This window comes from Crinia signifera, chromosome 4, assembly GCF_055691185.1.
Source record: "Crinia signifera chromosome 4, ASM5569118v1, whole genome shotgun sequence".
Taxonomy (NCBI): Eukaryota; Metazoa; Chordata; class Amphibia; order Anura; family Myobatrachidae; genus Crinia; species Crinia signifera.
Window position 1 is genome coordinate 330,461,318 of NC_139220.1, and position 72,089 is coordinate 330,533,406.

A 72,089-nucleotide genomic window follows, 5' to 3' on the forward strand; every position below is an offset into this window, starting at 1 on the left:
CTGCTTGTACCAATCAATCAGCTTCTGCATGTCCATAAATAATTGTTGTTATTATTATATTTTAAAAGAGGTTTTTTTTTTGGTAGCCCTTGAAACTAAGGATGAAAAGACAACACAGTTTGACAGATTTTTTCAATAAGAAAACAAAATCAGATACTGTTTTATCAGAATTGGTCTTGGAAGGTTCAACACAGTCACAAGCACAACCAATCCAGCCTGAAGAAAGCAGCATGCATAGGTGCCGATACTGTGGGTGCTCAAGGGCCTGAGCACCCACGGAAATTGATGAGCACCCACGGTCCCGAGTCCCGCTGCTGGGCCACCATATTAACTTGCAAATTTGCGGCTGCAGCATCCACATTGCCGGACCCGCCACCTGGGAAACAGTATGCCGGGAAGAGTGTATTCTGTCCTCGGAGTACCTGCACTGTGGGGGCATTTATGTACCTGCACTGTGGGGGCATTTATGTACCTGCACTGTGGGGGCATTTATGTACCTGCACTGTGGGGGCATTTATGTACCATCACTGTGGGGGCATTTATATACCTGCACTGTGGGGGCATTTATGTACCTGCACTGTGGGGGCATTTATGGATGTGGAACTCTGTTGCCGTAATTTGAATATTGGAGACAACTGTGCTCCGTAATATAAATTGGTATTATTTTGTGGCCACACCCCTTCCCCATGAAGCCACTTCTCTATATTTTTGGCTTGAGCACCCACCAGCAAAAACATAAATCAGCACCTATGGCAGCACGTCAATTGAAATAGAAAATCACAACAATTCCAATATTGAAAATAGTCTTCCTGAATGCTGCTCAGGGCAACAATATAAAAAAATTTTAAGCAAAATATGAAGGACTGGGAATTTCTAACAAAAAGTTAGGTTGTGAGTATTGTGCAAAATATGATTTCATAAAAGAGAAAAGTGTTCATGCTTCAAGAGTGGAAAGGTTTTCAGATTGAGGCATCAGGGAAAAGTGGTACAACAAGCTTCTCTAAGGAAAAAAATGAAAGAACATTTTTCATCAAAGGCTCATAACATTTGTAAAGACAACTTCAAAATATGTGAGCAGGATTCTATAACAAACGTAGTAGATACAATGAATAAAAAATATTTAAGTACTACTTGTAGAGTATTTAATACAGTGTACAGCCTGTCAAAAAGATGTAAGCCATTTTCAGACATAGAAGATGAGATTGAACTGCAAATTAAAAATGGCTTAGATATGGGAATAGGATTGCATTCACATAAAACTGCTGTGAAAATAGTTGATTGTATTGCAAAGGAAAAAATATTTACTAAAATTACTGAAAATAATCAGAAAATATGTTTGATTATTGTCGAAGCTTCAACGATATCTTGCAAACCAGTTATTATACTTTTCTTAAAAGTTGAGGACTCCGTTTCATCTCCAACTATGTTTGTTGAGCTGGTTGAATTGGAAAAACAAGATGCACAGACAATATGTTCTTTAGTTATGGAAAGTTTAAATAAAGTTGGCATTACTAAGAACTAAATTAAATTTTCTATAACCAAGCGCAGGGCACTAATTATAGTCCCAGCTGCTGTTTATAAGGGATACTCAACCCTTAGAATGAACAAACACTTAGACAGAAAAGTAAACGGCGCTCATGGACTATAACACAAGTATCAAAAAATATATATATTATTTAACCAGAATTAATTCAATTCACAATACTACCGGCCGGTAGGACAATATCAAAAACTGTGTACACAGAAATTCTTAAATCTCATAAAAAAATAGGTATACAAATCTAAATATTTAGGCTGTAGCATGCATGGTTAGACATATTGGCTAATGAGCCTATTGTAAACACCCAGTTGGGCTTTTTGGTATTAACCAGAGGCTTGTTATTCCTTGGTGAAGCTTTTCATCTCTCACCAATTTTTCAAACGTCTCCACCAGATGTCCCTTTTTATTGGCAGGATAAAACGTTGACTTTTTCCTAAAGATGGACACTGTTTATGTGGGAATTTCCACAGTAGTGTCCTCTGTTTCTCCTCCTTGCTTTTTTTCGTCAAAGAATCGTTTCAGTGATATCTTCCTCACAAATTTTTGGAGGTCGACATATACCTCAAATTTGTCGATTTTATTCGAATGGGCAAATTTTAAACCCTTTTCTAACAGGGAACTTTCATCTTGTGTAAGCTGATAGCTACTAAGATTAATAATTTTTGTTTTATGGTCCTCTGTTGAAATGGTATTATTTCCCCCATTATCACCTTCTATATTGGTCTCAATCGGACTTTTCCTTTTCAGTTTCGTCCTGTGGGATCCCTTCCCTCTTTTTCCCCTCTTCCTGTGCGTTTTACAACTTTCTATCTGTATCTGGGGGTTGTAGGTCTCTGGTCTAAAAAATGATCATTATTTCTAATTTCATCGAACCTATTAGTGGTTTCCCAAGATGGTTTATTTTCCCTCCAATTGTTGTTCTGTCTATAGTTATTTCTCCTCCAACGCTTCTCTTTGGGTTTTTCCCACCTATTCTCCTCCCATCTATCCTGATTTCTCCCATCCCTACCCCTGGGGGGGCAGGTACTCAGTTTGGCTGGGTCTGGGGGTATTATCATAAACATTCAAAGGTTTTTTCCTTAATCCATAATTATATATTTTTTTCGGGATATTTTTGGGGGGTGATTTATTCTCCTCCTCACCTTTCGCTGTATCATTTTTGGGTAGACATTTTTCCTTATTGGTTATACAGTGTTGGTTCCCCTTTTTATAGTCGTCCTTATCCCTCCAAATTTTTTTCTTTTTTTTTGGCCATTAGATCCCTCTCATTCCTTTCTACTTTCATTGTTACTGCTTCTTCTAAATCTTTATAATCTTTAGATTTCGCATAGGGTTCTACCAATGATTTATATATGGCTATTTCTCCCTCTAGTTTGTGTAGCTCCTCCTTTTTTTGGGCTACTATTAATTGCATTAATTTTATTGAGCAGTCATCGAGAATTTTGAACCAAGAATCCATAAATTCTTTAGACTCATTCCCAAACGAGGGAATTTTCTCCAGTCTTAAACCACGAGTGACAATTTTTTCTGCACAGTAGGTTTCCAACGTAGTGAGTTACATAGAAACATAGAATTTGACGGCAGATAAGAACCACTTGGCCCATCTAGTCTGCCCCTTTTTTTAAACATGTTACCTCAAACCATATTTGATCCTTATTTTTTTGTAAGGATATCAATATGCTTATCCCAAGCATGTTTAAATTGTACTACTGTATTTGCGTCTACCACCTCTGTTGGGAGGCTATTCCACTTATCTACTACTCTTTCTGTGAAAAAATTCTTCCTCGCATTTCCCCTGAATCTTCCTCCCTCTAGTTTCAGTGCATGTCCTCGTGTTCTGTTGCTCCTCTTCCTGTGAAGAATGTCTCCCACCTGTACCTTGTTAAAGCCCTTGATATATTTGAAAGTTTCTATCATGTCCCCCCTTTCCCTTCTCTGCTCTAAAGTATACATATTAAGATCTTTTAGTCTTTCCTGGTACGTTTTGTGATGTAGGCCATGCACCATTTTAGTTGCTCTTCTTTGTACAGTCTCTAATGTATTTATATCCTTCTGGAGATATGGCCTCCAGAACTGAACACAATACTCTAGGTGAGGTCGTACCAATGACCTATACAGTGGCATGATTACTTCTTTCTTTCTACTGCTGATACCTCTCCCTATGCAACCAAGCATCTGACTTGCCTTCTTCATTGCTTTGTTACATTGCCTACCTGCTTTTAAGTCCCCTGAAATAGTGACACCTAGATCCCTCTCTTCCTCAGTAGTTTCCATTATAGTGCCATTTATACTATATTGAGTCTTTGGATTTCTGAGACCCAAGTGCATGATTTTGCATTTTTTGGCATTAAACTGTAGTTGCCATTCTCTTGACCATTTCTCTAATCTGCCTAGATCCTCAATCATTTGTTTTACCCCTCCTGGTGTGTCTACCCTGTTGCATACCTTTGTGTCATCTGCAAAGAGGCACATTTTACCCGCAATTCCATTTGCAATATCACCAATAAAGATATTAAAAAGCACTGGTCCAAGTACAGATCCCTGGGGTACTCCACTTGTAACCTTTCCCTCCTTTGACTGTACTCCATTTACTACAACTCTCTGTTTTCTGTCCTGCAACCACGCTCTTATCCATTCAACTATCTTAGAATCCAATCCCAAGCTTTCACGTTTATTTAACAGTCTGCGATGTGGGACAGTGTCAAAAGCTTTACTAAAGTCTAGATAAGCTACATCTACAGCCCCACCTTGATCTATTACTTTAGTCACCCAGTCAAAAAAGTCAATAAGATTTGTTTGACATGATCTTCCCCCAGTAAACCCATGCTGTTTTGGATCCTGTAAATTGCTGGTTTTGAGATATTCTACAACTCTTTGTTTTAAGAGTGTTTCCATCAATTTCCCTACTACTGATGTAAGGCTCACTGGTCGATAGTTGCTTACCTCTTCCTTGCTTCCACTTTTGTGCAGTGGGACTACATTCGCTGTTTTCCAGTCCTCTGGGATTACTCCAGTAGCTAGTGACTAGTTGAATAATTCTGTTATTGGTTTTACCAGCTCCCCTTTAAGCTCTTTTAGTATCCTTGGATGTATCCCATCTGGCCCCATTGATTTATCCACTTTCAGTTTTGAGAGTTCTGTGAGGACTTTCTCCTCTGTAAATGTACTTGTCTCTCCCTCAGTTTTCAGCAGTGAATACTGAGTAGAAATAATTATTAATATTATCTGCTATTACATTGTCCCCCTCAAGAAAACTTCCACTCTCTGTCTTCAGTCTAACTTTTTGTTTTTCTCCTTTCACTTATATACCTAAAAAAAGTTTTCCCCCCTTTACCCACTGACTGGGCCATTTTCTCTTCAGCCTGTGCTTTTGCACATCTGATTACCTTCTTAGCCTCCTTCTGTCTAACAAGATACACCTCTTTGTCCTCATTCTTCTGCGTCTGCTTAAATTTCTTAAAGGCCAACTTTTTTGCTTTCACAATACTTGCTACTTCTTTTGCAAACCACAATGGCTTTCTTTTTCTTGTGTTTTTCCTAACTCTTTTAACACAAAGTTCTGTTGCTTTTAGAATTGCACTTTTTAATTTTCCCACTTATCCTGCACTCCTTCCAAGTTCTTCCACTCTGCCAAAGAATCCCTTACAGAGTTTCCCATCTCTACAAAATCAGCCTTCCTAAAATCTAACACCTTTGTTTTTGTGTGCGATGAGTCAGTCTCTGTCTTTATTTTGAACCATACTGCTTGATGGTCACTGGATCCCAGATTTTCACCCACATTTATGTCAGATATTCGGTCACCATTTGTAAGTATTAAGTCTAATATTGCGTCCTTACGAGTGGGCTCCCTCACCAATTGCTGGAGGGATGCTCCTTGCAAGGAATTCAGCATGTCCCTACTTCTGGTGGAACTTGCAACAGGCAGCTCCCAGTTTACATCAGGTTCCCACCATACTTTTCCCTCACGTATTAATGCTTTCTCTAATTTAAGCATAGCCGTTTCTAAATCCTCATCAGTAGTGCAAACTACTTCATCATTGCTTTCCCTCCCTTTGGTATGGGGATGATGTTTCTTTTAGTAATTTTTGTGATGAACTGAATTGTAATGATATAAACATAAAATTGACCTTTGATAAAAGTCATACAAATTAATTTCCTTGATCTCTATATTTATGTGGAGAATGGCAGGGTCAAGACCCGTAATTATGAAAAAACTACAGATTGCAACTCATTTATTAATTACAATAGCAACCACCATATAAATTGGTTGCGAAGTATACCTAATGGACAGTTCCAAAGGATAGGTAGGAACTGCACGGAACTGGAAATATACGAAGTTCATGCAGATAAAATGGAGAAGCAATTTAAGAATAAGGGGTATCAAGAAAGTGTCATCACAAAAGCTAGAGAAAAAGGCCGAGAATCAGTGCAGAGTGTGGTGAGAGTGACACCAGCGGCCCCCCAACCTGAGAAGAATAATAAGCATAAAGGGGTGAATTTCATCACCCAATACACCAGTCAATCTAGACAGGTTGAGAAAATCATCAGGAAACATTGGGGTATTTTAAAAAGTGACCCCATTTTAAAACAGTTTGTTGATGAGAATCCCCACTTTATTTATAGGAAGGCCAACAACTTAAAGAACCTTATTGTAACTAGTGCCATCAACACACCGTCCCCCCTAAACCCGATAAAATCAAAAGGTTTTTATCGGTGTGGCACCTGTTCAATGTGCAGAGTGTGTAAAAGCGACAGCAGGGTGATAAACCAGTATAAATCGGTACAGACGAATGAATGGTATACCATCGATGACTTCATTACCTGCAATACTAAATATACTAAATTCTGCATATATGTAATTGAATGTATATGCCATAAGCAATATATTGGTAAAACCACTAGAATGCTTAAGACCCATATGGCAGAACACGTAAGACATATTAAAAAGGGCACAGAGACTCATAATGTCTCTTTGCATTTTAAAAACACACACAATTGTGATACCAAACATCTATTGTCATTTTGTGGTATAAATGTTATTAAAGAGCACTGGAGGGTAAACGATAGGGAGAAAAGATTGGCTTGCGCCGAAATGAAAAAAATCTGCTCCCATAAAACAATAGAACCTAATGGACTCAATGTAGCATTTGACGTAAAGTGTTTTTTGTGATATTATGCATACTAATGTGTCTTTTTATATGTTGTTTTGTCTGGATACACAACTGGAGAAAATTACGTTTGTGGCTACAACATGGTGCATTAAAAGAGGGACATACAGTGTATAACATTAATCCCTATGAGAATGGAACATCCAAAATGGCATCCGGAATACATGGAGATGAAGGAGGGAGTCATCTTCATGTTATACAGAGGAAGCGCATAGAGGAAGCGTTTAACCTACACACATAGGTATAAAAACCACCCTAGAACACTGACCCCTCACACCTTGAAAAAGGGCTGAAGCTTGAGCCCGAAACGCGTTGGTGAAGGAGGGGACACATCTGATGGTGAGACCTCTTTTTGCTATTTACCATCTGGCAACTTCACCTCAACCTGTTCCGGATGCAGGGAGAGAGTGAATTTTTGGTCTCACATTATTTGTGTTTGTTTTTTTTAACACATTTTTTATCGTCTGTTTTTATCTGTATACCATATGGCAGTGGTTCCCAAACTGTGTGCCGTGGCACCCTAGGGTGCCTTGGGGGACTTGCAGGGGTGCCCTGGGTTGGTGGTCCAGGACCAATTCAAGTTTTTTATGTCCATTAGAATAGTCATTGGGACAAACAGAAAGGAATCCTGTCCATTACCACATAACTGATCCCAATGATGAGATATAAACACAATTTATTTAACTTAATATTCGTTTCTGACTTTATCAATGAGAAACCTTTAGCCTAAGGGTGCCGCGAAAAATATTTCTGATGCTTTGGGGTGCCGTGATTCAAAAACTTTGGGAACCCCTGCCATATGGAATAAAAATTTTTTATGGAGTTCACTGGTTGTGGAGAATATCTTTATCTGGAAAAGACCAAAGAAACCGCTCTGTGCACATAGGGCCTCATATAGAGGTGAGTGTCTGTCTATCAGACGTGTTGATGTGTTATTGGTGATTGAATCCAAAGTGCCGAGTGATATACCTGAGGATTATGACCCTGCTCTAAAGATACCCTTATATGAAAATAGGGCCTTTTTATCAGGTCAGTAACATCTATATTGGGCTTACGAAAAAAAGCGTGAGGTCAGAGGAGGAGTGGAAGGGAGACTGTCCTTGGAACCACATAAAGATACCTTTATGTGTATATAGGGACCCCCACGGAGGTCAGTAGAAGGCCCCATCCTGTCCAAACAGTGTCTAAGACATCAGTCAAACCGGTAAATCTTCTAGCAAGTTCCATTTAATATAACCTTTAGGGACAGCGCTGAAGTGTTTTTTCATTTTTTTGGTATTGTACTTTGTTGGAACCCACAGAATTTACACACAGCAGCAGCCCCGGGCGCAACCATCCATCTGTCGAACCCATTTCTTTTTGAGTTTTTATACACATACTGAATGCAAGCGCACAACGTCACCCTCAGTGGGCGGATGTGACGCGCAGTGCACTTCCGGCTGCACGCTCCGTCCATCCCCGACCTCCACGAGGCTGCAAACAAAAACAAAAGATGTTAGCTGGCGCATAGCCTAAGGGTCCTCTAATCCGGTGACCAGAATGGTCGTTTTCAAAGCTCTATATACATTTATATGAGTTGCGGAAGGCGGATGTGACTAAAATCACACTTCCGGTAATACCGGCTTGTTAGTTCCGGCTTTGAGACGCCGATGGCAGTTTGTTTCATACAACACACATGGCGGGTGCTTCTCCCAGCACCGTCAATCCATTGAAAATTTAAAAACTTCATCTATTGGTAAGGATTTATATTTACATACATATGTTTTATATGCCACCATATGTTGGATATTTTGGATGTCACATTTTTTATTCATTCATATTGTAGACACGGCATTTGAAAAAGGCACCGCAGCGTGCCGAAACGCGTCATCAAGTGTCGTGCTTTTTAACGAAAAATACAGGTTGTGGATCCTATTCCGATTTAATATCTGGTTGCCACTGTCTATACCCGGAATACATTTACTAAGTATATTGGAAATTGGTTCCCACTTCGCTGTCATTCTATTTTAATAAAGTCGTTTTATTGGAATTGAAGTTTTGTGACATCCTAGTGAAAGATACCTTTATGGGAGTCTACACAGCACCTTACATGTAAGCACCCTTCTTATATCTGCACGTTTGAGGTGATCCAGTAGTACCTCGGGAACGTTTGGAACCAGTGGGAGCACACTCTCTCCATCCAACCTGCACATAATAGGAGGAGATCATATGTTGTTATCCCATGGGATTCTAATGCGTCATATTTTCTTCCTCTCTCCATACATAACATCCGAGCGTGGGAGAAGAATGTGACTCAGAGAGGAGATTTATCAACACTGGAACCATCTTTATAGCGCAAGTGGGACTATTCTCTTTTTTCCAGGAACTACAAAACACCATGTTTACATTTTCCATGTCTACCTTTTCCATGTCGACCTTTTGCTTGTGTCGACCTAAACCCATGGCGACCTAATGGCCTGTCTACCTAAACCCATGTCGACCCAATGCTTGTAGATCATCTTGTTGTAGACAAAACGATCCCAACCCGTCCCCACAGTGCCAGAAAGCTGGTATGTCCCTACAGTGCCAGAAAGCTGCTATGTCCCCACAGTGCCAGAAAGCTGGTATGTCCCCACAGTGCCAGAAAGCTGGTATGTCCCCACAGTGCCAGAAAGCTGGTATATCCCCACAGTGCCAGAAAGCTGGTATGTCCCCACAGTGCCAGAAAGCTGCTATGTCCCCACAGTGCCAGAAAGCTGGTATGCCCCCACAGTGCCAGAAAGCTGGTATGTCCACACAGTGCCAGAAAGCTGGTATGTCCCCACAGTGCCAGAAAGCTGGTATGTCCCCGCAGTGCCAGAAAGCTGCTATGTCCCCACAGTGCCAGAAAGCTGGTATGTCCCCACAGTGCCAGAAAGCTGCTATGCCCCCACAGTGCCAGAAAGCTGGTATGTCCCCACAGTGCCAGAAAGCTGGTATGTCCCCACAGTGCCAGAAAGCTGGTATGTCCCCGCAGTGCCAGAAAGCTGCTATGTCCCCACAGTGCCAGAAAGCTGGTATGTCCCCACAGTGCCAGAAAGCTGCTATGTCCCCACAGTGCCAGAAAGCTGGTATGTCCCCACAGTGCCAGAAAGCTGGTATGTCCCCACAGTGCCAGAATGCTGCTATGCCCCCACAGTGCCAGAAAGCTGGTATGTCCCCACAGTGCCAGAAAGCTGGTATGTCCCCACAGTGCCAGAAAGCTGGTATGTCCCCACAGTGCCAGAAAGCTGGTATGTCCCCACAGTGCCAGAAAGCTGGTATGCCCCCACAGTGCCAGAAAGCTGGTATGTCCCCACAGTGCCAGAAAGCTGGTATGTCCCCACAGTGCCAGAAAGCTGCTATGCCCCCACAGTGCCAGAAAGCTGGTATGCCCCCACAGTGCCAGAAAGCTGGTATGTCTCCACAGTGCCAGAAAGCTGGTATGTCCCCACAGTGCCAGAAAGTTGGTATGTCTCCACAGTGCCAGAAAGCTGGTATGTCCCCACAGTGAAAGAGAGCTGGTATGCCCCCACAGTGCCAGAGAGCTGGTCTACCCACACAGTGCCAGAAACTGCTATGCCCCCACAGTGCCAGAAAGCTGGTATGTCCACATTGCCAGAAAGCTGGTATGTCCACACAGTGCCAGAAAGCTGGTATGTCCCCACAGTGCCAGAAAGCTGGTATGTCCCCACAGTGCCAGAAAGCTGGTATGTCCACACAGTGCCAGAAAGCTGGTATGTCCCCACAGTGCCAGAAAGCTGGTATGTCCCCACAGTGCCAGAAAGCTGGTATGTCCCCACAGTGCCAGAAAGCTGCTATGTCCCCACAGTGCCAGAAAGCTGGTATGCCCCCACAGTGCCAGAAAGCTGGTATGCCCCCACAGTGCCAGAAAGCTGGTATGTCCCCACAGTGCCAGAAAGCTGGTATGTCCCCACAGTGCCAGAAAGCTGGTATGTCCCCACAGTGCCAGAAAGCTGGTATGTCCCCACAGTGCCAGAAAGCTGGTATGCCCCCACAGTGCCAGAAAGCTGGTATGTCCCCACAGTGCCAGAAAGCTGGTATGTCCCCACAGTGCCAGAAAGCTGCTATGCCCCCACAGTGCCAGAAAGCTGGTATGCCCCCACAGTGCCAGAAAGCTGGTATGCCTCCACAGTGCCAGAAAGCTGGTATGTCCCCACAGTGCCAGAAAGTTGGTATGTCTCCACAGTGCCAGAAAGCTGGTATGTCCCCACAGTGAAAGAGAGCTGGTATGCCCCCACAGTGCCAGAGAGCTGGTCTACCCACACAGTGCCAGAAACTGCTATGCCCCCACAGTGCCAGAAAGCTGGTATGTCCACATTGCCAGAAAGCTGGTATGTCCACACAGTGCCAGAAAGCTGGTATGTCCCCACAGTGCCAGAAAGCTGGTATGTCCACACAGTGCCAGAAAGCTGGTATGTCCCCACAGTGCCAGAAAGCTGGTATGTCCCCACAGTGCCAGAAAGCTGGTATGTCCCCACAGTGCCAGAAAGCTGGTATGTCCCCACAGTGCCAGAAAGCTGGTATGTCCCCACAGTGCCAGAAAGCTGGTATGTCCCCACAGTGCCAGAAAGCTGGTATGTCCCCACAGTGCCAGAAAGCTGGTATGTCCCCACAGTGCCAGAAAGCTGGTATGTCCCCACAGTGCCAGAAAGCTGCTATGCCCCCACAGTACCAGAAAGCTGCTATGTCCCCACAGTGCCAGAAAGCTGCTATGTCCCCACAGTGCCAGAAAGCTGCTATGTCCCCACAGTGCCAGAAAGCTGCTATGTCCCCACAGTGCCAGAAAGCTGCTATGTCCCCACAGTGCCAGAAAGCTGGTATGTCCCCACAGTGCCAGAAAGCTGCTATGCCCCCACAGTGCCAGAAAGCTGCTATGCCCCCACAGTGCCAGAAAGCTGCTATGCCCCCACAGTGCCAGAAAGCTGGTATGTCCCCACAGTGCCAGAAAGCTGGTATGTCCCCACAGTGCCAGAAAGCTAGTATGTCCACACAGTGCCAGAAAGCTGGTATGTCCCCACAGTGCCAGAAAGCTGGTCTACCCACACAGTGCCAGAAAGCTGGTCTACCCACACAGTGCCAGAATGCTGATATGTCCCCACAGTGCCAGAAAGCTGGTATGTCCCCACAGTGCCAGAAAGCTGGTATGTCCCCACAGTGCCAGAAAGCTGGTATGTCCCCACAGTGCCAGAAAGCTGGTATGTCCCCACAGTGCCAGAAAGCTGGTATGCCCCCACAGTGCCAGAAAGCTGGTATGTCCCCACAGTGCCAGAAAGCTGCTATGCCCCCACAGTGCCAGAAAGCTGGTATGTCCCCACAGTGCCAGAAAGCTGGTATGTCCCCACAGTGCCAGAAAGCTGGTATGTCCCCACAGTGCCAGAAAGCTGGTATGTCCCCACAGTGCCAGAATGCTGGTACGCCCCCACAGTGCCAGAAAGCTGGTATGTCCACACACAGTGCCAGAATGCTGGTATGCCCCCACAATGCCAGAAAGCTGGTATGCCCCCACAGTGCCAGAATGCTGGTATGCCCCCACAATGCCAGAAACCTGGTATGTCCACACACAGTGCCAGAATGCTGGTATGCCCCCACAATGCCAGAAAGCTGGTATGCCCCCACAGTGCCAGAATGCTGGTATGCCCCCACAATGCCAGAAAGCTGGTATGTCCCCACAGTGCCCGAAAGCTGGTATTCCCCCACAGTGCCCGAAAGCTGGTATTCCCCCACAGTGCCAGAAAGCTGGTATGTCCCCACAGTGCCAGAAAGCTGGTCTACCCCCACAGTGCCAGAAAGCTGGTATGTCCCCACAGTGCCCGAAAGCTGGTATGTCCCCACAGTGCCCGAAAGCTGGTATGTCCCCACAGTGCCAGAAAGCTGGTATGTCCCCACAGTGCCAGAAAGCTGGTCTACCCCCACAGTGCCAGAAAGCTGGTATGTCCCCACAGTGCCCGAAAGCTGGTATGTCCCCACAGTGCCCGAAAGCTGGTATGTCCCCACAGTGCCAGAAAGCTGGTATGTCCCCACAGTGCCAGAAAGCTGGTATGCCCCCACAGTGCCAGAATGCTGGTATGCCCCCCACAGTGCCAGAAAGCTGGTATGTCCCCACAGTGCCCGAAAGCTGGTATGTCCCCACAGTGCCCGAAAGCTGGTATGTCCCCACAGTGCCAGAAAGCTGGTATGTCCCCACAGTGCCAGAAAGCTGGTCTACCCCCACAGTGCCAGAAAGCTGGTATGTCCCCACAGTGCCCGAAAGCTGGTTTGTCCCCACAGTGCCCGAAAGCTGGTATGTCCCCACAGTGCCAGAAAGCTGGTATGTCCCCACAGTGCCAGAAAGCTGGTATGCCCCCACAGTGCCAGAATGCTGGTATGCCCCCCACAGTGCCAGAAAGCTGGTATGTCCCCACAGTGCCCGAAAGCTGGTATGCCCCCACAGTGCCAGAAAGCTGGTATGTCCCCACAGTGCCAGAAACTGCTATGCCCCCACAGTGCCAGAAAGCTGGTATGTCCCCACAGTGCCAGAAACTGCTATGCCCCCACAGTGCCAGGAATCTGGTATGCCCGCACAGTGCCAGAAAGCTGGTATGTCCCCACAGTGCCAGAAACTGCTATGTCACACAGTGCCAGAAAGCTGCTATGCCCCCACAGTGCCAGAAAGCTGCTATGTCCCCACAGTGCCAGAAAGCTGGTATGTCCCCACAGTGCCAGAAAGCTGCTATGTCCCCACAGTGCCAGAAAGCTGGTATGCCCCCACAGTGCCAGAAACTGCTATGTCCCCACAGTGCCAGAAAGCTGGTATGTCCCCACAGTGCCAGAAAGCTGGTATGTCCCCACAGTGCCAGAAACTGCTATGCCCCCACAGTGCCAGAAAGCTGGTATGTCTCCACAGTGCCAGAAAGCTGGTATGCCCCCACAGTGCCAGAAACTGCTATGCCCCCACAGTGCCAGAAAGCTGGTATGTCCCCACAGTGCCAGAAAGCTGGTATGTCCCCACAGTGCCAGAAAGCTGGTATGCCCCCACAGTGCCAGAAAGCTGGTATGCCACCACAGTGCCAAAAACTGCTATGCCAGCACAGTGCCAGAAAGCTGGTATGCCCCCACAGTGCCAGAAAGCTGCTATGTCCCCACAGTGCTAGTTTCCCAGCAGCACTTACTGTTGCTGCTGCTGCCAGATGGGGAGAGGACAGTCCTTCGTCCCCCTGCAGTGCTATTGTGTCACCGAGGGGCGGAGAGCACAGCACGCCACGCGTCTCTCCTTCCCCCCTCACTTCCCTGTGACTGGGCCGTCTGCCAATCAAAGCTCGTGGGCCAGTTCTTGATGGACTGCCGGCCTGCGAGCTCTGATTGGTAAACGGCCCAGTCACAGGGATGCACAGTGAGGGTTAGGAGAGACACGCGATGCACTCTCCTCCCCTCAGAGGGAGAAGGCAAGCAGCGGCAGGTAATGGAGGGAGTGCAGAGTTATTGCGCCACCCGGTTCGCTTCCTTAAGCTGCCAAGTAGCCTGCAAGCGACGGGTTGGCGACCATTGCCATAAACTCAACTGAATAGGGAGCGGCGGTTCCTAGAGCGAGAAGGTTCTTCACTGTCACTGACAGGACTGTCGCTCCAGGTGCCGCCGCTCACTCTTCAGTTCTTCAGAGCATGCCCGCATAGCGGCGAAAACAGGGCGTGGCCTCACAGCAGCACTGTAAATACAGGCCGCGCCCCTTTTCAGCTAGGCCACAGTCCCAAATTTGTGCACACTGTCAATCTCATACCTCCCAACTGTCCCACTTATTGCAGGAACGTCCCGATATTTTGGGACATTCCCCCACCACAGGCAGTGTCCCAGTGTTTATGTGACATGAGCTGCAGCAATTGCTGGACCGGGGGCAGGGTGCCTGGGGATGTGATCACGCCCACTTTACACAAGGCCACACCCACTTTACCCATGGCCACGAGGGTATGAGGTATTCCTTTATTATTAAGTGTATAGTGGGAGAAAATAAATATATTAACCTGCGGACAATGGATTAATCTGTAAAACGAATGAAATAAATGCCTATAACTAAGACCTAGCGATATATTATGTAATGTGCGTATATTAAAGTGTATTTGTAGTACATAAGGAGTTAACTATTAAGCCGCAAACTGTCATTACCGTCCGTAGTATGAGACTGAACTGTGGGCAAAAAGTATATAGCCAGGTTGGATTTGCCCTTAGTTAAAATGGCCACCGGAGCATCGCCGTATACACACCTCTCTAGGAATAGGAAGGGGGTGGGGACTGACACAAACAGGGACGCACCCGGCCTGACCCGGAAGTGGAGGACCAGCAAATAGTGCACACAGTGACCCGGAAGTAGGGGGTGTAAGTCGGAGACAGAGGCAGCACTGACTCCTCCTGTACTTACACATTGGTACCAGCAGCTGGGAGACCCGGATTACTGTGGTCCTGAGGGGTCTGTAATACCCAGCAAGGTATGTGATCAGTCTGACCATGCCGAGTATTGTGTTATATATGTCTGTTCTACTAACAGCGGGCAGTGCTGGGGATAACAGCACTAACCACACTGACTGCTCTCTGTATGGGAACCAGTATGTATGTATATATATATATATATCACTGCACTAACCACACTGACTGCCCTCTATATAGGAACCTGTGTGTGTCTATATATATATATATATATATATATATATATATATATATATATATATATATATATATATATATAGTTGTGGGGGAGGGCGGCACTCACAAAATGAAGACACAGGAGACCACTTTCTCACAACGTTTCGGGGCTGTGTTGCCCCTTTTATCAAGTGCAAAAAACCAACCAAACAATCGTGCTAAACAAGCATAAATACCTGCAGCCTTCCTGTCAGTCCTCCCTGCTCAGCTTCCCCTGGGCGTCTAATGATGACGTCACTGGAATCTGCTAGGCCGGGATACCGAGAGGTCCCGCCCCCCTTGTGTGTAAACAATATCTGTAATGAAAAGAAATACATCACAAGCATTATAACATACACTTGTGCATTAAGAGACGTCCTTGACATCAATTTAGTCTGCTTTTGAATGAATCTACAGCAATGTGGCATTGTGCCGTGGAGGTGCAATACTCTGCAGGAACCGGCAGGCAGCCAATAAAGCCGCCCCCTCCAGCTCCTGCAGGACATCGCCTCCACTCCTAAGGTGCTAAGTGCATACTAAGACCCATCGATCCAGTTAAAAAACATTGAAAAAAAACAGTCATGTGCAAAACATAATCATGTGACTGATGTGCTGACATAAACACATACATTTATAAACCTGCTGACAGTTACAAGCACTTCTCTGGGGGGGCTTGTTACTATAATGGGTGGCCTGTTGGCCATTCCCCTACTTACTGTTTTATTTGGGAACCACTGACATCGTATTTGTGAAAGTGTCGACATCAAATGTCGACACTACTCGAATCAAATGTGTTGACATTATCTAAAAAAAAAATTAAATTAAAAAAAAAAAAAAAAAAAGGGCTTTTTTGATTGTTCTAAGGGCTCCAAATTGTGGATAGTAAAACAGAAATGGAGCTGTATGGGCCAGACACACTGAGATGTTAAGTCTATAGGAAATAGGAGAGGCCTGCATGCTCATTAAGGCCCCTTGGGACCAACGTGTCCAGTTGGAATATCCAACGACTCTCAAGTTGTAAGAGTCGTAGCGACCTGTCTCCCCCCTCTTGAGAGGTGGCACCTGGTCGATGATGCGGTACCTCAAGGATGCTAAATTGTGTCTGGCTTCGTGGAAGTGTCTCGCGACAGGTTGCTCGCTGTGACCAGTGCTGATGGCAGATTTAATGGCTGAGCGATGGACAGCCGCCCTCTCTTTAAATGCTCTGTCCGTCTTGCCGACATAATGTCGGCCGCACGGACAGCTTATCAGATACACAACGTATCTGGTAGAGCAACCGACCCTGTGATGAATTTTGAACTTTTTACCCGAGTAGGGGTGGTGGAACGTGTCTCCTGGGGTCATGAAGCTGCAGGTGGTGCAGCCGCAGCACCTGTAGCAACCCCCCTTTAGGTCTACCTAAGAATGTAGGGTTATTAGGGAGGGGAAAGGTGACATCATTTTTCACAAGATAATTTTTCAAGTTTTTGCCTCTAGTATAAGAGTGCAATATCTTTTTATTTTGGAGGACTGGCAGGGTGGGATCAGAATTGACAATGGGCCAATGCGACTGTACTATCTTTTTAACTGTGGAACTCTGAGGGTGGAATGAATTAACCCAGATGATTTTATCCGCCACATCTTTTTTCTGTGTACGGGACTCGAATGCCTCCTCGCGAGTCATGGATTGGACTCTATTTTTTGTGGCAACTATCTCTTCAGTGGTATACCCTCTGGCTATGAACTTTTTACCCATTTTATCAAGGGCATCTTCCAACCCTTGGGGCTCACTGCAGATGCGCCGGGTCCGCAACATCTGCGAAAAAGGTAAGCCTTTTTTAAAAGGCGTTGGGTGGAAACTGGAGGCTAATAGAGTATTGTTCCTGTCAGTCGTTTTGGTGAATAGTGTGGTGGACAGCCGTCAATCCATCACTTTGATGTCAACATCCAAATACTGTACAGCTGTATCGCTCATGTTGTATGTCAATTTGATGGGGGATTCTGAAGCATTATGTGTGTTAATCAGCCTCTCAAGGTCACATCGATCATCCCCCCAAATAATGAGGTCGTCAATGTACCTTGTGTACAGAATCAACTTTGATTGAACCGACACGTTCTGTGTGAACAGTGCCCATTCTACTGCAAACATGAAGGAGTTCGCGAACGATGGGGCCACTGAGGACCCCATTGCACACCCCCTCTGTTGCAGGTAGAACTTGTTGTTAAATGCGAAATAATTTCGCTTCAGGGTGAGTTCCAGCAATCGGATGAAAAAATGTACTGCTGGCCCCTTGTACAAAGCATTGTCACTGATCAAATTTGTCACAGCCTCCAGTCCGGCTGCGTGTGGAATGCACGTATATAAGCTCGATACATCGATAGGTAATTCGATGATGGTTGACAATTTCCCTAGCAAAGCGTTAGTGTCCTTCAAAAAAGAGATGTCGTTTTGGACACATGGCTGCAAGAAAAAGTCCAAATATATGGATATCCCTTGATACAGAGAACCCCGGGCAGAAATGTTTCTTGTAGTCTCTCTCCAAAAATCGGGCACTCATCTCATGTATTTGTGACTCTGGCCGTTCATGACTGGAATTGTTGCGGAAAACCTGCATATACTGGGATATCGGCAGGCTGTCCTTCAACCGGGGCGGATGATTACTGGTAGCAAATAACGACGAGTTCCTATCGGTACTCTTTCGGAACAATGTGCTGCCCAGTTGGTTATTTGTTTTAAAAATTGTAACATCCAAAACATGAATTGATTGTGGCTCAATTTGGCCTGTAAATCTAACAGTGGTGGGTAGGTTGTTCAACTCATCAACCATCTCATCAAACTCCTGTGAAGTTCCGCTCCATAACAAAAAAATATCGTCTATGAAACGTTTAAAGTAAATAATGTGTTTGCCATACAAAGGCAAAATGTATGTCTGTTCGTACCCATTCATAAACTTATTTGCTACGTTGGAGCCCATCGCGGTCCCCATCCGCTGTATATAATACTGTCCGTCAAACAAAAAGTGATTATGTGACTAAATGAGTTCCAGCAGTTCAATAATGAACTCAAAGGGGGATCGCGATGGGCTCCAACTGTTAGAAGCTCACGTACTGCCCTGTAACCTCCCTCATGGGGAATGATCGTGTAGAAGGCACACACATCAAGGGTGGCCAAGTACACATCAGGTCCTATCTCAGGGATCTGGCCAAGTTTTTGTAAAAAGTCTCCCGTATCTTTGAGATATGTGGGTATCAAAGGCATACGTTTTTGTAAGAACCCATCAATGAACACTGCCAAAAGCTGCAACAAGGACCCTCTCCCCGAGAGGACGCCCGGGGGGATTCACAAGGGCCTTGTGCACCTTTGGCAGTGTATATATGGTGGGACAGATGGGGAAATCAACAGTGAGGTACTTAGCTAGCCCCTCTGTAATCCATTGATTTTGCAGAGCTCTTAAGATGGTGACATCAATCCGCCTTTTGATGCGGGGTATGGGATTAGTCAGACAGTGTTCATAAGTATTATGATCCGCTAACTGTCTGTGAATCTCCTGTTCGTATACTGTCTTGTTTTGTAACACAATTGAGCCCCCTTTATCTGCTGAGCAGATAATCAGCTCAGGGTTGGCTCTCAGTGTGGTGATGGCTTGTCGCTGGGCCGGTGACAAATTTCTAAAATGCTTGTCATGTTTGGAGGTGCAAACATCATTGTGCACTAGCCGTTAAGTGCATATGCTGGCATTAGTCGAGGGGGGATCGAACAGGCTAGGTGTAAGCAGGGATTTGGTGACTACAGGATCACTGTTGTTGGTTTTGTCGGAAAAGACAAATTTATAGTGGTCCATTTCAAAATTGAAACTATTGTGGCGTGCAGAAGGCACAAATGACAATCCCAATGATAGAAGGGAGGTTTCGCCTGGGGTGAGGGTATGATCTGACAAATTAAATATTAGGTTGGACCCTTCCTGCCTTTTTGTCTTGTATCCACCCCTCCTCGGATGGGGCCTGAACCTCTTCCTCGGTCGCGTCCAGACGGTGGCACTGCAGCCTGTCCTAAAAAACCACCTCCTGTGTTTTGGGAATCTGAATGTGAATGTGACGAGCCAGGATCAAAATTACGAAAGAACCTAGGGTTACGTGGTCCTTAGCCACTGATACACCTGATGGTTGGTGTAATCGTTGGTAACGGTCTGTAGTTTGTTACGTTTAAAGGCAATTAATTTGTCACGAAAGGTATCAATCTGTGTACCCAGTTTTTCGCACCAATTTTCACTTTTGTCAGTGCGCAAGACAGGGATACTGTTTTTATCAAATAGTGTGATCTCTTCTCTGATTTTGACAAGCTCAATGCCCACTTCTTCGATTACGAGGAGGAGGAGGTCCAGCGAACATTTATTAAGGACCCCACACCATTTGCTACAAAATGTGGCGTTTGTTCTACCAATGGTGGGTACGTTGGAAACCCGAAACCCACGTGGGATCTTTTTGGTCCTATGGTATTCGGTTAAAAACTGTCCGTGTGCTGTCAATTCGACCTCCCTCCTATGTAAGCGAATCATTTTGTGGAATAAATCAATGGGTTTTTCAGTGGGCAATTTCCCAAAGTCTAAATGGTCAAAGTACACCTTATCGGCGTCATCATCCATAAGGGAAATTAGCTGTCCCTGGGACATAACAAAATGTCGTACAACACAAACACGCTAGAATTGTGAGTCGGAACCAGTGTATAGGCTATGATGAGATGGCACAAATAATCAAAAAGTATTTAAAAAAAACTTGCAAACAACTTTAGAGAAGATCTGACTATTCTCTTTGATGTAGGCAACAGAAAAAATGGGAAAACTAGTAGGACTGGAAACAATGTGGACCAATCCTGTCCAGAAATATTAGTCCAACAATGGATTCCAAGGTAAAAAACCAAGCTGTGTGCGGTCAGGTCAAAAAGTCACGTATTATTCAAATAGTAATAGTGATGGGTGTCCAATCAGATAATCTGACCTGTGGTAGATGAGAGAACCATAAACCTGTAGAGATAAGATCGCACTCCATCCAGCAAAAACATCTCCTAGGGTGTCGTCCAGAACCACAGTCCAAGTATATAGAAAAAAAGGACGCACTCTCCAGTGTTTTAAATGCAATTTAAAATTAGCTGTGTATTAAAAAATGTACAAAAAGGATAAATATCAAGGTACTCAACGTTTCCGTCCACTTGGGACCTTCATCAGGAGGTAAGCAACTGATACAGCAATCCAACAGAGCCCCCTTTGTCTATGTATCAGATACAAAGACAAAGGGGGGTTATTCATTCCCAGATTCCGACTGTTGGGACGTCCCGACAGTGAGATTCCCGTCCGTTTCCGACTGCTTCTGATAGAACATCCAAAGTCGGTGTTCAATGTACGGAGTGTTGGAAAGTCCGTAAATTGTATGACACGGCTGCGGATTGGCAGAGAATGGCCGTGTATTCCACAATGTACCGAGTGTTGGAAAGTCTGTAAATTGTGTGACACGGCTGCGGATTGGCAGAGGATGGCCGTGTATTCCGCAATGTACCGAGTGTTGGAAAGTCTGTATATTGTGTGACACGGCTGCGGATTGGCAGAGAATGGCCGTGTATTCCGCAATGTACCGAGTGTTGGAAAGTCTGTACATTGTGTGACACGGCTGCGGATTGGTAGAGAATGGCCGTGTATTCCGCAATGTACCGAGTGTTGGAAAGTCTGTATATTGTGTGACACGGCTGCGGATTGGCAGAGAATGGCCGTGTATTCCGCAATGTACCGAGTGTTGGAAAGTCTGTATATTGTGTGACACGGCTGCGGATTGGCAGAGAATGGCCGTGTATTCCGCAATGTACCGAGTGTTGGAAAGTCTGTATATTGTGTGACACGGCTGCGGATTGGCAGAGAATGGCCGTGTATTCCACAATGTACCGAGTGCTGGAAAGTCTGTATATTGTGTGACACGGCTGCGGATTGGCAGAGAATGGCCGTGTATTCCACAATGTACGGAGTGTTGGAAAGTCTGTACATTGTGTGACACTGCTGCGGATTGGCAGAGAATGGCCGTGTATTCCACAATGTACCGAGTGTTGGAAAGTCTGTAAATTGTGTGACACGGCTGCGGATTGGCAGAGAATGGCCGTGTATTCCACAATGTACGAGTGTTGGAAAGTCTGTAAATTGTGTGACACGGCTGCGGATTGGCAGAGAATGGCCGTGTATTCCACAATGTACTGAGTGTTGGAAAGTCTGCAAATTGTGTAAAACGGCTGCGGATTGGCAGAGAATGGCCGTGTATTCCACAATGTACCGAGTGTTGGAAAGTCCGTAAATTGTGTGAAACGGCTGCGGATTGGCAGAGAATGGCCGTGTATTCCACAATGTACTGAGTGTTGGAAAGTCTGTATATTGTGTGACACGGCTGCGGATTGGTAGAGAATGGCTGTGTATTCCACAATGTACCGAGTGTTGGAAAGTCTGCAAATTGTGTAAAACGGCTGCGGATTGGCAGAGAATGGCCATGTATTCCACAATGTACCGAGTGTTGGAAAGTCTGTAAATTGTGTGACACTGCTGCGGATTGGCAGAGAATGGCTGTGCATTCCACAATGTACCGAGTGTTGGAAAGTCTGTAAATTGTGTAAAACGGCTGCGGATTGGCAGAGAATGGCCGTGTATTCCGCAATGTACCGAGTGTTGGAAAGTCTGCAAATTGTGTAAAACGGCTGCGGATTGGCAGAGAATGGCCGTGTATTCCACAATGTACTGAGTGTTGGAAAGTCTGCAAATTGTGTAAAACGGCTGCGGATTGGCAGAGAATGGCCGTGTATTCCACAATGTACCGAGTGTTGGAAAGTCCGTAAATTGTGTGAAACGGCTGCGGATTGGCAGAGAATGGCCGTGTATTCCGCAATGTACTGAGTGTTGGAAAGTCTGTAAATTGTGTGACACGGCTGCGGATTGGCAGAGGATGGCCGTGCATTCCACAATGTACCAAGTGTTGGAAAGTCTGTAAATTGTGTGAAACGGCTGCGGATTGGCAGAGAATGGTCGTGTATTCCACAATGTACCGAGTGTTGGGAAGTCTGTAAATTGTGTGACACGGCTGCGGATTGGCAGAGAATGGCCGTGTATTCCGCAATGTACTGAGTGTTGGAAAGTCTGTAAATTGTGTGACACGGCTGCGGATTGGCAGAGGATGGCCGTGCATTCCACAATGTACCGAGTGTTGGAAAGTCTGTATATTGTGTGAAACGGCTGCGGATTGGCAGAGAATGGTCGTGTATTCCACAATGTACCGAGTGTTGGGAAGTCTGTAAATTGTGTGACACGGCTGCGGATTGGCAGAGAATGGCCGTGTATTCCGCAATGTACTGAGTGTTGGAAAGTCTGTAAATTGTGTGACACGGCTGCGGATTGGCAGAGGATGGCCGTGCATTCCACAATGTACCAAGTGTTGGAAAGTCTGTATATTGTGTGAAACGGCTGCGGATTGGCAGAGAATGGCCGTGTATTCCACAATGTACCGAGTGTTGGAAAGTCTGTAAATTGTGTGACACGGCTGCGGATTGGCAGAGAATGGCCGTGTATTCCACAATGTACGAGTGTTGGAAAGTCTGTAAATTGTGTGACACGGCTGCGGATTGGCAGAGGATGGCCGTGCATTCCACAATGTACCGAGTGTTGGAAAGTCTGTATATTGTGTGAAACGGCTGCGGATTGGCAGAGAATGGTCGTGTATTCCACAATGTACCGAGTGTTGGAAAGTCTGCAAATTGTGTAAAACGGCTGCGGATTGGCAGAGAATGGCCATGTATTCCACAATGTACCGAGTGTTGGAAAGTCTGTAAATTGTGTGACACTGCTGCGGATTGGCAGAGAATGGCTGTGCATTCCACAATGTACCGAGTGTTGGAAAGTCTGTAAATTGTGTAAAACGGCTGCGGATTGGCAGAGAATGGCCGTGTATTCCGCAATGTACCGAGTGTTGGAAAGTCTGCAAATTGTGTAAAACGGCTGCGGATTGGCAGAGAATGGCCGTGTATTCCACAATGTACTGAGTGTTGGAAAGTCTGCAAATTGTGTAAAACGGCTGCGGATTGGCAGAGAATGGCCGTGTATTCCACAATGTACCGAGTGTTGGAAAGTCCGTAAATTGTGTGAAACGGCTGCGGATTGGCAGAGAATGGCCGTGTATTCCGCAATGTACTGAGTGTTGGAAAGTCTGTAAATTGTGTGACACGGCTGCGGATTGGCAGAGGATGGCCGTGCATTCCACAATGTACCAAGTGTTGGAAAGTCTGTAAATTGTGTGAAACGGCTGCGGATTGGCAGAGAATGGTCGTGTATTCCACAATGTACCGAGTGTTGGGAAGTCTGTAAATTGTGTGACACGGCTGCGGATTGGCAGAGAATGGCCGTGTATTCCGCAATGTACTGAGTGTTGGAAAGTCTGTAAATTGTGTGACACGGCTGCGGATTGGCAGAGGATGGCCGTGCATTCCACAATGTACCGAGTGTTGGAAAGTCTGTATATTGTGTGAAACGGCTGCGGATTGGCAGAGAATGGTCGTGTATTCCACAATGTACAGAGTGTTGGAAAGTCTGTATATTGTGTGAAACGGCTGCGGATTGGCAGAGAATGGTCGTGTATTCCGCAATGTACCGAGTGTTGGGAAGTCTGTAAATTGTGTGACACGGCTGCGGATTGGCAGAGAATGGCCGTGTATTCCACAATGTACGAGTGTTGGAAAGTCTGTAAATTGTGTGACACGGCTGCGGATTGGCAGAGAATGGCCGTGTATTCCACAATGTACTGAGTGTTGGAAAGTCTGCAAATTGTGTAAAACGGCTGCGGATTGGCAGAGAATGGCCGTGTATTCCACAATGTACCGAGTGTTGGAAAGTCCGTAAATTGTGTGAAACGGCTGCGGATTGGCAGAGAATGGCCGTGTATTCCACAATGTACTGAGTGTTGGAAAGTCTATATATTGTGTGACACGGCTGCGGATTGGTAGAGAATGGCTGTGTATTCCACAATGTACCGAGTGTTGGAAAGTCTGCAAATTGTGTAAAACGGCTGCGGATTGGCAGAGAATGGCCATGTATTCCACAATGTACCGAGTGTTGGAAAGTCTGTAAATTGTGTGACACTGCTGCGGATTGGCAGAGAATGGCCGTGCATTCCACAATGTACCGAGTGTTGGAAAGTCTGTAAATTGTGTAAAACGGCTGCGGATTGGCAGAGAATGGCCGTGTATTCCGCAATGTACCGAGTGTTGGAAAGTCTGCAAATTGTGTAAAACGGCTGCGGATTGGCAGAGAATGGCCGTGTATTCCACAATGTACAGAGTGTTGGAAAGTCCGTAAATTGTGTGAAACGGCTGCGGATTGGCAGAGAATGGCCGTGTATTCCACTATGTACCGAGTGTTGGAAAGTCCGTAAATTGTGTGACACGGCTGCAGATTGGCAGAGGATGGCCGTGTATTCCACAATGTACCGAGTGTTGGAAAGTCCGTAAATTGTGTGAAACGGCTGCGGATTGGCAGAGAATGGCCGTGTATTCCACAATGTACCGAGTGTTGGAAAGTCTGTATATTGTGTGACACGGCTGCGGATTGGCAGAGAATGGCCGTGTATTCCACAATGTACTGAGTGTTGGAAAGTCTGCAAATTGTGTAAAACGGCTGCGGATTGGCAGAGAATGGCCGTGTATTCCACAATGTACCGAGTGTTGGAAAGTCCGTAAATTGTGTGAAACGGCTGCGGATTGGCAGAGAATGGCCGTGTATTCCGCAATGTACTGAGTGTTGGAAAGTCTGTAAATTGTGTGACATGGCTGCGGATTGGCAGAGGATGGCCGTGCATTCCACAATGTACCAAGTGTTGGAAAGTATGTAAATTGTGTGAAACGGCTGCGGATTGGCAGAGAATGGTCGTGTATTCCACAATGTACCGAGTGTTGGGAAGTCTGTAAATTGTGTGACACGGCTGCGGATTGGCAGAGAATGGCCGTGTATTCCGCAATGTACTGAGTGTTGGAAAGTCTGTAAATTGTGTGACACGGCTGCGGATTGGCAGAGGATGGCTGTGCATTCCACAATGTACCGAGTGTTGGAAAGTCTGTATATTGTGTGAAACGGCTGCGGATTGGCAGAGAATGGTCGTGTATTCCACAATGTACCGAGTGTTGGGAAGTCTGTAAATTGTGTGACACGGCTGCGGATTGGCAGAGAATGGCTGTGCATTCCACAATGTACCGAGTGTTGGAAAGTCCGTAAATTGTGTGACACGGCTGCGGATTGGCAGAGAATGGCCGTGTATTCCACAATGTACCGAGTGTTGGAAAGTCTGTAAATTGTGAGACACGGCTGCGGATTGGCAGAGGATGGCCGTGTATTCCACAATGTACCGAGTGCTGGAAAGTCCGTAAATTGTGTGACACGGCTGCGGATTGGCAGAGGATGGCCGTGTATTCCACAATGTACCGAGTGTTGGGAAGTCTGTAAATTGTGTGACACGGCTGCGGATTGGCAGAGAATGGCTGTGCATTCCACAATGTACCGAGTGTTGGAAAGTCCGTAAATTGTGTGACACGGCTGCGGATTGGCAGAGAATGGCCGTGTATTCCACTATGTACCGAGTGTTGGAAAGTCCGTAAATTGTGTGAAACGGCTGCGGATTGGCAGAGAATGGCCGTGTATTCCACTATGTACCGAGTGTTGGAAAGTCCGTAAATTGTGTGACACGGCTGCGGATTGGCAGAGGATGGCCGTGTATTCCACAATGTACCGAGTGTTGGAAAGTCCGTAAATTGTGTGAAACGGCTGCGGATTGGCAGAGAATGGCCGTGTATTCCACAATGTACCGAGTGTTGGAAAGTCTGTATATTGTGTGACACGGCTGCGGATTGGCAGAGAATGGCCGTGTATTCCACAATGTACTGAGTGTTGGAAAGTCTGCAAATTGTGTAAAACGGCTGCGGATTGGCAGAGAATGGCCGTGTATTCCACAATGTACCGAGTGTTGGAAAGTCCGTAAATTGTGTGAAACGGCTGCGGATTGGCAGAGAATGGCCGTGTATTCCGCAATGTACTGAGTGTTGGAAAGTCTGTAAATTGTGTGACATGGCTGCGGATTGGCAGAGGATGGCCGTGCATTCCACAATGTACCAAGTGTTGGAAAGTATGTAAATTGTGTGAAACGGCTGCGGATTGGCAGAGAATGGTCGTGTATTCCACAATGTACCGAGTGTTGGGAAGTCTGTAAATTGTGTGACACGGCTGCGGATTGGCAGAGAATGGCCGTGTATTCCGCAATGTACTGAGTGTTGGAAAGTCTGTAAATTGTGTGACACGGCTGCGGATTGGCAGAGGATGGCCGTGCATTCCACAATGTACCGAGTGTTGGAAAGTCTGTATATTGTGTGAAACGGCTGCGGATTGGCAGAGAATGGTCGTGTATTCCACAATGTACCGAGTGTTGGGAAGTCTGTAAATTGTGTGACACGGCTGCGGATTGGCAGAGAATGGCTGTGCATTCCACAATGTACCGAGTGTTGGAAAGTCCGTAAATTGTGTGACACGGCTGCGGATTGGCAGAGAATGGCCGTGTATTCCACAATGTACCGAGTGTTGGAAAGTCTGTAAATTGTGAGACACGGCTGCGGATTGGCAGAGGATGGCCGTGTATTCCACAATGTACCGAGTGCTGGAAAGTCTGTATATTGTGTGAAACGGCTGCGGATTGGCAGAGAATGGCCGTGCATTCCACAATGTACCGAGTGTTGGAAAGTCCGTAAATTGTGTGACACGGCTGCGGATTGGCAGAGAATGGCCGTGTATTCCACAATGTACCGAGTGTTGGAAAGTCTGTAAATTGTGTGACACGGCTGCGGATTGGCAGAGAATGGCCGTGCATTCCACAATGTACCAAGTGTTGGAAAGTCTGCAAATTGTGTGAGACGGCTGCGGATTGGCAGAGAATGGCCGTGTATTCCACAATGTACCGAGTGTTGGAAAGTCTGTATATTGTGTGACACGGCTGCGGATTGGCAGAGAATGGCCGTGTATTCCACAATGTGCGGCAGTATCCCACAAAACAGATCCGAGTAAAAAAGTTGGATCTCACAGACTTCAGTGCCGGCATTGAATAAATGAGCTAATTTTTCCCCTGTCGGGAGGTATCGGCACAGATTGAACACCCCCCAAAATTTATAAAGCTTACCTTACATCGGGGATATACTGAGTTTGAGTCTACACCGTAAGGTAACATTTATGTCTTTGTGTCTGATGACGGTTGGAATAAAGGGAAACGTTATATGAGGTGACGGACTATCTGACTTATAGCGTGTACACATGGTAAGATTTGGCTTCTGATGTTCCCGAAATAGTGAACATCGGAAGCCATATCGCATGCAAATCGCATGCTTTTTTAGGGCTTGCGAGCTTGATGCACTGCCGATGCGCGCTCCTGTGTGAGAGCAAATCGGCAGCCAGATAGAGAGGCAGGCAACACTATATAGTCTAAATTGTGCCCCTCTGGCATGCTGTGAGATGCGAGTCCCATCGCAGTCGCATCGGGACTCGCATCTCACAGCAGGATCTGCTGTGTGTACACACCTTCAGTGAGACCAGTCTGTGAGTGCCGCCAATTTACACCAGTGTATGGGAGTTATTCCTATTACCATTGTCTCCTTATACTCAGGTGCAGAATCCGTATTGCCGTGACTTGTGTATGATCTCTGTAACTGGAGGCAGAAATATAACCGGATCCTCCTCTCCCCTCCGGTGTATGTGGGACACTGCGGCCGGCCAGTGATACGGGAGGAGAAGGTGACTGTAACATTATCTTATCATATTGGGGACTGATCACTACAGCAGGGAATGTGTTATACACTATGTCCAGTATCAATCGGCTGTGGTAATTGTCTGCAGCTACAGGATTTGCCGGGGGCTATCCAATTATCCTGGACTAGTGTCCTGCCGCTGCTTCGCACAGGTACATGTGTTATAATAACTCTCCCCTGCCCAGACCCATTCCCCTCACCAGCTGCTCTCTGTCCCAACTACTACTACTGCTTCCGCTGACACCTGAGCGCCCAGACAGCCACAGCCACCCCTCCCCCTCACCAGCTGCTCTCCGTCCCAACTACTACTACTGCTTCCGCTGACACCTGAGCGCCCAGACAGCCACAGCCAGAGTGCCCAGACAGCCACAGCCACCCCTTCCCCTCACCAGCTGCTCTCCGTCCCAACTACTACTACTGCTTCCGCTGACACCTGAGCACCCACACAGCCACAGCCACCCCTTTCCCTCACCAGCTGCTCTCCGTCCCAACTACTACTACTGCTTCTGCTGACACCTGAGCGCCCAGACAGCCACAGCCACCCCTCCCCCTCACCAGCTGCTCTCCGTCCCAACTACTACTACTGCTTCCGCTGACACCTGAGCGCCCAGACAGCCACAGCCACCCCTCCCCCTCACCAGCTGCTCTCCGTCCCAACTACTACTACTGCTTCTGCTGACACCTGAGCGCCCAGACAGCCACAGCCACCCCTTCCCCTCACCAGCTGCTCTCCATCCCAACTACTACTACTGCTTCCGCTGACACCTGAGCACCCAGACAGCCACAGCCACCCCTTCCCCTCACCAGCTGCTCTCCGTCCCAACTACTACTACTGCTTCCGCTGACACCTGACCACCCAGACAGCCACAGCCACCCCTCCCCCTCACCAGCTGCTCTCCGTCCCAACTACTACTACTGCTTCCGCTGACACCTGACCACCCAGACAGCCACAGCCACCCCTCCCCCTCACCAGCTGCTCTCCGTCCCAACTACTACTACTGCTTCTGCTGACACCTGAGCGCCCAGACAGCCACAGCCACCCCTTCCCCTCACCAGCTGCTCTCCGTCCCAACTACTACTACTGCTTCTGCTGACACCTTAGCGCCCAGACAGCCACAGCCACCCCTCCCCCTCACCAGCTGCTCTCCGTCCCAACTACTACTACTGCTTCCGCTGACACCTGAGCACCCAGACAGCCACAGCCACCCCTCCCCCTCACCAGCTGCTCTCTGTCCCAACTACTACTACTGCTTCCGCTGACACCTGAGCACCCAGACAGCCACAGCCACCCCTTCCCCTCACCAGCTGCTCTCTGTCCCAACTACTACTACTGCTTCCGCTGACACCTGACCACCCAGACAGCCACAGCCACCCCTTCCCCTCACCAGCTGCTCTCCGTCCCAACTACTACTACTGCTTCCGCTGACACCTGAGCACCCAGACAGCCACAGCCACCCCTTCCCCTCACCAGCTGCTCTCCGTCCCAACTACTACTGCTTCCGCTGACACCTGAGCACCCAGACAGCCACAACCACCCCTTCCCCTCACCAGCTGCTCTCCGTCCCAACTGCTACTACTGCTTCCGCTGACACCTGACCACCCAGACAGCCACAGCCACCCCTTCCCCTCACCAGCTGCTCCGTCCCAACTACTACTACTGCTTCCGCTGACACCTGACCACCCAGACAGCCACAGCCACCCCTTCCCCTCACCAGCTGCTCTCTGTCCCAACTACTACTACTGCTTCCGCTGACACCTGAGCACCCAGACAGCCACAGCCACCCCTCTCCCTCACCAGCTGCTCCGTCCCAACTACTACTACTGCTTCCGCTGACACCTGAGCACCCAGACAGCCACAGCCACCCCTCCCCCTCACCAGCTGCTCTCTGTCCCAACTACTACTACTGCTTCCGCTGACACCTGAGCACCCAGACAGCCACAGCCACCCCTCTCCCTCACCAGCTGCTCCGTCCCAACTACTACTACTGCTTCCGCTGACACCTGAGCACCCAGACAGCCACAGCCACCCCGTCCCCTCACCAGCTGCTCTCTGTCCCAACTACTACTACTGCTTTCGCTGACACCTGAGCGTCCAGACAGCCACAGCCACCCCTTCCCCTCACCAGCTGCTCTCCATCCCAACTACTACTGCTTCCGCTGACACCTGAGCGCCCAGACAGCCACAGCCACCCCTCTCCCTCACCAGCTGCTCCGTCCCAACTACTACTACTGCTTCCGCTGACACCTGAGCACCCAGACAGCCACAGCCACCCCTTCCCCTCAGCAGCTGCTCTCCGTCCCAACTACTACTACTGCTTCTGCTGACACCTGAGCGCCCAGACAGCCACAGCCACCCCTCCCCCTCACCAGCTGCTCTCCGTCCCAACTACTACTACTGCTTCTGCTGACACCTGAGCGCCCAGACAGCCACAGCCACCCCTTCCCCTCACCAGCTGCTCTCCGTCCCAACTACTACTACTGCTTCTGCTGACACCTGAGCGCCCAGACAGCCACAGCCACCCCTCCCCCTCACCAGCTGCTCTCCGTCCCAACTACTACTACTGCTTCCGCTGACACCTGAGCACCCAGACAGCCACAGCCACCCCTCCCCCTCACCAGCTGCTCTCTGTCCCAACTACTACTACTGCTTCCGCTGACACCTGAGCACCCAGACAGCCACAGCCACCCCTTCCCCTCACCAGCTGCTCTCTGTCCCAACTACTACTACTGCTTCCGCTGACACCTGAGCACCCAGACAGCCACAGCCACCCCTTCCCCTCACCAGCTGCTCTCCGTCCCAACTACTACTACTGCTTCCGCTGACACCTGAGCACCCAGACAGCCACAGCCACCCCTTCCCCTCACCAGCTGCTCTCCGTCCCAACTACTACTGCTTCCGCTGACACCTGAGCACCCAGACAGCCACAGCCACCCCTTCCCCTCACCAGCTGCTCTCCGTCCCAACTGCTACTACTGCTTCCGCTGACACCTGACCACCCAGACAGCCACAGCCACCCCTTCCCCTCACCAGCTGCTCCGTCCCAACTACTACTACTGCTTCCGCTGACACCTGACCACCCAGACAGCCACAGCCACCCCTTCCCCTCACCAGCTGCTCTCTGTCCCAACTACTACTACTGCTTCCGCTGACACCTGAGCACCCAGACAGCCACAGCCACCCCTCTCCCTCACCAGCTGCTCCGTCCCAACTACTACTACTGCTTCCGCTGACACCTGAGCACCCAGACAGCCACAGCCACCCCTCCCCCTCACCAGCTGCTCTCTGTCCCAACTACTACTACTGCTTCCGCTGACACCTGAGCACCCAGACAGCCACAGCCACCCCTCTCCCTCACCAGCTGCTCCGTCCCAACTACTACTACTGCTTCCGCTGACACCTGAGCACCCAGACAGCCACAGCCACCCCGTCCCCTCACCAGCTGCTCTCTGTCCCAACTACTACTACTGCTTCCGCTGACACCTGAGCGTCCAGACAGCCACAGCCACCCCTTCCCCTCACCAGCTGCTCTCCATCCCAACTACTACTGCTTCCGCTGACACCTGAGCGCCCAGACAGCCACAGCCACCCCTCTCCCTCACCAGCTGCTCCGTCCCAACTACTACTACTGCTTCCGCTGACACCTGAGCACCCAGACAGCCACAGCCACCCCTCCCCATCACCAGCTGCTCTCTGTCCCAACTACTACTGTTTCCGCTGACACCTGAGCACCCAGACAGCCACAGCCACCCCTTCCCCTCGCCAGCTGCTCTCCGTCCCAACTACTGCTTCCGCTGACACCTGAGCACCCAGACAGCCACAGCCACCCCTCCCCTCACCAGCTGCTCTCTGTCCCAACTACTACTACTGCTTCCGCTGACACCTGAGCACCCAGACAGCCACAGCCACCCCTTCCCCTCACCAGCTGCTCTCTGTCCCAACTACTACTACTGCTTCCGCTGACACCTGAGCGCCCAGACAGCCACAGCCACCCCTTCCCCTCACCAGCTGCTCTCCGTCCCAACTACTACTACTGCTTCCGCTGACACCTGAGCACCCAGACAGCCACAGCCACCCCGTCCCCTCACCAGCTGCTCTCCGTCCCAACTACTACTACTGCTTCCGCTGACACCTGAGCACCCAGACAGCCACAGCCACCCCTTCCCCTCACCAGCTGCTCTCCGTCCCAACTACTACTACTGCTTCCGCTGACACCTGAGCACCCAGACAGCCAGTGACAGCCACCCCTCCCCATCACCAGCTGCTCTCTGTCCCAACTACTACTGTTTCCGCTGACACCTGAGCACCCAGACAGCCACAGCCACCCCTTCCCCTCGCCAGCTGCTCTCCGTCCCAACTACTACTACTGCTTCCGCTGACATCTGACCACGCAGACAGCCACAGCCACCCCTTCCCCTCACCAGCTGCTCTCCGTCCCAACTACTACTGCTTCCGCTGACACCTGAGCACCCAGACAGCCACAGCCACCCCTACTCCTCACCAGCTGCTCTCTGTCCCTACTACTACTACTGCTTCCGCTGACACCTGAGCGCCCAGACAGCCACAGCCACCCCTTCCCCTCACCAGGTGCTCTCCGTCCCAACTACTACTGCTTCCGCTGACACCTGAGCGCCCAGACAGCCACAGCCACCCCTCCCCCTCACCAGCTGCTCTCCGTCCCAACTACTACTACTGCTTCTGCTGACACCTGAGCGCCCAGACAGCCACAGCCACCCCTTCCCCTCACCAGCTGCTCTCCGTCCCAACTACTACTACTGCTTCTGCTGACACCTTAGCGCCCAGACAGCCACAGCCACCCCTCCCCCTCACCAGCTGCTCTCCGTCCCAACTACTACTACTGCTTCCGCTGACACCTGAGCACCCAGACAGCCACAGCCACCCCTCCCCCTCACCAGCTGCTCTCTGTCCCAACTACTACTACTGCTTCCGCTGACACCTGAGCACCCAGACAGCCACAGCCACCCCTTCCCCTCACCAGCTGCTCTCTGTCCCAACTACTACTACTGCTTCCGCTGACACCTGACCACCCAGACAGCCACAGCCACCCCTTCCCCTCACCAGCTGCTCTCCGTCCCAACTACTACTACTGCTTCCGCTGACACCTGAGCACCCAGACAGCCACAGCCACCCCTTCCCCTCACCAGCTGCTCTCCGTCCCAACTACTACTGCTTCCGCTGACACCTGAGCACCCAGACAGCCACAGCCACCCCTTCCCCTCACCAGCTGCTCTCCGTCCCAACTGCTACTACTGCTTCCGCTGACACCTGACCACCCAGACAGCCACAGCCACCCCTTCCCCTCACCAGCTGCTCCGTCCCAACTACTACTACTGCTTCCGCTGACACCTGACCACCCAGACAGCCACAGCCACCCCTTCCCCTCACCAGCTGCTCTCTGTCCCAACTACTACTACTGCTTCCGCTGACACCTGAGCACCCAGACAGCCACAGCCACCCCTCTCCCTCACCAGCTGCTCCGTCCCAACTACTACTACTGCTTCCACTGACACCTGAGCACCCAGACAGCCACAGCCACCCCTCCCCCTCACCAGCTGCTCTCTGTCCCAACTACTACTACTGCTTCCGCTGACACCTGAGCACCCAGACAGCCACAGCCACCCCTCTCCCTCACCAGCTGCTCCGTCCCAACTACTACTACTGCTTCCGCTGACACCTGAGCACCCAGACAGCCACAGCCACCCCGTCCCCTCACCAGCTGCTCTCTGTCCCAACTACTACTACTGCTTTCGCTGACACCTGAGCGTCCAGACAGCCACAGCCACCCCTTCCCCTCACCAGCTGCTCTCCATCCCAACTACTACTGCTTCCGCTGACACCTGAGCGCCCAGACAGCCACAGCCACCCCTCTCCCTCACCAGCTGCTCCGTCCCAACTACTACTACTGCTTCCGCTGACACCTGAGCACCCAGACAGCCACAGCCACCCCTTCCCCTCAGCAGCTGCTCTCCGTCCCAACTACTACTACTGCTTCTGCTGACACCTGAGCGCCCAGACAGCCACAGCCACCCCTCCCCCTCACCAGCTGCTCTCCGTCCCAACTACTACTACTGCTTCTGCTGACACCTGAGCGCCCAGACAGCCACAGCCACCCCTTCCCCTCACCAGCTGCTCTCCGTCCCAACTACTACTACTGCTTCTGCTGACACCTGAGCGCCCAGACAGCCACAGCCACCCCTCCCCCTCACCAGCTGCTCTCCGTCCCAACTACTACTACTGCTTCCGCTGACACCTGAGCACCCAGACAGCCACAGCCACCCCTCCCCCTCACCAGCTGCTCTCTGTCCCAACTACTACTACTGCTTCCGCTGACACCTGAGCACCCAGACAGCCACAGCCACCCCTTCCCCTCACCAGCTGCTCTCTGTCCCAACTACTACTACTGCTTCCGCTGACACCTGAGCACCCAGACAGCCACAGCCACCCCTTCCCCTCACCAGCTGCTCTCCGTCCCAACTACTACTACTGCTTCCGCTGACACCTGAGCACCCAGACAGCCACAGCCACCCCTTCCCCTCACCAGCTGCTCTCCGTCCCAACTACTACTGCTTCCGCTGACACCTGAGCACCCAGACAGCCACAGCCACCCCTTCCCCTCACCAGCTGCTCTCCGTCCCAACTGCTACTACTGCTTCCGCTGACACCTGACCACCCAGACAGCCACAGCCACCCCTTCCCCTCACCAGCTGCTCCGTCCCAACTACTACTACTGCTTCCGCTGACACCTGACTACCCAGACAGCCACAGCCACCCCTTCCCCTCACCAGCTGCTCTCTGTCCCAACTACTACTACTGCTTCCGCTGACACCTGAGCACCCAGACAGCCACAGCCACCCCTCTCCCTCACCAGCTGCTCCGTCCCAACTACTACTACTGCTTCCGCTGACACCTGAGCACCCAGACAGCCACAGCCACCCCTCCCCCTCACCAGCTGCTCTCTGTCCCAACTACTACTACTGCTTCCGCTGACACCTGAGCACCCAGACAGCCACAGCCACCCCTCTCCCTCACCAGCTGCTCCGTCCCAACTACTACTACTGCTTCCGCTGACACCTGAGCACCCAGACAGCCACAGCCACCCCGTCCCCTCACCAGCTGCTCTCTGTCCCAACTACTACTACTGCTTCCGCTGACACCTGAGCGTCCAGACAGCCACAGCCACCCCTTCCCCTCACCAGCTGCTCTCCATCCCAACTACTACTGCTTCCGCTGACACCTGAGCGCCCAGACAGCCACAGCCACCCCTCTCCCTCACCAGCTGCTCCGTCCCAACTACTACTACTGCTTCCGCTGACACCTGAGCACCCAGACAGCCACAGCCACCCATCCCCATCACCAGCTGCTCTCTGTCCCAACTACTACTGTTTCCGCTGACACCTGAGCACCCAGACAGCCACAGCCACCCCTTCCCCTCGCCAGCTGCTCTCCGTCCCAACTACTGCTTCCGCTGACACCTGAGCACCCAGACAGCCACAGCCACCCCTCCCCTCACCAGCTGCTCTCTGTCCCAACTACTACTACTGCTTCCGCTGACACCTGAGCACCCAGACAGCCACAGCCACCCCTTCCCCTCACCAGCTGCTCTCTGTCCCAACTACTACTACTGCTTCCGCTGACACCTGAGCGCCCAGACAGCCACAGCCACCCCTTCCCCTCACCAGCTGCTCTCCGTCCCAACTACTACTACTGCTTCCGCTGACACCTGAGCACCCAGACAGCCACAGCCACCCCGTCCCCTCACCAGCTGCTCTCCGTCCCAACTACTACTACTGCTTCCGCTGACACCTGAGCACCCAGACAGCCACAGCCACCCCTTCCCCTCACCAGCTGCTCTCCGTCCCAACTACTACTACTGCTTCCGCTGACACCTGAGCACCCAGACAGCCAGTGACAGCCACCCCTCCCCATCACCAGCTGCTCTCTGTCCCAACTACTACTGTTTCCGCTGACACCTGAGCACCCAGACAGCCACAGCCACCCCTTCCCCTCGCCAGCTGCTCTCCGTCCCAACTACTACTACTGCTTCCGCTGACATCTGACCACGCAGACAGCCACAGCCACCCCTTCCCCTCACCAGCTGCTCTCCGTCCCAACTACTACTGCTTCCGCTGACACCTGAGCACCCAGACAGCCACAGCCACCCCTACTCCTCACCAGCTGCTCTCTGTCCCTACTACTACTACTGCTTCCGCTGACACCTGAGCGCCCAGACAGCCACAGCCACCCCTTCCCCTCACCAGCTGCTCTCCGTCCCAACTGCTACTACTGCTTCCGCTGACACCTGAGCGCCCAGACAGCCACAGCCACCCCTTCCCCTCACCAGCTGCTCTCCGTCCCAACTACTACTGCTTCCGCTGACACCTGTGCACCCAGACAGCCACAGCCAGAGCACCCAGACAGCCACAGCCACCCCTTCCCCTCACCAGCTGCTCTCCGTCCCAACTACTACTGCTTCCGCTGACACCTGAGCGCCCAGACAGCCACAGCCAGAGACACCACCGCGTGCAATGTGACCCACGCAGCCCAATCAGCTGTGCATTCCCAGCATGCGGCCCATTAATGGGGTTGCTGGGACTCTTAGTTCCACAGCAAAACCGATAGTTAAATAAAAGCACACTGACAAGAAAAGTAAAACTTTATATCACACAGAGCCCATTCATACATACTTACCTATCTAGATTGAGGATCGGTCCCCTTGTCCACTAGAATTCCAGTATTGGTACCTGTGGAGGTGAATCATCCTTACATCTCCTAGGTGTGGATCGGTCCTCTTCATTCCATGTAGGCATCCACGTACTTAGCAATATAAATAAACGCCGGTACCCGAGCCAGCACGGACACGGAGGAGATACATACATACATACACTGCCGGGCTCTGCCTACCTCCCTGTGTACATACACTGCCGGGCTCTGCCTCCCTCCCTGTACGTACACTGCCGGGCTCTGCCTCCCTCACTGTGTACGTAAATTGCTGGGCTCTGCCTCCGTCCCTGTGTACATACACTCCTGGGCTCTGCCTCCTTCCCTGTGTACATACACTTCTGGGCTCTGTCTCCTTCTCTGTGTACATATACTGCTGGGCTCTGCCTCCCTCCCTGTGTACATACACTGCTGGGCTCTGCCTCCCTCCCTGTGTACATACAATGCTGGGCTCTGCCTCCCTCCCTGTGTACATACAATGCTGGACTCTGCCTCCCTCCCTGTGTACATACACTGCTGGGCTCTGCCTCCCTCCCTGTACGTGTACACTGCTGGGCTCTTCCTCCCTCCCTGTACGTAAACTGCTGGGCTTTGCCTCCCTCCCTGTACGTACACTGCTGGGCTTTGCCTCCCTCCCTGTACGTACACTGCTGGGCTTTGCCTCCCTCCCTGTACGTACACTGCTGGGCTCTGCCTCCCTCCCTGTGTACATACACTGCCGGGCTCTGCCTCCCTCCCTGTGTACATACACTGCCGGGCTCTGCCTACCTCCCTGTGTACATACACTGCCGGGCTCTGCCTCCCTCCCTGTACGTACACTGCCGGGCTCTGCCTCCCTCACTGTGTACGTAAATTGCTGGGCTCTGCCTCCCTCCCTGTGTACATACACTTCTGGGCTCTGTCTCCTTCTCTGTGTACATATACTGCTGGGCTCTGCCTCCCTCCCTGTGTACATACACTGCTGGGCTCTGCCTCCCTCCCTGTGTACATACAATGCTGGGCTCTGCCTCCCTCCCTGTGTACATACAATGCTGGACTCTGCCTCCCTCCCTGTGTACATACACTGCTGGGCTCTGCCTCCCTCCCTGTACGTGTACACTGCTGGGCTCTTCCTCCCTCCCTGTACGTGTACACTGCTGGGCTCTTCCTCCCTCCCTGTACGTAAACTGCTGGGCTTTGCCTCCCTCCCTGTACGTACACTGCTGGGCTTTGCCTCCCTCCCTGTACGTACACTGCTGGGCTCTGCCTCCCTCCCTGTGTACATACACTGCTGGGCTCTGCCTCCCTCCCTGTGTACATACACTGCCGGGCTCTGCCTCCCTCCCTGTGTACATACACTGCCGGGCTCTGCCTACCTCCCTGTGTACATACACTGCCGGGCTCTGCCTCCCTCCCTGTACGTACACTGCCGGGCTCTGCCTCCCTCACTGTGTACGTAAATTGCTGGGCTCTGCCTCCGTCCCTGTGTACATACACTCCTGGGCTCTGCCTCCTTCCCTGTGTACATACACTTCTGGGCTCTGTCTCCTTCTCTGTGTACATATACTGCTGGGCTCTGCCTCCCTCCCTGTGTACATACACTGCTGGGCTCTGCCTCCCTCCCTGTGTACATACAATGCTGGGCTCTGCCTCCCTCCCTGTGTACATACAATGCTGGACTCTGCCTCCCTCCCTGTGTACATACACTGCTGGGCTCTGCCTCCCTCCCTGTACGTGTACACTGCTGGGCTCTTCCTCCCTCCCTGTACGTAAACTGCTGGGCTTTGCCTCCCTCCCTGTACGTACACTGCTGGGCTTTGCCTCCCTCCCTGTACGTACACTGCTGGGCTTTGCCTCCCTCCCTGTACGTACACTGCTGGGCTCTGCCTCCCTCCCTGTGTACATACACTGCCGGGCTCTGCCTCCCTCCCTGTGTACATACACTGCCGGGCTCTGCCTACCTCCCTGTGTACATACACTGCCGGGCTCTGCCTCCCTCCCTGTACGTACACTGCCGGGCTCTGCCTCCCTCACTGTGTACGTAAATTGCTGGGCTCTGCCTCCCTCCCTGTGTACATACACTTCTGGGCTCTGTCTCCTTCTCTGTGTACATATACTGCTGGGCTCTGCCTCCCTCCCTGTGTACATACACTGCTGGGCTCTGCCTCCCTCCCTGTGTACATACAATGCTGGGCTCTGCCTCCCTCCCTGTGTACATACAATGCTGGACTCTGCCTCCCTCCCTGTGTACATACACTGCTGGGCTCTGCCTCCCTCCCTGTACGTGTACACTGCTGGGCTCTTCCTCCCTCCCTGTACGTGTACACTGCTGGGCTCTTCCTCCCTCCCTGTACGTAAACTGCTGGGCTTTGCCTCCCTCCCTGTACGTACACTGCTGGGCTTTGCCTCCCTCCCTGTACGTACACTGCTGGGCTCTGCCTCCCTCCCTGTGTACATACACTGCTGGGCTCTGCCTCCCTCCCTGTGTACATACACTGCCGGGCTCTGCCTCCCTCCCTGTGTACATACACTGCCGGGCTCTGCCTACCTCCCTGTGTACATACACTGCCGGGCTCTGCCTCCCTCCCTGTACGTACACTGCCGGGCTCTGCCTCCCTCACTGTGTACGTAAATTGCTGGGCTCTGCCTCCCTCCCTGTGTACGTACACTGCTGGGCTCTGCCTCCCTCCCTGTGTACGTACACTGCTGGGCTCTGCCTCCCTCCCTGTGTACGTACACTGCTGTGCTCTGCCTCCCTCCCTGTGTACGTACACTGCTGGGCTCTGCCTCCCTCCCTGTGTACATACACTGCTGGGCTCTGCCTCCCTCCCTGTGTACGTACACTGCTGTGCTCTGCCTCCCTCCCTCCCTGTGTACGTGCACTGCTGGACTCTGCCTCCCTCCCTGTGTGCATACACTGCTGGGCTCTGCCTCCCTCCCTGTGTGCATACACTGCTGGGCTCTGCCTCCCTCCCTGTGTACATACACTGCTGGGCTCTGCCTCCCTCCCTGTGTGCATACACTGCTGGGCTCTGCCTCCCTCCCTGTGTACATACACTGCTGGGCACTGAATCAGTGATTACAGATAAAAAAATCTATTTTTTTTAAAGATTGTAGTGGGATTGCCTTTGAGGCCTCCGAAAGCAGCCGGGTCCCATAGCAACTGCATCCTCTATAGTTACACCACTGATTATAGGAACCCTGTATTACGGCCGTGTACCACCCTACAGGTCTCCTCTGGTCTCTCTCCTTTCCCTCATGCCTCTATATTGCTGCCTTACCTCACTCTCTCTGAATACTATGTACTACCTGTATCACATAGTAACCAATCATTAGTACATGTGTTAGGTCGCTGACACTAGAATGCTAATAGAGGATTTCTAGTTGCTATGGGTTACAGTAGATCCTTCCTTCTCACATGTTATTAACCAGGTCTGATGGAGAGCACATTGTGTAATAGGACAATACTAACATCCATCCTCCATAATAATTAGCAGCCCAGTAACAGTATACACGTTACTATGACACAGTATATAGTGATATAACCTGCATGTAGACTGAAGGACGATGATCTAACAATATCTGTAATCACCATGTATATTACTAGTAGCTGTCCCCAGAACAGGGGAATAAAAGCTGATCTGGATAAATGGGATTCTGTTACCGATTGTATAACTATAGACTTTGTTTCTCTATAATACTTTGTACATTCTTCTACATGTTACAGATAGTTAGGTGGTCCTGTAATGATGACCATCTGGTAACCTATAATAACACCCTAAATAAACTAATGATCCTTCAGCAAATGGATTATTGATGTCTTTATTCCTGGTGCTGACATATAACCACAGCGACTACCTGCCAATCGGGGATTGCTCAGTACAAGGAGAGATGCATTATATTCCCTGCCTGCTGTGGTCCCTTCTTGTCTGCTGTCCTCCAGATGGAACCCTCAGACTAGATCAGTTGCTGTGACACATAACAGCTTGGCCGTCTTATGTCCCTGGGCCTGATTCAGAGATGATCAGTAATCTGAGAAAATGGCAGGTGACTGCGAGTAGAAAGCTGCCGCTCAGACAGAAAGCGAAAACACCTTGGGTGACATTTAATGGGATGAGATTTTTAGTAATGTTCTGAAATCGCACATTATCGCATTTTCCAAAATCTGGAATTTTTTGAGAAAATCAACTATTTGAATTAGATGCGAACTCGCGGCAAAAAATGCGATTATTAGTCATGAAAATGTGCGAATTACTGCACGTGTGGTTTGTGTAAAATAAATACATAGGGTCCCCCCTCCTGAGCAAAAGCAGCCCCGTGCTGGTGTTACCATATACAATTTTGTACAAATAGATATGTCAGAAAATGCCAGGAACAGCACAAATATTTTGAGTTGAATTATGTTTTATGATGTGTGTTGTCAATCATGATTAATTGTTCCTTACTGCAAGAATTTGGATCATTGGGTACTGGACAGGGTGTAGTGGGCAATCCATATAGACAGGAGGCCAAATGCTTAATACATTATACACAAAACTGATTAACCCCTTCCCGACATTTGACGTATATATACGTCATGGCCGGGATGTACTTCCCGACACATGACGTATATATATGTCATGACTTTAAACTGTCCCCGTATCTATAGACGCGGTGACAGTTTAAACATGTCTGCTGTCCCTGACAGCAGACATGTCCCTGCATGCCCAGGGGGGGCGGCGATGCCTCCCCCCAGTCGGCGATCGCTGTGATTGGCTGTTCAATGTGAACAGCCAATCGCAGCGTTTTCCTGTGTTACCGGCGAATATGACGCTCGGTAACACAGGTGTCAATCACCGCCGGGTGTGAGGGGGCATGAGGGGGTCACCGGTGATGACGACACCTCACCCCACCTGACCCCAAGGCTGTGATTGGTCCGTCGGACCGACGGACCAATCACAGCCATGGCGCGTCATTTAAACTAACGGTGACTGCGCTGCAGACGCCATTCCGGTCTGGAATTGCGTGCAGAGCGGTCACCGGCCAATCTGTCGTGCTATACATACCTGAACCTTGTCTGATACTTACCTGATCACCGCTGGTAGCGTGCTGCCAGCAGCTGGATGCTTCCTGGATCTTGTGACTTCCTGTGTGCTGCTGCTGCAGTGTCATAGTCCCAGATAGTGAGAGATAGTGAGAGATAGTGACAGAGAGTGATAGAGTGCTATATTTTGTGTCTGCTGCACCCCCTTTTGTGCTGATCACAATATCTGTGCTGATCAGCAACTTTTTGGGGGTGCAGAGGTTTTTTTTTATATATATACCTGTCAGTTGCACCAAAGGTTGTGCTGCCTGTGCAACTGACTGCTGCCCCCCCTTTTGTGCTGATCAGTTTAAATTAATTAACTGATCAGCAACTTTTTGGGGGTCCAGGTTTTTTTTTTTATATATACCCTGTCAGGTTGCACCCACAGTTGTGTGCCTGCTGCCCCTCACTGCTAATCAGTGTTGCATCACTGCATCACTGATCTGCAGTTTTTTTTTTTTGGAGAGTGCAGTGGGGTTTTGTTTTTACACCCACGTTGCTTTTGTGGGTGTCCTGTGGCCGCTGATCAGTGACGTACATCACTGAACAGCATTTTTGGCACAGGGTTGATATAATTTTTTTTCTGCAGTTTTTTTAAATTCTTTTTTTTTTTGGAGAGTGCTGTGGTTTATTTTTTTTTTAAATTGTTTTTACACCCACGTTGCTTTTGTGGGTGTCCTGTGGCCGCTGATCAGTGACGTACATCACTGAACAGCATTTTTGGCACAGGGTTGATATAATTTTTTTTCTGCAGTTTTTTTAAATTGTTTTTTTTTTGGAGAGTGCTGTGGTTTATTTTTTTTAAATTGTTTTTACACCCACGTTGCTTTTGTGGGTGTCCTGTTGCCTTTGAGCGCTGTTCAGTGACGGACGTTACTGAACCAACATCTGTGCTCAATTTTTGGCGCAGGACCTTTTTTTTTTTTTTTTTTTTAACCCCTTCAATTTTTTTTTTTTTATTGGGATCAAATTCCTGTATAAAGTATTTTTTTTTCTGCACTACATACACACTACACACTACATACCCCCGTGTTGAAATAAAGTTTGTACCCCCCCTACACTATACACGTGTTGAAACATTACACTTACAGAAACACAAAAATAAAAATGGCATCCCAAATGTCATCCCAAATGTCATCCAGAAGAATGTATTCAGCGGAGGAGGCATATGCCATGCTTGCCTCTGACTCTGACACAGCCAGTGATGCAAGCGGGGAATTTGAAGGATTCGTCTTAAGCTCCTCTTCCTCCTCTGGTGATGAGGGACCCCCTCAAAGACGCCCCCGTAGAGCAGCTGAGACCCCCCCCCAAATGATTGATCCCGTATGGACCCCACCACCAGACAATTTTGAGCCCCAGGTTCCTGAGTTTTTGGCCATCCCAGGAATCCAATTTGATTCAACAGGTCTCAGAGAAATTGACTTTTTCAAATTATTTTTCTCTGATGATTTTATAAATTTAATGGTGGACCAAAGTAATTTATATGCCCAGCAGTTTATTGCTCAAAACCCCACGTCATCATTTGCTAGGTGGACCCCTGTAGATGCAGTAGAGATGATGACGTTTTGGGGTCTGGTGTTACATATGGGCATAGTAAAAAAGCCAGAAATTAGGCAATATTGGAGTACAGATGTTCTGTACAGCACCCCATTTCACCGTATGGCCATGCCCCGGGCTCGTTTTGAGACAATCCTTAAATTTTTACATTACACCGATAATGCACAGTGCCCACCCAGAGATGATCCCACCTTTGACCGGCTATTCAAAGTCAGGCCGGTCATTGATCATTTCAGTGCCAAATTTGCAGAGATGTACATCCCTGAAAAATTTATTTGTATCGACGAGTCCCTTATACATTTTAAAGGAAGGGTTAAATTCCGCCAGTACCTTCCCAATAAGAGGGCAAGGTATGGCATAAAAATGTATAAGCTGTGTGAAAGCACCTCAGGGTACACCCACAGGTTTAGGGTATATGAAGGGAAGGATTCAACAATTGAACCGCCAGAATGCCCCCCCTCCCTCGTAGGTGTTAGTGGAAAAATTGTCTGGGATTTAGTGCACCCCTTCCTGGATAAAGGTTATCACCTCTATGTGGATAACTTTTACACTAGCATCCCCCTGTTTAAGGCCCTTGGTTCAAGAGGTACAGCAGCTTGCGGTACTGTGCGCAAGAACCAAAGAGGCCTTCCAAAAACGCACATTGCCCAAGTACTGAGAAGGGGTGAAAGCAGGGCACAATCCACCGAAAATATGTTGTTGGTCAAATATAAGGACAAGAGGGATGTCCTTATACTGACAACAATTCATGGAGACAGTACCACCTCCGTCCCTGTACGAGGTACCAGTACCCACACCTCAAAACCTAATTGTATCCTAGATTACAATAAGTACATGGGCGGAGTGGATCTTTCAGATCAGGTACTGAAGCCGTACAGTCCCCTGCGGAAAACAAAAATCTGGTACAAGAAGCTGGCCGTGTATATCATCCAGATGGCACTGTATAACGCTTACGTGCTATTCCGTTCTACCAGCCAGAGGGGGACATTTATGCACTTTCAAGAGGAAGTCATAAAGGGCCTAATATTTGGGAACCAGCAGGCAGAGGGCCCCAGTACTTCTAGTACTGGCCCCCGTATTGTACCAGGGCAGCATTTTCCTAATGAAATCCCCTCCACTGCAAAAAAGGGCAGGACACAAAAAAGGTGCAAAGTTTGCTATAAACAGGGAATAAGAAAGGATACTATTTTCCACTGTGAAACTTGCCCCGACAAACCCGGCCTATGTATAAAGGAGTGTTTTAAAATATACCACACATCTATGGATTATTAGGTTCATCATTTCACCGTGCTTCGGGGGTCTTGCTAATGCCACATAGCACCCACCATTCATTCCACCAGAATCTGAGCTGCAAAATCCAAAAATCACTCCTTCCCTTCTGAGTCCTGCCATGCACCCAACTGGTATTTTTTGGTCACATATGAGGCATTGCCATACTCGGGAGAAATTGGGGCACAGATTTTGGGGTGCTTTTTCTCCTTCATACCTTATGAAAATGAAAAATTTTGAGCCAGAACTGCATTTTTGTGTAAAAAAATGTAATTTTTCATTTGCACAGCCCAGTTGTATCAAAATTGGTGAAACCCCTAGGGGTTTGAAATGTACACTATACTCCTAGATGAATTCCCTGAGGGGTGTAGTTTGCAAAATGGGGTCACTTGTGGGGGGGGTTCCACTGTATTGGTGCTTTGGGGGTCTTGCTAATGCGACATAGAACCCACCAACATTCCACCAGAATCTGTGCTGCAAAATCCAAATATCACTCCTTCCCTTCTGAGTCCTGCCATTTTTTGGTCACACATGAGGCATTGCCGTACTCGGGAGAAATTGGAGCACAGATTTTGGGGTGCTTTGTCTCCTTCATTCCTTGTGAAAATGAAAAATGTTGAGCCAGAACAGCATTTTTGTGTAAAAAAATTTAATTTTTCATTTGCACAGCCCAGTTGTATCAAAATTGGTGAAACCCCTGGGGGTTTGAAATGTACACTATACCCCTAGATGAATTCCCTGAGGGGTGTAGTTTGCAAAATGGGGTCACTTGTGGGGGGGGGTTCCACTGTATTGGTGCTTTGGGGGTCTTGCTAATGCGACATAGCACCCACCAACATTCCACCAGAATCTGTGCTGCAAAATCCAAATATCACTCCTTCCCTTCTGAGTCCTGCCATTTTTTGGTCACACATGAGGCATTGCCGTACTCGGGAGAAATTGGGGCACAGATTTTGGGGTGCTTTGTCTCCTTCATTCCTTGTGAAAATTAAAAATTTTGAGCCAGAACTGCATTTTTGTGTAAAAAAATTAATTTTTCATTTTCACTGCCCAGTTGTACCACAATTGGTGAAACCCCTGGGGGTTTGAAATGTACACTATACCCCTAGTTGAATTCCCTGAGGGGTGTAGTTTGCAAAATGGGGTCACTTGTGGGGGGGTTCCACTGTATTGGTGCTTCGGGGGTCTTGCTAATGCGACATAGCACCCACCAACATTCCACCAGAATCTGAGCTGCAAAATCCAAAAATCACTCCTTCCCTTCTGAGTCCTTTGTCTCCTTCATTCCTTGTGAAAATGAAACATTTTGAGCCAGAACTGCATTTTTGTGTAAAAAAATTTAATTTTTCATTTGCACAGCCCAGTTGTATCAAAATTGGTGAAACCCCTGGGGGTTTGAAATGTACACTATACCCCTAGATGAATTCCCTGAGGGGTGTAGTTTGCAAAATGGGGTCACTTGTGGGGGGGGTTCCACTGTATTGGTGCTTTGGGGGTCTTGCTAATGCGACATAGCACCCACCAACATTCCACCAGAATCTGTGCTGCAAAATCCAAATATCACTCCTTCCCTTCTGAGTCCTGCCATTTTCTCTACCGTCCAATGGGATACTGGGCTTCACTACTATGGGGATTGAGACTTCCGCAGGAGAGACAGGCACATAAAAGAACTTTCAGTGTGGGTGCACTGGCTCCTCCCCTCAATCTCCCTCCACTAGTCAGTTTTGAAAAATGTGCCTCAGGAGAGGCAGTGCTTCTGGATGCTCCAGAGTTTTTCTACATTTATTTTTAAAGTTTGTTATTTTGGGGCGCTGTGGTGACCACACAGCTGTCCTGCTTCGTGGGTGTCAGGGGAAGGGTCAGTCCCCGACCTCTTCAGGTGCAGAGCTGACCCTGCTACAGGACAATTCGGTCCTGCGTGGGACTTGTCACCGCACAGCATTGCGCTGTGGCGAGCAAGTCTCCTAGCCGCCGCACACCCCTGACAGGTCTGAAGACTTCAGTGGTGAGTACAGGCTGGGGGTCCCACAAGGGGTCCCCGCAGCCATTTCTGGTGCGGCAAGACGACGGCTAGTAATGGCGGCTCTCCAGCAGGGACCGCGTGAACACCGCGCCTGGTAACTGGCATAGGGGTGCTGCCGCTGGACCACCAGGGACACCCCTCAGGTTATAATGTATTATATATATATTTTACACCTTTATTAATGTCAGTATAAATATATAGAAGCGCCAGCTCCGTGTACAGGGGGCGGGGCTTCACTCAGAGCGGGACCAAGCTCTGCTGGGCGCGCGCTGTCACTTCCTGCTTCTTCAACACGCTGCCAGACTCCATTACAGAGGGCTCCTCACTGGCGTGGTGGATCCGAGTACTTGCAGCACGGCAGAGACAGCAGGTTTTTCATTGCGATTTAGCGCTGCTGCGCTATCTGGCTTATTAGACACTGTGTTGTTCATATCACTGTGTAAGCGTTACCAGCTCACCCAGATCTGTGAGTTCAGGTTAAGGGTGTACTTGGCTCCCCAATTGCTCTGTTTTTTCCCCACTGATTAGTTACAGAACACAGCGTAAAACAAGCACATAGTCTGTTTTTCATATCCAGTGGTGCGGTGTGTGCACGTGTGTGACTGCGTGGGGGTTGTGTTGTACTGCAGATTGTACAGCAGACATTGTTAGTACTGTCTCATCATGGTGAAAAAGTTCACTTGCATGGTGTGTAGCACCAAGTTTGTGCCCAAGTCACAGTCACAAGTTACTTGTGAGGCTTGTATGTCACCTCAGCCCAGCAGTGCTGACACCCAGATCAGTGGGGTGCCCCCACAGCTTGTGGGGCCGTCGCAGGCAGACGAGCAGGAGCCTGCTTGGGCCTCCAACATAAAGACCTTGTTGGATTCTGTGGCTTCACAGCTTTCCACTAACACTCAGCAAACGCAGAGGGTTCAGAGGGAATTGTCCATGTTAGCTGCCAGGGTGGATATTCTTCATACCCTTAATGTACCTCCTCCTCCCGCACAGCCTCAAAAGAGGCAGGCTACTGCAATGGATCCTGACACAGATGATGACGATGAGGACATATTGGAGGAGGGTGAGGAGCAGGGTCTGCAGGAACCAGCTCCTGAGGCGGCAGTGCATGGTCCAGAGCCACTTATCAGGGCCATTAGGGATGTTTTAGATCTCCCAGTGGAGGCATCCGCAGAAGGAGATCCTTTCTTCATGACTCAGAGGAAACAGCCAGTATACTTCCCTGAGCAGGCGGAGTTAGAAACTGTTTTCAGGGCTGCATGGCAAAACCCTGATAAGAGGTTTACCCTTTCAAAGCGGTTCACAAATGCTTATCCTTTTGAACCTTTGGGCAGAAAGAAGTGGGAGGAGCCACCGGTAGTGGACTCCTCTGTCTCCCGCCTTTCTAAAAAGGTGTTGTTACCAGTCCCAGGGGTATCCACCCTTAAGGACGGGGCGGACAGAAGGCTGGAAGCTACCCTCAAGTCCATATATACGGCTAGTGGGGCATCCCAGCGTCCAGTTTTAGCCAGCTGCTGGATGGCCAAGGCTATTCATACCTGGTCAACCCAGATTCAGGAGGGGTTGTTGGGTGACATGACTGTGGCCCAGATAGGGGACAGCCTGCGTCACATTCAGGATACCGCAAAAATCCTGTGCGAGGCACAAAAGGAATTGGGCGCAATAAACGCGCGCAATTCAGCCATGGCGGTTTCAGCCAGATGGGCCTTGTGGCTGCGTCAGTGGTCTGCAGATGTAGACTCAAAGAAGAGTGTGGAGGGTATTCCCTTTACAGGAGAATGGCTGTTTGGCAGTGAATTAGACGGTTGGATTTCCAAAGCCACGGCAGGAAAATCTACCTTCCTTCCATCAGCCCCCACGGTTGCAAAGCGTACCTTCACAGGTGCTTCCCAGCAGTCCTTTCGTGGGAACAGGTTTCGCCCCAAGGCTAGGGGCGCCTCCAATGCCAGCAGGGGCACGAGAGGCAAGTTTAGGAAGCCTAACACCTCCAACACCCAGGACCGTCCAAATGCCGCGACTTCCTCTAAGCCTGCAGCATGACGGGGTTTTCCCGCCACGAGACTCTCTCGCGGTGGGAGCGCGATTGTTGCATTTCAGCCATGTGTGGGACGCCTCGGGTCTGGATTCCTGGGCCAGGGGTCTCATTTCTCTAGGTTACAGGCTGGAGTTCGACAAACCCCCTCCCAGACGATACTTCAGGTCGGCACTTCCAGCATCCCAGGAAGATCAGGTGCTCCTTCAGGGGGCCATTACCAGGCTGCTTCAGTCTCAGGTAATTGTATCGGTGCCAGACACGGAGCAGGGCCAGGGATATTATTCCAACTTATTCCTGGTACCGAAGCCAGACGGCTCAGTAAGACCCATCCTGAATCTAAAGTCACTGAACCCCTTCCTGCGCGTGTTCAAGTTCAGGATGGAGTCCTTGCGCTCTGTGATCGCCAGCCTAGAAAGAGGGGAGTTCCTGGCCTCTATAGACGTCAAAGACGCCTATCTACACATTCCTATCTGGCCCCCACACCAAATCTATCTCAGGTTTGCCTTGGGGAACGACCATTACCAATTCCGGGCGGTACCTTTCGGCCTGTCGACAGCCCCGCGGGTTTTCACAAAGGTAATGGCGGAAATGATGTCACTACTCAGGCTCTGAAGGGTGAATGTAGTGCCATACCTGGACGACCTGCTAATAAAAGCAGGGTCGGCGGAGGCTTTAAGCAGTGCTCTCAATCTGTCCATACAGGTTCTAAGAGACCACGGGTGGATCCTGAACATGCCCAAATCATCGCTGGTTCCGACCCAGAGGATGGTTTTCTTGGGCATGATCCTGGATACATCGGAACAAAAAGTCTTTCTGCCGATGGAAAAGGTCACTGCAATACAACAGCTGGTCAGGGAGGTCCTACAGTCACCTCTGGTACAGATCCATCTTTGCCTCCGGCTTCTAGGTAAGATGGTGGCTTCATTCGAAGCAATACAATTTGGCCGCTTCCATTCCAGGACTTTTCAATTGGATATTCTGACAAAATGGTCCGGCTCCCCCCTGCAGATGCGCAGAAGGATTGGCCTTGCAACAAGAACCAGGATCTCGCTACAGTGGTGGCTAGATTCATCCAATTTGTTGGCAGGCAGACGGTTCCAGATCCAGGACTGGATTCTGGTAACCACGGACGCCAGCCTGAGGGGCTGGGGAGCTGTAACACAGGGAGTCCGCCTACAGGGTCGATGGTCTCCACTGGAGTCGGGCCTTCATATCAACAAGCTGGAGTTGAGGGCGGTCTACTATGCCCTGTTACAGGCAGCTCCATTGTTACAGGGCAAGGCGATCCAGGTCCAGTCGGACAATGCCACCACTGTGGCCTATATAAATCGGCAGGGTGGTACCAAGAGCATGCCTTGCATGAGAGAAGCGTCAAAAATTCTGTCCTGGGCGGAACAGAATGTCCAGGCCCTGTCTGCCATTTTTATCCCGGGGGTCGACAATTGGGAGGCGGACTTCCTGAGTCGTCACGATCTTCACCCGGGAGAGTGGGGCCTTCACACTCAAGTGTTCGATGCCATAGTGGATCTGTGGGGGCTCCCTCAGATCGACCTGATGGCTTCACGTTTGAACCACAAGATAGCAATGTACTGTGCACGGACCAGAGACCCAGGGGCGATAGCGGTGGACGCTCTCACCTGGACCTGGGATTTCCAATTGGTGTACCTCTTCCCACCTCTCCCATTGTTGGCTCGGGTGCTAAAGCGGCTCCGGCATCAGGGGACAGAGGCCATACTGGTGGCACCAGACTGGCCAAGAAGGGCCTGGTACGGGGACATTCAGGCCATGCTAGTGGAAGACCCGTGGCGTCTGCCCCTAAGAGAAGACCTGCTCCTCCAGGGCCCGTTCGTCTTCCAGGACTTACAGCGGCTACGTTTAACGGCCTGGAGGTTGAGCGGCAGATCTTAGTCCACAAGGGTCTCCATCCCTCTGTCGTCACTACAATGATAAAAGCCAGGAAGCCGGTGACGGCGTCTCATTATCATGTAATATGGCGCAGATATATTGCCTGGTGTGAGAAGAATGACTTGCCTCCGGCCAGTTTTCGATTAAACAGTCTGCTACGTTTCCTTCAGGCTGGCTTGGATAAGGGACTCAGATTGGGTTCCTTAAAGGTCCAAATCTCCGCACTATCTGTGTTTTTCCAGAAAAAGATTGCGGCCTTGCCGGAAGTGCAAACCTTCTTACAGGGGGTGCTGAGGATTCAGCCCCCCTTTGTGCCTCCCACTGCACCATGGGATTTGGAAGTAGTTCTTACTTTCTTAAAATCAGCCCGGTTTGTTCCACTGGAGGAGTCTGAGCTGCGACACCTCACTTGGAAGACTGTTGTTCTGCTGGCTCTAGCTTCGGCCAGGAGGGTGTCCGAGCTCGGGGCCTTATCTTGTCGGAGCCCTTACCTTGTGTTCCACAACGATAGGGCGGAACTCAGGACTAGACCACAATTCCTTCCAAAGGTGGTGTCAGGGTTCCACCTAAACCAACCTATTGTGGTTCCTTCTAGCGCGACACACCCAGATATACCAGATACCTTGGATGTGGTCCTCACCCTTAAGGGGTATGTCAAGCGCACAGCTAGGATCCGTAAGACGGACAGCCTGTTTGTGCTTTATGATGCGCAGAAGAAGGGTTTACCTGCTTCAACGCGTACCATTGCCAGGTGGATAAGATGTACTATCCAGCAGGCTTATGCATCAGCTGGTTTGTCGCTTCCTTTTTCAGTAAAGGCTCATTCAACCAGGTCTGTAGGTACCTCTTGGGCGGCTGCTCGAGGGGTGTCGGCAATGCAGCTCTGCAGGGCCGCAACTTGGTCAGGGCAACACACATTTGTGAAGTTCTACAAGTTTGACACCCTGGCCAGGGAGGATTCCCAGTTCGGGAATGCGGTTCTACAGCAGAATCCGCACGTTCCCACCCGTTCTGGTAGCTTTGGGACCTCCCCATAGTAGTGAAGCCCAGTATCCCATTGGACGGTAGAGAAAATAGGATTTTGGGTACCTACCGGTAAATCCTTTTCTCGTAGTCCATATGGGATACTGGGAGCCCGCCTCAGTGCGGCTTTTTCTGCTGTCTGATCCTACTTCATTGTTAGGCTTATTGCCTTGTTTTCTATAGGATAAATATGACTATAGATTTGTTCTAGTTACAGGTGTCCTCTTAAGTTGTTAGGATTCACCTCTTTTATATGTTTTTTGTTCGTTTGGGTGTGCTGGATGAATCTCACCACAATACATTATCACATACTCCTCACATGCTCTCCTTCGGCACAGTTTTTGCATTAACTGACTAGTGGAGGGAGATTGAGGGGAGGAGCCAGTGCACCCACACTTAAAGTTCTTTTATGTGCCTGTCTCTCCTGCGGAGGTCTCAATCCCCATAGTAGTGAAGCCCAGTATCCCATATGGACTACGAGAAAAGGATTTACCGGTAGGTACCCAAAATCCTATTTTTTGGTCACACATGAGGCATTGCCGTACTCGGGAGAAATTGGGGCACAGATTTTGGGGTGCTTTGTCTCCTTCATTCCTTGTGAAAATGAAAAATTTTGAGCCAGAACTGCATTTTTGTGTAAAAAAATTAATTTTTCATTTTCACTGCCCAGTTGTACCACAATTGGTGAAACCCCTGGGGGTTTGAAATGTACACTATACCCCTAGATGAATTCCCTGAGGGGTGTAGTTTGCAAAATGGGGTCACTTGTGGGGGGGTTCCACTGTATTGGTGCTTCGGGGGTCTTGCTAATGCGACATAGCACCCACCAACATTCCACCAGAATCTGAGCTGCAAAATCCAAAAATCACTCCTTCCCTTCTGAGTCCTGCCATGCACCCAAATGGTATTTTTTGGTCACATGTGAGGCATTGCCGTACTCGGGAGAAATTGGGGCACAGATTTTGGGGTGCTTTGTCTCCTTCATTCCTTGTGAAAATGAAAAATTTTGAGCCAGAACTGCATTTTTGTGTAAAAAAATTAATTTTTCATTTTCACTGCCCAGTTGTACCACAATTGGTGAAACCCCTGGGGGTTTGAAATGTACACTATACCCCTAGTTGAATTCCCTGAGGGGTGTAGTTTGCAAAATGGGGTCACTTGTGGGGGGTTCCACTGTATTGGTGCTTCGGGGGTCTTGCTAATGCGACATAGCACCCACCAACATTCCACCAGAATCTGAGCTGCAAAATCCAAAAATCACTCCTTCCCTTCTGAGTCCTGCCATGCACCCAAATGGTATTTTTTGGTCACATGTGAGGCATTGCCGTACTCGGGAGAAATTGGGGCACAGATTTTGGGGTGCTTTGTCTCCTTCATTCCTTGTGAAAATGAAAAATTTTGAGCCAGAACTGCATTTTTGTGTAAAAAATTTAATTTTTCATTTTCACTGCCCAGTTGTACCACAATTGGTGAAACCCCTGGGGGTTTGAAATGTACACTATACCCCTAGATGAATTCCCTGAGGGGTGTAGTTTGCAAAATGGGGTCACTTGTGGGGGGGTTCCTAACTTTTAGCATCTTATGGTGCCTAGAAACCTACATGGTGCCTAAAAAATAATCTCATAAAAAGGAGGCTCCAAAATCAAGTAGGTGCTCCTTCTATTATGAAGCCTGTGGTTTGGTCAATGTGTACACTAGGGCCACATATAGGATATTTATGAAAACAAAATTTCTCTAGTAAAATCTACTGTGTTCCTTAGAAAAATGTATTAAAATTGAAAATCTGCAAAAAAAATGAAATTTTGAAATTTCACCTACACTTTGTTTTAATTCCTGTGAAACACCTAAAGGGTTAACAAACTTCCAAAATGCTGTTTTGAATACTGTGAGGGGTGCAGTTTTTGAAATGGCATCATTTATGGGGGTGTCTCACATACAAGTCCCTCAAAGTCACATCAGAACTGAACTGGTCCCTAAAAAAATCAGTGTTTGAAATTTTCTTGAAAATTTGAGAATTTGCTATTTATATTGTAAGCCTCCTAGTGTCCAAAAAAATTAAAAGGAAGTTGAAATAATGATGGAAACATAAAGTAGACATATGGTCTATGTTAGTTATTAACTATTTTGAGTGGTATGATTATTTGTCTCACAAGCAGAAAATTTAACATTTTGCATATTGCTAAATTTTCCATTTTTTTACGACATTTTGGTATTTTTCACAAAAAAACACAGACTGTATCGACCCAAATTTACCACTAATTTGAAGTACAATGTGTCACGAGAAAACAATCTCAAAATCACTGGGATAAGTAAAAGCAAAAAAAAGTTATCCCCACTTAAGTGATACATGTCAGATTTGAAAAAAAGGGCTCTGTCAGGAAGGCAAAAACATGCTGTGTCAGGAAGGGGTTAATCATTCTCCTAAACGAGTGTTTTATATGTGACCCAATACACTGGGTATATACTACTATTGACATTATATATCCTAACCCGGAAGTGATTTAAATCCGTCCAGAATAAGGCATTGACCCGGAAGTATTATGACTGTCATTATATCTTATTTTTGGTTCTTTTACTATTGTAAACATCGAATTGTGTTATAATTATATATTCTTTATAAGTGAACATTCTTACTGTCTCCGAGTAGGTTTATTTTATGTTTTTTATACTCTGTACAACATTGAACCAATTTGGTATGCAAATGAATCCAAGAGAAGCCAGGTATAAAAATGGCACCCACAGGCCACAATGGACACCTTGACAAAGCAGTCAGTAGGCACTGCGAAACGCGTTGGTGACCACCATATTTTGGACCCCAATCACCCGAGGACTTTAACCCTTTGTTTCTAAAGGACTGCTCCACCTGCTGAATCACCTGATCCGATGTTTACCACCTTGAAAGTCTCAAGCCACATCAAATTTCGTTGGATACCTGACCACTCGCAGCAGTGGGACTCCTGATAGGCTAATTCCATCGATGCCATCAGTTGTAGTCCATGACAACATCTTCAGGATACCACCAAGTGGCAAATAAGGACTTTCCAGATTTCTCCCAGGATCAGAGCAGGTTAAAATCCATTTCCACACTGGTGATTATAAATATTGGGTCCACCAATACATCTTTATTCAAATCTGCACATGCCAATGGTTCATTTTTTAATGTATAATTTATGTTTTTATTATTGTGTATAATAAATTTTTCATTGTGATTTACAGCGCTGCTTTATTATCTATTATTTTTTTTAGCCCTACAACATCCACTGGGCCTCCAACTTACTGTGGCCCCCACTTTCGCACCCATTCGAGGACCATTGGAAATCTGTTTGTGGGACTGGATCATAATCACCAACAGTGGTAACTATTGGGCAACCCCCCCCCCCCTTATTACTCCAGCTACCACCCATTTCCATTTTGCTTGGGTCCAATCCATTCAGCCTCCGGTCCAGTTATTGACCCACCTTTTTTTATTATTGTATGTGAATGTCTAATGATATGTTATTTTAAATTGTTGTTAAATATTTGTATGATTATTTCATCAATACCAGCGCCACTTCTTTTTCTTGTTTAACAAGTGGGCCAATGGTCTGTCATCCTCCTCATCAACCAAAGCATTTTTAGATAGTATGGCTTCAGCCTCAGATTCAGTCTTGCCCTGTGTCAAAAGGGCCAAATTGTCGCTGTCAAAGCGCAAATCACCACCACCTTCAGCCATTTCAGCCATCACTCAGTCCACAAATAAAACCAGGAAGAGTCACTGGAAGACTGCATAAACTTTCAATAAACGGGTGCTTGAGTTCCCAATGCCACAGTGTTGACCTCACTATCACACCATACAAAGTCCCATAGGAACTGCACTCCTCAATACACTCACATGTGGGGTGCCATCCAGAAGTACCCAGTATCAGGGCCCAATATAGCGTTCCTTTGTGTAGGCGGCACTCACTCCAAAAAATATACTCAAGGGGTCATGAAGTATTTCAATCGACGTTTCGAAGCTTTCATAAGTGTGCTTCTTCATCAGGACATAAACATACAATGTACATAACAACATATTTATACATACCCTCCAAAGTGCCAATCCCCTCTCCATCTCCCGTGCGCGCACCACGATCCCTGAAACTGTCTATGGATCCCACTTCTAAATTTACTAAAGAACTAAAATCTTTACTCGATCAGGCTCTAACTATTGACATTATCTCAAAGGAACAGTATTGTTTTTTGTTTGTGGAACATGCAGTTATTCTGGTTTACTACCACCTCCGTAAAATTCACAAGTCCATCACTGCACCCCCGGGTTGCCCTATTATTTTGGGTGTTGGGTCTCTATCCTCTAATTTATCACATTATGTTGACACGTATCTCCAGCCACGAGTTTCCACACTGAGGTCGTATATTAAGGATACCACCCATTTTAAAAATTTAATTTGTCAAGTAGAATGGAAAGACTCGTACGCCTTTATGACCATTGACGTACAGAGTCTATACTCTAACATTCCCCATCCTTTGGGTATAAAAGCCATAGAGGGAAGACTTACTCTGGATGAAGACCTCAGTGTGGAACATATTCACTTTATTTTAGGTTCGATAGCAATCATTTTAAGTCACAATTATTTCACATTTTCGAAGACCACCTTGTGTGGGGTGGCGGCTGGGGTGCGAGTCTGGTTCTCTATGGCCGTTACATTGATGATTTATTTATCATTTGGGATGGGGACTATTCTTCAGCACTTTCTTTTGTCACACACTTGAATTCTAATTCATTTAATTTAAAGTTCACTCACACTTTTCACCAAACCAATATTGATTTTTTTGGATATCAGTTTGACAATTAAAGGAGGTCAAATTCATACCTCAAATTTTAGGAAAGAAGTGAATACTAATTCAGGGTTCGCAAATACTCACTATAGCGAGTATTTTACCCACTTTGAAGCAACAGGGACTTATTTTTTATGAATGACTGGGTCCCCTGGGACCCGCTCCGCCCATTTCGGCGTGCACACCGTGTTAATGTGTGTGTGTGACAAGGGCGGAGGGACCTGTTTCCCCCTCATTTGTGATGTGACCGTGGAGAAGACACAGCGTGACTTACGGCTGCTTCACACATCTGCTGGGCGCGAAAATGAAAGGGTCCCTGTCACAGCAGAGTCTTAGGCAGAAGTGCACGGAAGCCGCGGAAGCTGGCTCCTGCACTGTGCCTCAACAACTGCTCAGCAGGGGAACAGAGCTGCGGCTGGTGTGAGGACGGAGCATGAGGAACTGAAACCAGCATTAGGGGCCAGAACCAGGGAGGTGTGACAGTGAGGACGGAGCAGACCCGGGCAGGAATCAGAGTTAAGAGGGTTGCGTGGTCCTTTTAGCAGGCTGCTTGGCTGTGTCATGTAAGGGGATTTATTGCTAGCAGGACTCGGGCTGCAGACTTCCCTCCTCCTCTCCTACCTTGCGGTGCTGCTCTCTTGTGTGTCACTGTCACCTCCTCCAGGCTCTGAGTGCTGGCTGTTATTGGAAGGGGATTAGGAGGCTTTATTCCGTTGGAACCCAGAAAAGGTCAAGTAGGACCCCGATTTTTGTAAGTGAGGGGTCCGCGGACCCATAATTTTGGGGGGTTTTCAGCTATTACTATGATGATTTTTTCATTCCGTCCCCTAAGACATACTGTGTTCTATATTGGTTGGTTTTCCCTTAAATGCGTTCCATACATCCAGAAAACTTCCCTATAGAGAGAAACTTTAGCGTTCCAATTGCTGGAACTGCGGATTGCCGGATGTGACGCAGGTTCAGAAAGACCGGACGGGCTGGAGTCACACCATCATTGAAAAGGGTCATGTCCGGCTCCGGCACATCTACATCATGTAGAAGATCGGGAGGTTTGCACCAGTGCAGAGTTAGAATTAGAGGGTCATAACCCTGTGGCGCTGTGTACTGTAATGTACTATCTATATAGTGTTCACTCTAGAAATATTTTTAGGGCAGGGTGCTGACCACGGGAGGGCACATATTTCAATTGTGAGGGCACATTTTAATTTTAAAAGGGCAAAATTATGCGAGATTGTATGTGTATGTATATATATATATATATATATATATATAAGAGGCAAGCGCACTTACACAAGGAAGAAGAAAAATTGGTGATCAACCTTTCATCTAGATCTCTTTCAGAGGCTGAAATGAGATTGCTCAACAGAGGCCTCAACTTCATTCCTACAAACCACTTTCAACTGGAAAATTGGAAATTCAATAGATCCATAAAACTTAAAGAACACTTTGCCGACATGTTGAAGACACCTTTCCAGAAACCACTACAACAGAAGTCAACCTTTGACCCCCCAAACACACAATTCTTCCATCAAAAGCTTTTCCCGTCTTCTTGACCATCAAGTAATGAAACAACACAAACAAAGTGGCAACTCACACTCACCCAATCTTCCAAAAGATGAGTTTGATGCCCTGAAGGCACTAAGCAAAGACGAATCCATAATTATCCGCGGAGCGGACAAGGGAGGTGCAGTCGTTAAACAGGATGCCAGCAAATATAAAGCTGAGATGTATCGACAACTTAACGACAACAAGGTATATGATCGCCTACCCAAAGACCCCACCCTTGCTTACAACACTGAAGTGGACAACATCCTGAACATCGCGGCGTCCAACAAAACTATCACTCAGAGGGACTTACACCAACTAACAGTTGACAAACCAGTGGTACCACTGGTGTATTCGTTACCCAAGATCCACAAAACGTTAACTGACCCGCCAGGGTGTCCGATAATTTCGGCTCGAGGGTCCTTGCTTAGCCCTATATCGAAATACATTGATCAATTCCTTCAGCCGCACATCCAAAAGGAAATGACATACCTAAGAGACACTGCAATTCTGTTAGACAAACTTCAGTGCTTACAAGACCTTCCAAATAACATCTTACTCTGTACAATAGACGTGGTGTCTTTGTACACAAGCATCCCTCAAGACCCAGGTCTCCAGTCAGTAAAAAATTACATTGACGGTCTGAAAGACTATAATGGCCCACCAGCAGATTTACTCGTATCCCTTTTGGAATTGACCTTAAAAAGGAACTATTTTCTTTTCAACAATGAGTTTTTTCGTCAAAAACAGGGGTGTGCGATGGGATCCCACGTAGCTCCTTCATTCGCTTAGATATATGTGTTCGCCATTGAACAAGAACTTTTTTTGAATAACCCAGACTTCGAGCCATTTGCCAAAGACTTTCTAAGATACATAGATGACATCATAGTGGTGTGGACAGGAACCAAGCAGCAGTTTGAATCTGCAATGGCAGATATCAACACTCGTCAATTTATCAAATTCACACATACCAGCGATGAGACGACTGTACATTTTCTGGATGTCATGCTCAGATGGGATGGCAAAAAGATCGGATCAACCATCTATCATAAACCGACAGATTGCAACAACTATTTACATGCAACGCGCCACCATCCCACCTCCCTAAAAAGAGGCCTTCCATTTTCCCAATTTCTACGAGCAACCAGGCTCTGTCAGACTAAGCCCCAGGCAGAACAAGAAATTGACAGAATGATGTCCAATTTTCTCGCCAGAGGATACTATTTATCCGGCCTACAAAAAGCCAAAACAAAAGCCCTGTCCTCAACGACCACTAGAACAGCAACCAAACGGTCAAGACCTAATGATCCGCCGCCCATGATCTTCCCAACGGACTACACCACGGCAAGTTCCTTTGTCATCAAAACAACTAAAAAATTGTGGCCCATCATCAACACTGACCCTTCCATCAAACCGTTCTATAATTCCAGAGTGATGTTGGCACACAAACGAAGAAGAAACTTAAAAGATTGGCTCGTACATAATGATGCTGCTACTAACAACACTGCCCAAGATGCCCATTTTCTGTCCAAACCACCCGGATGCTACAAATGCATCGAGTGCACCACCTGTCGTTACATGGAAGCAAGTCGTTTTATCTACCATCCGCACTCAGGAAAGAAGATTCCCATCCGCCACGTCCTCAATTGCCTGAGCAAATACGTGGTTTATGCCTTACGCTGCCCATGCAGCTTACTCTACATTGGGAAGACTGTGTGTGATTTTCGCACTAGAATGGCCCAACACAGAATGGCAATTCGACATGCGCTTGAAGGAAGAGACATTGACCAGCCAGTGGCCAGACATTTTAAAGAAAAACGCCACTCTCTGGCCAGCTTGTCATATAAAATCATTGACCATGTCCCTTGGTCAAAAAGAGGAGGAAACAGAGAAAAAAAATTATTACAACTGGAAGCCCAGTGGATTGACAGACTGAACACTGTAGACCCGATGGGCTTGAATGAACACCTGTCACTGGCCTGTTTCCTTTAAAAACATTCTAACTGCATGCCTCACCTATTGTACTTTATCTCTCTCTTCCTTTACCCTCCCTTCTTCTGCCACAGCAGTACTACAGATTATTGCTTTGTGCTGTAATAGTTATGTCCTTACGTCAGGCCACGTTTTCCTTCTCCCCTTTTTTTTCATTCATTATCTCCAGTGCTTTAACTATTTTTTTCAGGCCCGACATTCTGGTTCTACTTTTAGCTTTGACAAGCATACTATATGGCACACCTAAGCATCCCCTTTTGTAAATTAATAACATGGTTTACTTGTTTCTTTTCCCTAAAATAAATCTGCTCTGGCAGCTACCCTTATTGTATATATTCGACACTGCTGTCCCCTAGTGGACACTGCCAACATAAGCCTTTGAACCCCTGTGGTAGGCATCATTCATTCATCAGCTCTTTTTTCTTAACCTTTGTACTTTATTTTTATAAGTTTCCTCCCACCGACATGACTACATGACGACACGGGTGGAGTTGACTCAGCTTGCCAAGAATAGGACTTGTTACCCAGAGTTCTGGTGTAATAGTGCCCTCAGCCCTTGCTTTTGCATAGCAAATTACTTTACAGGGTCCATTACTTATAACGTAATGTTTTGCCCTAAATAAGTCGACATGTATCATTAATATGACATGCCGACAACGGCCAACTTTATCCAGTGCCTCAGGGAACAATGTTGTTTTTAAACTTGTACCGTGTATGTGTGTTTTTTTTCCTTAAAGATTGTACCCGGTATACCCACATCTTAGCTCAGTGTTTCCTTGTTTAAAACACTGTCTTCCTCTTACTACTTAATATATGTTTTTCACGTTGGTTATATTTTCTTTACAGACTATACCAGCGCGAGGCTCCGGACGGCTCAGTAGTCATGGCAACGACGCTACCTACTGACAACATCCGTCAGCGGCACGTCTGTGGCTTAGCAACCACGACGCTCCCTTGGAGAGGCGTGTTTTACATCTGAACCGCTGCTGCCGATCACCTAGGTGATCGAGTGACGTCATGGTAAAGCGCGAAGTCGTCTCGGCGGGCTGCTCCGGTGCCCAGCTGGTAAGTGTTTGTTCACTTAGTCACTATGTATATATGCAGGAGCTCATACGGTTGTTTTTTGTATGCCTCTGTTCTTGATAAAAGTCTGAACAAGACTTAAACGTTGAACACGTCAGCGGGTCCCTGTGTGGATTTATTTACTTCTACCTTTTGACGTCCTGCGAGTGCCGCCATTGCCATTGCATATATATATATAGATATAGATATTCTGGCAGCACAGAACTGACTACCTATACTAAACTGGCTGTGGTGACTGAAGCAATTACCAATGAACAGACTTTATAGACTATGCTGTCAATTACCGCCAGGACTGAGAAGCGCGGCACTGTCAGTGCAGCTAGGGAGACTGCAGGCAGGGCTGCCATCAAAAATTCTGGGGCCAGGGACAGACAATAGGCAGCCCCCCTCTCCCGCTCCCCACCATAATACTCATTACATATTACACTACAAGCTTTAATGCCTATGACACATTATGCTACATGCTGTAAATGCCAATTACACATTATACCAAACACCGTAATGCCCATAACACATTATACCAAACACTGTAATGCGCATTACATATTATACCACGCGCTGTAATGCCTATTACACATTAAGCCCCACACTGTACTCCTCGGCAACCTACGGAATATCCTGGGTGTCGGAGAAACACATTTACTGTCTTATATTAATTTATTTATTTATAGTAGAGAATAGGTGTCACTCCCCAGACTTAAAAAATTACACCTGGGTACAGGGGGTGGAGTGACAGAGGGCCAGATGAAAGGGTGAGGTGATGGGTGGTGTGACGAGCTGAGGCAATGGTACACGTGAAAAATCCTGGTATTATTGTGTACTGTATGTTTGAAATGAATATGGAATCCCTCCAACACAAATATCTGAACTGCAAGTTGGCATACTGGATGGCACCACTGCCTCAGTACTGAGGTCTTATTATAGAGATATAGATCTATATAATCATTTTATATATTTATAATCATTTTAGGAAATTGAATTATTTTGGTAAAAGCCTATTAGCCAGGTCAAATGATTAGCCGTTCAAAGGTGCACTTTTGGAGCCAGAACCCCCCCCTGAACTGCAGACAGTAGCCCCTACCTCAGACCCAGCGGACCTCCAAATTGCATACAGAAGCCCCCTCAGAGCCAGCACCCTCCAGACAGTAGTGCCCTTTAGAGCCAGTGGTTCCCACACTGCATGCAGGAACCCGAAAGAGACAGTGGTCTCCACACTGCAAACAGGAGCCCCCCTCAGAACCAGGGACCCACACACACACACACATTACAGACAGGATCCCCCCGTCAGAGCCAGTGGACCCAACATTGCAGACAGGAGCCCCCCACAGCACCCCCCTCCCCCAACACACACACACACACACACACAGGAACCCCTGTGATGCCTGCTCACCAGCATTTTCAGTTCCTCCTTGGACATGCCGGTATAGCGGTACCGCTGCTACTCAAACTCATAGCGGGTGGTCTTGGTCACCATGGCCACCCTGTTCGGCCTAAAGCCCTCGGGTTTGGGGGGACCCGCAGGCACTCATCTTGGGAGAGGGAGCTGCGCGGCCACCGATGCTGGGGTCATGAGGCGACGGCGGCACCGGGTGCACAGGAGAGCCGACCAGGAGCCCACCATGGCCAGGCGTGAGACCTCTGTTCCAGGTCACTGTCCGGTGGGGATGACACAACGCGCACGGGGGGGGGGGCTACCCAGACCAGACGCGATGCAGGAGGACACTTCCCGTGTGCACACGCCATTAAATTGTGCTCCATTCACTCCTGAGTCCTGACCATCTAGGGAGGCTGCAGTACTGAGGCACCGGGGTCCGGGCAGTGCAGGCGGGCAGGAGAGCCCTGCTGACTGCCTAGGGACCTCCTGCCTGCCCGCGCTGCCCAGACCCCGGTGCCCAGGTACCACCTGCCTCCCAGGGCTCCCACAGAACTGATTTGACAGCGGCTTCTGTTTACCGTGCAAGGCGCAGGGTGGCGAAAAATGGGCAGGGCGGAATTCGGCGGCCTTTAAAGGGGCAGGGCGCAGCCCCTTGTGAAATAAGCCTAGCGGGAACACTATCTATGTGAGGTATAAGAACTGAGTAGTTTATATAAGCCGAAAGCGACACGTAACCATAGCAACTAACCAATCAAACAGTTGCTGATAGGCCGAAATATGTTGTAACGTCACTTCCGGTTTGAAGCAGAATAGCCGTGATTCTAGATCAGTGAAGGCTATATAACATCCGAGAAGCCTCAATAGATACCCTCAATGCGAGGAAAAGGATTATATCCTAAAATGAAATAGAAGGGGTGCTAATTTTATTACGAAAGTTAAGTTTACCTAAATGACACTGGTGACCCGGAAGTGGTACGAATAACAATGAACATAAATTTAATTTCTGATTTGTTTTATGAATTTATTCAATTAATATTTCTTCTTCCTACTTCATGGCAGCCTTTACAATGGGTTTAACCCCTTCTTCCCCAAGTATAGACAGGTAGATTTTTCCTAGGATCCTCCTCCTCTTCCTCCTTCCTACATAAGCCAGCTCCTCCCTCTCCTCCCTTAGTCTTTTTCCTGTCTCCTCTGTTTAGACAGGTAGTATAGTGTGAGGTTTGTTATTTTTTGTGTACTTACGGCTGGCTGGTTTGCAGTCGTCCCTGGGCAGCATAGGGAATGGTGGAGCCTTATATTCCCCTTCTGGTATGGGCCGGCGGCGATACCAAGGAAAAGAGCAGGGCACCAGATTGATAAGCTGCAGCCTTATTGTGTGTTCCATGCTGGGAGAGTGTTGGTGTCTCCTCATGCCGTCTATTGGGACCGGCGTCCTGCCCGGCTGACGCTGCGCTGTGTGTAAGACACACTGCATTCCAGACGCATCACTATGACGCGCATGTCGAGGGGGCGCTGCGTTCCACGGCGTTCTGAAGCGTGTGACGACTTCCGGTATTCACATGTATGAAGCCGGAAGTCTGGTACACGCTGCGCCAGGTAGTACTATATATGTCGCTGGATTCAACACAGCATGGCGGTTTTTCCTGTGGACAGTAGCGCAGTGCTAAGAGGAATCGCTGTACTGGATGCTATGGAGGAAGCCTCTCAGAAGTTACCAACATTGCTGCCCAGGTAGGTCCTCACAGAGGACTGGTTATTTAGCAAAATAATTTTTTTCTATGTCAGTTAGTAAGGGTTTCTATTCTTTAGTTTAGTGTGCCTCCTGCACCTAGGAAGCAATTCTGCAAGAAGAGAAATGTGGCTAAGTCATGTCTATCATGTGATAAGGCGTTATCTGGTACAGAAGAGGCATTATGTGTGGATTGCTCAAAGCAGGCAGATACAGAACCATCAGTGTCAGCACAATTAAATGACATGATGGAGTGGATGAAAATAAATGTTGTATCTATAGAAGAGTTTAATAACAAGAGGTCCAGGTCACAGGCTAGCCTTAGCTATGATGAAGACACAGCACAGAATTTCTCTGATGATGCCGGGTCATGTGCTTCAAATGTAGAATCTGGAGAGTTGGTTGAGGAGGACCGTCATTTTGATTTAGAAGTGGTAGAATTAGTTCTAAAGAACTTATATAAAACCTTAAATTATAAGGAACCTATCAAATCAGAAAGTGATGCGTTGATTGAAGATAGAGGAAAGAAAATATGTTTTCCAGTGCACAAAGTTGTGAAAGATATTATAATGAAAGAATGGGTTAATACGGATAGTGGGTACGTTTAAACGATTAGACCGTATGTACCTGGTACAGGATGAGGAATTCCTGAAGTGGTGTACCATCCCAAAGGTAGACGCAGTGGTAGCTGAACTGTCTAATAGAACTACTATTCCATTGGAGAATGGAGCATCACTTAAAGACCCAATGGATAAAAGAATGGAGAATGCATTCAAAAGGCTGCATATAGCAAGTTCTATATCCATGAAGTCTGGAGTTGTGGTGGCATCTATATCCAGAGCCCTTAGATCAGGGCTGGGCAATTGCGGCCCTCCAGATGTTGATGAACTACACATCCCAGGATGCTTTGCATTAGTTTTGCTATGTGGCCATGCTGAAACTGATGCAAGGCATGCTGGTATGTGTAGTTCATCAACATCTGGAGGGCCGCAATTGCCCAGCCCTGCCTTAGATTGTGGTGTGGGGCGTTGCAGGATGATCTCCAGGATAAAACTTCGAGGGATCAAATCAGTAAGAAGTTATCGCACATACAGATGGCGGTCGAATACATGTGCAAGGCTTCATTGGATGTTATTGATTATGCAGCAAAAGCTGTTACATCAGGAGTTGTGGCCAGAAGAGCCTTATGGCTTATGACCTGGGCGGCGGATTCCTGTTTGGGACCAAGTTAGATGCCATGATACAGAGAATGTCCGGGGGAAAATCGGTCAGGCTCCCACAGGACAAACGAGGCAGATTTGGGAATGTGTACCCAAGACAGAATTTTAGGCAAGCAAGGTCATACAGACCAGGTCGCCCTTATAAGGACAGATATGCTCCAGCAACCTCCAGAGCATTTTTTTGTCAGTCAATTAGAAGGGATTTCCAGAAGCAATGACTGCCCAGTCCCAGTAGCGTCCTTACCAGTAGCGGGGAGATTACAAAAGTTTGTAAATATATGGACCCAGTCAGCTCAGGACAAATGGGTTTTAAACATAAAAAAGAAGGATATCAGTTAGAGTTTTTGACAAGGCCAAGATTGGGCCAGTTTTTGGTTTCAAGACTTCCAGAGAGGAGAAAGAAGCTTTAAAAATAAGTTTAAAGGGATTAATAGACTCAAAAGCAGTCGAAAAAGTTCCGCTGTCAGAAGAAAGGTCAGGGTATTATTCCTGTCTGTTTGTGATAAAGAAAGTGTCCGGAGGATTCCGAACCATTCTAGATTTAAGAAGACTAAACAGAAAAATATGGAAGAAAAAATTCCATATGGAAACGGCAATAACAATTCTTATGTGTCTAAGGCAAAAAGATTATCTAGTGTCCGTAGATTTAAAGGACGCCTATTTCCATGTTCCTATCCGAGAAGCAGACCGAAAATATCTGAGGTTTTGTATCGAAAAAGATCACTTCCAATTCACATGTTTGCCGTTCGGCCTGACATCATCGCCAAGAGTGTTCACAAAAGTTCTGGTAACCCTTATAGCATGCCTCAGAAAGAAAGGCATCATGATTTGGGCTTATCTGGATGATTTACTAATATCAGGTCGGACAGAAGAAGAAGCAATAAGGGCATCAGAACAAGTGATACAATTTCTACAAAAGCACGGTTGGATCATAAATTGGGACAAAACTCATTTAGTGCCTTCACAAAATATACAGTTTTGGGGAATAAAGATAGTCACAATAAAATTTGAAATATCGCTATCTGACAGAAGGTGCAAAAGATTCAGGAGTTGCTTCAAGTGGTCCATTCAAGAAGATGCATCCCACTAGGAGTGGCACTGAGTCTATTAGGAATGATGGTTTCGGCCATCGACATCGTACCTTGGGCAAGGTAGAGAATGAGGCCATTCCAGTGGTTTCTGCTTAAATATGCAAGGGGCCAATTTTCCATGAACAAACTGATAGAAATTTCGGTACTTATGTAGTATCTGGGCTGCCGATTTTGTGATTGTATGCCTTACCTTAAGGCATACAATCAGATGCGATGCGATTCGATACGATTTTGCATAGGATTCAATGTTAAGAAGGTCCTGTTCATTTCCCCACTATCCAAGTGGGCATAGAGTTGATTTTATATAGCGTGGCGAGCGCAGCGAGCCACCGAGCCCGAAGCGTGGCGAGCGAAGCGAGCCCCGCGAGGGGCCGCATATTTCTTAAAAAGTATTCTGTGTCCCCTCGCGGGGCTCGCTACGCTCGCCACGCTTCGGGCTCGGTGGCTCGCTACGCTCGCCACAGGTTTATATCCAACTCCATGCCCACTTGGATAGTGGGGAAAGGAAAAGGACCCCTTTTTCCCATTGAATTCTATGTTAAAATGGACTCAGACCATTTTAACATTGAATCCTATGGAAAAATCTTGACCATCGCATCGCATACGATTTGGTCGCATGCGATGCGATACGATGCGATGCGATCCGATCCGATTTCTAAATCGGCAGCCTAGATACTACATAAGTACCGAAATTTCTTGTCCAGCAAAAGAGTCACTTCTATGGTGGGAAGGCGATTGTCTAGGTCAAATGACTTCATCGTTACTAAATTCCCAGTTCAAAGTCATCACAATGGATGCAAGCGCGAGAGGATGGGGAGCACATTTCTTGAACAAAAATTGCCAAGGGTTGTGGTCCCCACAAGAAGCAGAATATTCCTCCAACCTAAGAGACTTGAGGGCAGTATGCCGTGCAATAGAAAGTTTTCAGGAAGAAATCGGGGTTCACACCTTCGTATCTTCTCAGACAATGTTACTACAGTATTGTACATCAACCATCAAGGGGGTACAAAAATTACATCACTAATGTTGGAGGTGAAAAATATCATGGATTGGGCAGAAGACAACTTGCTCTCAATATCAGCTCTCCATGTTCCAGGGAAGAAGAATCAAGTAGAAGACTTCCTGAGTTGGAACAGCATCATTCCAGGAGAATGGGAGTTGGACGATGTGGTGTTTCAGAGCATAGTGGATCATTTCGGACAACCCGAGATAGATCTAATGGCAACTTTCAGGAACAAGAAACTTCCAAGTTTCTTTTCAAGGTACCCGTCATGGGATTTGTCAGAAGTGGATGCTCTGTCACAGAGATGGCAGTTCAGTCTGGGGTACGTGTTTCCCCCGTTTGCTTTGATCCACAAAGTACTGAAGAAAGTCAGAGAGGAACAAGCAGAAGTCATTATTGTCCTTCCATACTGGCCGAGACGGGTCTGGTTCCCAGTAGTGGAGAGCATGTCAGTGACATCCCCAGTCGTTCTGCCTCCAATACCCAATCTCCTGAAACAGGGGCCAGTGTATTACCAGGAACCGGAAGAGTTACATTTGATGGCTTGGAAATTGAGGCAGATTCTGAAGAATAAGAATTTGTCGTCAAAAGTAATCGACATCCTCCTGCAAGCAAGGAAAAAGGTGTCGTCAAATATTTATTATAGAATTTGGAAAGTTTTTGCAGAATGGGCAAAAGACAAGTGTGATTTCTTAAAAGCTGGGATTCCTCAGGTGTTAAGATTCCTTTGTGATGGTTTTCACAAAGGGTTAGCAGTGGCGAGTCTAAAGGTTCATATCTCTGCATTGAGTGTTCTATTGGACATGAAACTTGCGGATCATGGATTAATAAAACAGTTTTGTCAAGCCATCAAGAGACTACGTCCGAGAATTAAGTCAATTGTCCCTCAATGGGATCTTAATTTAGTATTGAATGCTCTCATGTTGCTCCCCTTTGAGCCTATGGATAGATGCAAATTGAAGTTTCTTACATGGAAGATGGTCTTTTTGGTGGCTGTTACTTCAGCTAGGAGAGTAGGAGAACTTCAAGCTTATTTGAAAAATTTTCATGACCATTTGGTGCTCAGGACAAATCCAGCATTTTTGCCCAAAATAGTATAATATTTGCACCTTAATCAGGAAATTATCCTGCCGTGTTTCTTCCCAACTCCAGCAAATGAGAAGGAAAGGAATCTTCATATGTTAGATGTCGTCAGAGCCATGAAAATATATTTGAAAAGGACTGAGAATTTTAGGTCAACTGATTCATTATTTGTGGTTCCTTAGGGTGCAAGAAAAGGGCTCACACCATCGAAACAAACCATCTCTAGGTGGCTGAAGGAAACTATTACGTTCGCCTATAAGAAGGTTGGTCGTCAAGTTCCGAACATTATTAAGGCACACTCGGCTAGAGCACTGTCAGTGTCATGGGCAAGGGAGGCAAATGTGTCGGTGAGAGACATATGTTAAGCAGCAACCTGGTCTTCTATAAATACATTTTCCAAGCATTACGCTGGATGTTGCAATGGACCAATTTGGTGGAAAGGTCCTGAGTCAGGCTATGGCTTAAGATATAGTATTCCCTCCCCTTACTGCTTTGGTACATCCCATTGTAAAGGCTGCCATGAAGTAGGAAGAAGAAAACAATGGATTATGCTTACGATAATTCCTTTTCTTCGGAATACTTCATGGCAGCCCATAATTATCCCTCCCTTGATTTTCTTTTTTTTCCTAGGCTCTATGGCGGAGACAGTCAAAGAATAAGGGAGGAGAGGGACGAGCTAGCTTATGTAGGAAGGAGGAGGATCCTAGGAAAAATCTACCTGTCTATACTTGGGGAAGAAGGGGTTAAACCCATTGTAAAGGCTGCCATGAAGTATTCCGAAGAAAAGGAATTATCGTAAGCATCCGTTTTATTTCTACATAATGTTTATTATTTAATGTTTTCTCCGAGCAAGTAATATGTTTTATATGAATTCATGTGTATGCATCAATAACTTATGCAAATTATCCATACAGGAAGTTAGGTATATAAGACGTGGACTTCCACTAGCAGAATACATTGATAAAGCTGTGAGTTAGCACAGCGAAACGCGTCGGTCATTCTGGGCCATCAATTGGAGAAGAAATCTAATCCCACTTGGAAAGCGTTTCTGACCACCTGCTGATTCATCTGTCTCCCGTCCTACAAAATTTCATCTGAGTTCGTGAACCGTCCACAACTCCTGATACTGGAGTGCGTATTCTGCGTATTCTGAAAAAGGTTCCCTGGGCTGGCTATACCATCTTCTTTGCCAACAGGCGATCAACCAAGCATCCTCAGGACATCCAAATATATGACAGACTTCTGATGAACTTATCCGGACGCATGCACAAGATCAGTGCAGGTTTATCAACCTCATAGTGGTGATTATAATACTCCAATTTGGTCCCATTCATATGTATTCTTATACAGTATGTATTTTTTTATGTGCTATTAAAATATAGGTACTTGTTTCCTAGCACGGCGCCCATCGCATTGTATACCATAAGACTAAATATGGTATGCGATGCGATATTGTACAATAAAAAATCGTATCGCATTGTATTCCATGCAATGGCATACAATGCGATGGTATACGATTTTTTATTGTACAACCACCCTGATGGGTCCTTACAATGTTAAATGCCCCCCCACTATCAACGCTAACCCGAAGCGTGGTGAGTGTAGCGAGCCCGCGAGGGGCGGTGGAAAGCTTCCTCCAGCCTTTTCATTCCCCAGCTATCCACGTCGGCGTGGAGTTGATTTTAGATAGTGTGGCGAGCACAGCAAGCCACCGAGCCCGAAGCGTATTGAGGGGACGCGGAATACATGTAAAGTAATACGCGTCCCCTTGCAGGGTTCGCTGCGCTCGCCACATTCTCTAAAATCAACTCCACGCCGACGTGGATAGTGGTGGTATGAAAAGGTCAGAGGATGCGTACCGCCGACCCTCGTGGGCTCACTTTGCTCGCCACGCTTCGGGTTCGCGTTGATAGTGGGGGTGCCTTTAACATTGTAAGCACCCATTAGGGTGCTTATACAATAAAAAATCGTATTGGGGGTGCATTTAACATTGTAAGCACCCATCAGGGTGCTTATACAATGAAAAATCGCATTGCATGCATCGTATGCGGCTATATGGCATGCGATGGCATAAGATGCCATAAGATTGAAATCTTGGGCGCCGTGCTAGGAAACAAGTACCAAAATATATTGTTTTATTATTGATGCATACACTTTTATGATATGTCTGTTCTAGCGCTGCTTTCTGTTGTTTTTGCTTTCCAATTTTATTTGGGGGATTGACCACCCCCATAAGCAGCAGCTTATTAAGGGGACAACCCATATGGAGGCGCTCTAAAATTAACTTTGGTTAATTATTGCTCAGTATATCTTACATATTACTCTGTGCAGCAGGTTATATTATATAAAGCGGTATCTAGGTGTCGGCTCCATCATAGTATCTTACATATTACTCTGTACATCAGGTTAGTGTATATAAAGGGGTATCTAGGTGACGGCTCCATCATAGTATCTTACATATTACTGTGCAGCAGGTTAGTGTATATAAAGGGGTATCTAGGTGACTGCTCCATCGTAGTATCTCACATATTACTCTGTGCATCAGGTTAGTGTATATAAAGGGGTATCTAGGTGACAGATCCATCACAGTATCTTACATATTACTCTGTGCATCAGGTTAGTGTATATAAAGGGGTATCTAGGTGACGGCTCCATCATAGTATCTTACATATTACTGTGCAGCAGGTTAGTGTATATAAAGGGGTGTCTAGGTGACAGCACCATCATAGTATCTTACATATTACTGTGCAGCAGGTTAGTGTATATAAAGGGGTATCTAGGTGACAGATCCATCACAGTATCTTACATATTACTCTGTGCATCAGGTTAGTGTATATAAAGGGGTATCTAGGTGATGGCTCCATCATAGTATCTTACATATTACTCTGTGCAGCAGGTTAGTGTATATAAAGGGGTATCTAGGTGACAGCACCATCATAGTATCTTACATATTACTCTGTGCAGCAGGTTAGTGTATATAAAGGGGTATCTAGGTGACGGCTCCATCATAGTATCTTACATATTACACTGTGCAGCAGGTTAGTGTATATAAAGGGATATCTAGGTGACAGCTCCATCATAGTATCTTACATATTACACTGTGCAGCAGGTTAGTGTATATAAAGGGATATCTAGGTGACAGCTCCATCATAGTATCTTACATATTACACTGTGCAGCAGGTTAGTGTATATAAAGGGATATCTAGGTGACAGCTCCATCATAGTATCTTACATATTACACTGTGCAGCAGGTTAGTGTATATAAAGGGGTATCTAGGTGACAGCTCCATCATAGTATCTTACATATTACTCTGTGCAGCAGGTTAGTGTGTATATAAAGGGGTATCTAGGTGACAGCT